At 42.0% G+C, this 72089-nt stretch overlaps 1 protein-coding gene across 1 annotated transcript; it reads left to right on the top strand.

The window, feature by feature from the left end:
• The first annotated feature begins 23489 nt into the window (after nucleotides 1-23489).
• On the top strand, nucleotides 23490-57984 carry LOC126267960 (uncharacterized). Its single transcript, XM_049973294.1, has 5 exons — nucleotides 23490-23567; nucleotides 32957-33082; nucleotides 51438-51721; nucleotides 53940-54122; nucleotides 57682-57984. The coding sequence occupies exons 1-5, from the start codon at nucleotides 23532-23534 to the stop codon at nucleotides 57704-57706; spliced, it is 654 nt and encodes a 217-aa protein (XP_049829251.1). The 5' UTR covers nucleotides 23490-23531; the 3' UTR covers nucleotides 57707-57984.
• Nucleotides 57985-72089: the final 14105 nt, after the last annotated feature.

Genomic DNA, 72089 nt, shown 5'->3' with positions numbered 1-72089 from the left:
TATTGGGTGCTGTATTGTCCATTGTGTTTTCCTTAGAGTAAATCTAAGAGGTAGTAGCAGTTTGTGATTTGCAGAGAATCCATGTAGATGTAGAACCTCAAATAACATTCAAGAGCCTGGCAGAGGGTTCATCGAACCACCTTCACAGTTCTCTATTATTGCAATCTTGTATAGCGCGCGGAAAGAATGAACACATATCTTTCTGTACGATCTCTGATTTCTCTTATTTTGTTGACACCGACCTACATAGGGAGGAACGATCACAACGATAAAATATTTTCGCATTCGGAGGAGAAAGGTGGAGATTGGAATTTCAAGAGAAGATTCCGTCGTAACGAAAAACACCTTTCTTTTAATGATTTCCAGCCCAAATCCTGTATCATTTCTGTGACACTCTCTCCCATATCGTGAGCGTGTGGGTGCTATTCAGTCATTCTGCGCAACGGATTAATCTGAGATGTACCTTTTACCCTGTGGCTCCTGCAAGATGCAATTTCCACCGCCACACTACTACATAAATCAGACAGACGCTCCTAACCTTCTAAAGAGAAATGCCTGAAAAACTTTCAGCAATACATATCTTCTGGAGTCGTCCGCTGTAAATTTCTTACATAACTATTGGGATACTTAGGTACTGGAGTAGTGCTAGTTAGTGTAAGAAAAACATTAAACTAGCGAAAATTATTATTTATTTTGCCAAAATTCTGAGAAATCACAATGGCACTTTTAGTCATGAACTGAAAAAGTTATTTCCAGGTTCTTTTCGGAGTGCAGTTACCTCTTAAGGACAGGATTCGCTAATGAAATTTCTATACAAAGTTTAAGATGGTTATTGACTTGGGAGAACGGCTGAGAGCCGCACCTACTCAACTTGAATAATTATCCGTTAGAAAGTCGAGGCTGTCGCGTGTGAAATGCAGTGAAGTGTATTGTTGTGGAGGAAATATGGGGCTCGCAAGACCTGTGGCGCACAATACCAAAAGCTGCGATGACTGCTGTCTGCGCCACTCGCTGCTGACAAATAATGTAACTCTATTTGGATTGACCTTTGCCAATCAAACTCTCCCTACGCCTTGATGAAGTGAAGGACTCCTATGCGTCCCTAGTCTAACTATTGGCGTGGTACACCGGTCAGATAACCAGTCCACCGCGATGCCACTCAAAAATTCGTTTACAGGTGTTTAACTATAACTCTGTCCGTTCACACCGCACAATAAGTGTTGCGGCCAACACAGTAAACAACGCTTAATCGCAAGGACTCAATATAGAGTCGCACTCCGATTCGCTCTTGACAGAGGTGTTCTCCCAGTGAAGTACTGAGGAGAGACTTGTTCCTCGCTCTTTGAGTACACGTATGAGCGCACATGCGTCTCGTTGGGTGTTCTCGCTCCCAGAGCGACAACGGTAGAGACCGAAAGATATACCCCTTCACATCTGGTGTGGACAGGGGTCGTTCCATTACTCTGGCAGACGATATTCCTGACGCCTTGAGCGGAAATCAGCATTGCTCTTCTAAGATGAGAGAATGACGTTTCGCTTAAGGCGACCAATCCGGAAATCGGCGTTTGGCGTTTGCTGTTTCCCTGTGAAAACCTCTCGAACTGTGTGCTATGTTTGCGAGCGCCCAGCCTATGCATTCTTTACACACAATGTAGCGGAATTTGCTTTTAAAGCGAACACAGGGTCGTTCTCCCTTTCACTCCGGCAAACGCTGTCCACTCCACGGGCGGTCGCCGTCCGACGTAGATAGGCTGAATCGTCCTCTGAAGGGACTGGCCTCTCAGCGTGCGGTCCGCCTCTCCCAAACTAAAAGCTCCTGTGACCGTCGTGTCTTGAATGTGTGTGTGTGTGTGTGTGTGTGTGTGTGTGTGTGTGTGTGAGTGTGTGAGTGTGTGAGTGTGTGAGTGTGTGTGCGCGCCAGCCTCACATATCTCAACCCCGGTGCGCTCTTGTTATTTGCATATCGTTTACATGAATCTGTACAACACTGACTTTATCTTATCGAGTTGGGATTCGAACGAAGCGTCCTGATGTGCGGAATATGATTGTGAGGGTGGAATATTGAAGCAAGCACGACGTCTTACAATATTTCGCGATAATACAAAAGTGCTGCCTTTCTTTGAACTTTTTCGATGCACTCTGTCAGTCCTATCTGGTAAGGATCCCACATCGTGCAGCAGTATTCTAAAAGAGGACGGACAATCGTAGTGCAGGCACTCTCCTTAATAGAATACCTAGATACTTAGTTGAATTTACAGCTTTTAGATTAGACTGATTTATCATGTAACCGAAGTTAATGAGTTCTTTTTAGCACTCATGTGGATGACGGCACACTTTTCGTTATTTACTATGAACTGCCACTTGGCAAAACGATTTAGAAGATATCTGAACGATGCAAAGCTTGTTTTGATCTTCTTATGACTTAACTGGACGACAAACGACAGCGTCACCTGCAAACAATCTGAGCATCCGTCTTCGGTTGTCTCCCAAATCGTTTATATAGAGCAAAGAGCCTCTGTAACACTACGTTGGGGAATGCCAGAAATCATTTCTGTTTTACTCAATGAAATTCTGTCAATTACTAAGAAATGTCATGGAACATCGTCTCAGTTATGTGACTGGATTTGGGATTTCCTAAGCACGCAATTTCACTACGAGGCGCTTGTGTGGTACAGTGTCAAAAGCCTTCCGGAAATCCACGGAATCGATCTGTAATCCCTTGTCAATAGCACTCAACCCTTCATGAGAATAAAGACCTAGTTGGGTTTAGAGAACATTATGAATTGCCTCGAAGGAAACCATCTATTGACACACAGTCAAGATGTGTTTCACAGGAACAATGTTCGAACACAATATATGTTCTAAAATCCTGCTGCATATCGACGTTAAAAATATGGGCCTGTAATTTAGTGGGTTACCTCTACTACCTTTCTTGAATATTGGTGTGACCTGTGCAACTTTCCAGTCTTTGAATACGGATCGTTCAACGAGCGAACGGTTGTATGTGATTGTTAAGTATGGAGCTAATGCATCAGCTAAAGGAACCTTTTATGAAGTGATTTAAGTTGCTTCACTACTCCAAGAATATTTACTTCTACATTACTCATGTTGGCAGCTGTTCTCGATTCGAATTCTGCAATATTTACTTCGTTATCTTTTGTGAAGGCATTTCGGAAGGCTGTGTTTAGTAGCTCTGGTTTGGCAGCACTGTCTTCGATAGTATCTCCATTGCTATCGAGAAGAGAAGACATTTATTGACTCGAAACCTGGCAGAAAATCCAAAGCGATTCTGGTCGTATGTGAAGTATGTTAGCGGCAAGAAACAAAGTTTCGCTGTGGAAACTGTTATAGGCATCTCGCATTGAAGTCCGCGCTAAATTTAGAGTTTCTGTAAGGGATCGCCAATCTTGGGGATTTTGCGTCTGTTTAAATTTAGCATGTTTGTTTCGTTTCCTTCTAATATTCGAGCAGGTGAAGACCTATCTAGTAGTAGGTCCAGACTTGTTTGACGTGGTAGTGTTTCTCGCTAGCGGCACTGTTGACACATAACGTACCTCTGTTATCGTATTTCTTTAGAAACTACCATTTCTAAGAAGATTTTTCTTGTGATATAAAACAGTGTAAGTGATGAAAATATAATAACTGCACTACTACTACCAATTTCTTATTATTATTATATCAAGATATCAAAAAAAAGAACAGAGAAAGATTATCAGGAAAATTGTAGGAGGAAGACATATGCATACGGTTATAGTCTACCCTCAATTAAAACAAGAGAAAAGTTTTCAAACATGGAGACATATTAGGAAAAGGCGAATAAAATACTTTGGCAATCTCAGCCGACTACCAGAAAATCGTCTGACGAAGAGGATAACAGATTATGTAACCTCACTTAAGTATGTCATACCTTGGCTAGGAGCAATTCCAAAGGACCTAAATACTGCAAACATAAGGCTAGCCGACATTCTAATAGGAGACACTTTCAGACACAAAACGTACAAATAGGAAGTTATATCAGAGCAACCAAGAGAAAAACAGTACAGACCAAAGTGGTAAGATGAGTGTAAACAAGCCTTTTCGGTAAGAATGAAAGTCTATTGGAAGAACAAGAAGAACTCAAAGAGAAATTGATCGATTTATTTGCTTAGAGTGTTCCATTTCTGAGGAGAAATCGCCAATGATAATAATAATGAATTATTATTATTATTATTATTATTATTATTATTATTATTATTATTATTATTTCTTTCCTATCTCAGACGTTATGTCTGGTCTAAAGTAGAAAGTGACACGGACCTCGATCAAGCGCGACATACCGTACAGTTAAAAGGAAATGTTATATTGCATTTAGGAACCTTCGGGTAATTGAACATGTATCAATAATTGTGGATTTCTGTAGTTGCATATGTAAGTTTGGATGTAATTGTATTGCATTGATGTACTGGTGGATAATGTGTGGTACGACTCCTGTAGTTGATAGTATAATTGGTATAATGTCAACTTTATCCTGATGCCACATTTCCTTGACTTCCTCAGCCAGTTGGATGTATTTTTCACTACTCCAAATGATTAGGTCAATATTCTTGTAGCATAAGTATTTATAGCTTTTGTCTTGTTTCTTGCTGTCAGTTCTGTTTTCAGTATTTTTGTGCTTTGTCTATATTTTTCTTTTAGTTCTTCTTTAATATTTATATTATCTATTCCTATTTTTTGTCTGTATCCTAGGTACTTATAGGCATCTGTTTTTTCCATCACTTCTATCCAGTCACTGAGGTTATCCAATATGTAATCATCTTGTTTACCGTGATTTCCCTTGACTATGCTATTTTTCTTACATTTGTCTGTTCCAAAAGCCATATTTATATCATTGCTGAATACTTCTGTTATCTTTAGTAATTGGTTGAGTTGTTGATGTGTTGCTGCCATTAGTTTTAGATCATCCATGTATAACAAATGTGTGATTTTGTGTTGGTATGTTCCAGTAATATTGTATCCATAATTTGTATTATTTAGTATGTTGGATAGTGGATTCTGAGCAAGGCAGAACCAGAAAGGACTTAATGAGTCTCCTTGGTATATTCCACGCTTAATCTGTATTGGCTGTGATGTGATATTATTTGAATTTGTTTGGATATTAAGTGTGGTTTTCCAATTTTTCATTACTATGTTTAGGAACTGTATCAATTTAGGATCTATTTTGTATATTTCCAATATACGTAGTAACCATGAGTGGGGTACACTATCAAAAGCTTTTAGGTAATCAATGTATGCGTAGTGTAGTGACCTTTGTTTAGTTTTAGCTTGATATGTCACCTCTGTAACTACACTCCTGGAAATGGAAAAAAGAACACATTGACACCGGTGTGTCAGACCCACCATACTTGCTCCGGACACTGCGAGAGGGCTGTACAAGCAACGATCACACGCACGGCACAGCGGACACACCAGGAACCGCGGTGTTGGCCGCCGAATGGCGCTACCTGCGCAGCATTTGTGCACCGCCGCCGTCAGTGTCAGCCCGTTTGCCGTGGCATACGGAGCTCCATCGCAGTCTTTAACACTGGTAGCATGCCGCGACAGCGTGGACGTGAACCGTATGTGCAGTTGACGGACTTTGAGCGAGGGCGTATAGTGGGCATGCGGGAGGCCGGGTGGACGTACCGCCGAATTGCTCAACACGTGGGGCGTGAGGTCTCCACAGTACATCGATGTTGTCGCCAGTGGTCGGCGGAAGGTGCACGCGCCCGTCGACCTGGGACCGGACCGCAGCGACACACGGATGCACGCCAAGACCGTAGGATCCTACGCAGTGCAATAGGGGACCGCACCGCCAATTCCGAGCAAATTAGGGATACTGTTGCTCCTGGGGTATCGGCGTGGACCATTCGCAACCGTCTCCATGAAGCTGGGCTACGGTCCCGCACACCGTTAGGCCGTCTTCCGCTCACGCCCCAACATCGTGCAGCCCGCCTCCAGTGGTGTCGCGACAGGCGTGAATGGAGGGACGAATGGAGACGTGTCGTCTTCAGCGATGAGAGTCGCTTCTGCCTTGGTGCCAATGATGGTCGTATGCGTGTTGCCAACACCCGGCATCATGGTGTGGGGAGCGATCTCCTGCACTGGCCGTACACCTCTGGTGATCGTCGAGGGGACACTGAATAGTGCACGGTACATCCAAACCGTCATCGAACCCATCGTTCTACCATTCCTAGACCGGGAAGGGAACTCGCTGTTCCAACAGGACAATGCACGTCCGCATGTATCCCGTGCCACCCAACGTGCTCTAGAAGGTGTAAGTCAACTACCCTGGCCAGCAAGATCTCCGGATCTGTCCCCCATTGAGCATGTTTGGGACTGGATGAAGCGTCGTCTCACGCGGTCTGCACGTCCAGCACTAACACTGGTCCAACTGAGGCGCCAGGTGGAAATGGCATGGCAAGCCGTTCCACAGGACTACATCCAGCATCTCTACGATCGTCTCCATGGGAGAATAGCAGCCTGCATTGCTGCGAAAGGTGGATATACACTGTACTAGTGTCGACATTGTGCATGCTCTGTTGCCTGTGTCTATGTGCCTGTGGTTCTGTCAGTGTGATCATGTGATGTATCTGACCCCAGGAATGTGTCAATAAAGTTTCCCCTTCCTGGAACAATGAATTCACGGTGTTCTTATTTCAATTTCCAGGAGTGTATTATCAGTTGCTCTTTACATCCTCGAGCTCCTTTGCAACAGCCTTTTTGTTCTTCAATTATGATTTTGTTCTGTGTTGTATGTGTCATTAATTTCTGTGTAATCACTGAAGTTAATGTTTTGTATATTGTTGGTAGGCATGTTATGGGGCAATATTTTGCTGGGTTTGCTGTGTCTGCTTGATCTTTAGGTTTCAGATAAGTTATTCCTTGTTTAAGTGTATGAGGGACTGTTTACAGGTCTGCAATATAACTGTTAAATAATTTAGTTAGATGTGAATGTGTTGAGGTGAACTTCCATAATTTAGTTGGATGTGAATTTGTTGAGGTGAACTACTTTAGCCAGTAATTTGTTATTTTATCTTTTCCAGGGGCTTTCCAATTGTGTATAGAATTAATTGCTTTGGTGCCTTCACTTTGCAAAATTATCACTTCAGGCATTTGTGGTATCAGCTTGTATGTGCTTGTAGCCACCGTGCATGTCTGTTATGTTGTACCGGGTTTGACCATATGCTGCTCCAGAAGTGTTCCATGTCTGTTATGTTTGGTGGGCTGTCTATTTTAATGTGTATGTTATCTATTGTCTGGCCAAACGACTTAGGAAAAAAACGAAAAAGGTTAGGTAAAATCTCACAACAGGAAGCGATAAAGCAATTACATTCAACACAAACCAAAAGAAATTTTACCAATGCTTGTAATTTCTGCTTCTTTTCATCTGACATTTGATTTCTTATAAATTGTGTTAGCTGTCCAATGTCTTTTCTCAGTTTTTCTATTCTGACCTGTACCCTTTGTTGCCATGCTGGTTTTGTGGGTTTATTCTGTGTGTTGGTTGGTTCTCATCTCTGCCTAGTATGTATATTTAGTGTAGTGAGTGCTCCTATATAAACCAGTAGTTGTAACTCTTCCATAGATGTAGTTTCATTTATTTTGTTGGGTATGATTGTGTTTATATTTGTTGTTGTTGTTTCGACTTGTGGGTTATTTGGCGGTCTGTGCAAGAATGGTCTAATGTCTGCATTTGTGTCTTTGTATTCTGTATATGTCAGCTGAAATCTTTCTCCTATATCTAACATGTGTGTCACTTCGTGTTCTGTTTGTGCTTGTTCTGGTGGCTCTCTTTAGATTTAGTTTCCCTCTGATTGGTTAATTGATATGTGTTGTTCTTTCTTTGTTTGCTCTGGGATGTGAGTCAATTACTGTATTTTCTTCTTCTTCTTCTTCTTCTGATTGCACATTATTTTGTTCCAGTATTTGTTGTACTTGTTGTTTGATGTTTTCTAATTCTGACTGGGGTATCCTGTTATTTTTTATTATTACACGGATCTGATCACGTGGTCACTGTTGTGTTAAAAATTTTAATTCTGGGTATCTGGTAAAAAATGTTTTGTATACTTGTTATCTGTATCCAGTTGTGTTGGTTCCTAAGTTTGTTGGTTGGTAACAACAGAACATGAGGTGTTGGTTAAGTTCATCTGACCGTCTCATCCTCTCTCTTTGTTTTCCTTCTAGAGTGGTTGCAGGAAGCATATCCTGCAAAACACCTCTATTTGGATTTAAATCGTTTTCCGTGTGACTAGCAGTGTCGTTACCATTGTGGGCGGGCATAAGGTTCAAGCGTCGTCCCCGACCGTGACAGCGCTTGTCCGAGGCTTCATTAGTTCTGTCCTGAACTAACTAATGACACTCTTCATTTATTTTCACAAGGCGTTTTGAAGACTTAAGCCTCTAGTATCAGGATGATTTACGTGGATTACTATGACATGTATGTTTATTAGACAGTGCCTAACGTTACTCAAAAGAAAAGGACTCGTCCACAAAAAAAAAACAAAACAAAAAACACCCGTTCATTACATGGCTCACAATTTTGTGGAGGTCTTTGACATTTATGTTTTAGTTCACTCTTTCAGTGAAAGTGAAAATGGAAATAAATGCATCTTCGATTGTCATTGCCTCCTTTCCCATTACACCGTGTTATCACAAACAAATTGTCGCATTTATCAATCATATTTGGATTCTTAACACATTTTATTGTGAAGATTAAAAGCGTTGCTGAAGGCGGACACGAAAATGCAGGTAATGAAACACGAATATAAGTGCACTGTTGATGATGGCGTTGAGCAGGGTGTTATAGGCAATGATGAGGTAATATTTTGGGAATACAATCTGAAGCTACATCCCTAGAAATCATTCAGAAGAAAACACTGATAGAGCAGCACGCTGTTGTATTCATCCAAGGAAGGCCGACATAAAGATAATGGTTAAGTATGAAAAATACAACAATTTTACTTGCATCACACGTAAAGTGTCTTTCTATCCTGACTGTAGATTAATTACCATACAAAAACTGATTTCAGTATTCTATACGTGTTGTAATAACTTAAAAGCAAAAAAGCATGAATTCCCACCGCTTGAGTGGTGATTTCAATTACTTTTTTGAGTGGTGCTCAGCTCCTAAATACTCTGGTCACGGGTAGTGTGGATAAATGTGTACCTGAAAGATTCTATGACGAGTAATGTTCCATCTCCTACAACCAGTCATGAAGTTCGTACGTGGCACAAGGCGTGTTCACAGCACATAGGCTGTGTATAGTTTTTAAAATTAGCACTACCAACGTCGAGGGGACGTGACGTCTTTGGTGGTGTCGCCTTTGCGGGACATTCCCTAACAGAATGTGACATTTTACAGTTATTACATTATGAAACACTGTTAATAACTAAAATATCTGAAAAGGCTGAAGGTTCAATGAAACTGTTCAAAATCTGATTACATCTCTCCTAGCTCCCAGCTTAGCACGTGCTGCGAGGATGATCTATTGCGGCAAATAGCCATCTTCAGGTTATTTGTAAGTAAATGGTACATAATTTTGATATAATATTTCTAACACTGTAGGTAAATATTAATCAGGAAACATTATTACAAAATCCGTCAGATGTGTTTTAATTACACTCCACTAGTGTTTTCAGAGACAGCGCCAGAACGACAATAACTTGTGAATGTCAAACCATCTACTACAACCAGCTGTTGTTACTCTATCTTGATATATGACATAACTGTCAAATTATCTTCTTTTTCTTTGGTACATCAGTCAAATGAGCTGATATATCCTTATTGCTCTATCGATAGCGTATACTTACAATCAGTTTTGCTTATCACACTGTTATTCCGTTAATCGTCTCTAGTGTTATTGTTGATGATCTTCTGTAACCTTTGGTTGTTAATCTGATGTTAATTAATATTGAAAACTTCATTGAAATTATCAACGAACAAAACGGATAGAGACACAAAATATCTTTCTTGTGTTTTAGATCTATTTGCTCATTAATTTTTAGTGGGTAGTGGTGTCTATGTAAATAGATTTCTGTCTCTTCAATGTTCATTAGTGATCCTTTGGATGGTACGTGTAGAATTTGGATAGCTTGTTCTGAATCACTAGCTGTGTGTTATTCGGTTTTTAATAACATAATTATTGCCGATGCTTTGTCAAGTCTAGCATCGGCAATGATTGTCCCTCCTGTCCATCACCTTCGGTCAGCTCTTGCTCACTTCCGACCCCAACGGTATTAGGGAATCCGAGGCCTAGGGAGTCTCATTTCTGCCTTTCATCGCCCTTGCCATAGTGCATCTAAACAGCTCATTCTTCGACCGTCGGAGCTCTCTCTCTCTTTCCATTTCTCTTGAAGTTAGTCATCAGCTTCAACGGTGGGCGAGATCTGGAAAGTCAACGGCGAAGAAGGTGGAAGAACCAATTTTAGCAGCGTCTGTACTCCATATTAGGGGCGGTTGCATCGGGCGTCTGTTCTCCACGTCAGGAGCGGCCTTTCTTCCTGCTGGCAATAGCTCTAAAATGCTTGGTGACTGGGTATGTGAGTAGCCGACCGTAAAAATTCTGTCAACTTTTATGGAAATGTTGTCTTCTGTGTCCGGTACAAAGGTTAGGGCGTCCCCCGTAGGCGACGCCCGTTGGCACGGCCCGGTCAGCGTGAGAAATTTGGAAGGGATACCGTTGCACGGGCGGCGACGGATAAACAAGCTAGCCCTCACATTCCGTCTTGCAACACTCAGTTCGTTGTACCGTCCAGTCATGGTGCCGACGCTATCTACAGTCCTTGAAACCCGATGCGTAGACATCTGTGCAGTCCAAGAAATACGGTGGTGTGGAAACATAGTGTCATCCTTGTACAACGTTGGATGTGGTTACAAGCTGATGTGCAATTTAATGCCGACGGCACTATTTGTTCCGTGTGTGCCCAAGTTTGACGGTAATATCTCTGAAGTGATAAGATATGATGATCAGCTGATGAAGATTGAATATTTTTGCCATCTGTGAAGTACACACTTTTTCACTGCCTATGCTCCACAAATTGGCCAAGAAGCTTCCATCAAGGACGCCTTTGGAGGATGCTTGATGCAAAGACTTCTGAAGTGCCCCCAGAAGATTATATCATCATCACTGGTGATCTGTATGGGCACGTAGGGTGCAGAAAGGAAGAACATACTGCTCACAGTGAGCATGGATACGGAGAAAAGAATGACAACGGTCAGCGTGTCCTCGATTTCTCAGAAGCTCAAGACCTGGCAGTTGCGAACACATGGTTCAAAAAACGTGACTCACATCTAATCACGTATTACAGCGGCACAACGCCACGCAGATCGACTACATCCTCGTGAGATGCTGTGACCTCTAATAGGTGTTTGGTATCCTACGATTCCTTACCCGTGGTCTAGGGGTCTTTGATTCATAATCAAAACGTCTTCGGACCCGGGTTCGATCCCCGCCACTGCGTAAATTTTGATAAATAATCAGCACTGGCGGCCGAAGACTTCCGGCATAAGAAGTCAGCATCATTCGGCCAACGGCCGTGTCAAAGAGGGCGGAGGAGCGGATAGAGGTTCAGGGCACTCTTGTCCTAGGGGTGGGAAATTGCCCCTAAAGGCGGAAGCATCAGCAATGATCAACGACATGAGGATGCAGAAGGCAATGGAAACCACTGCATTAAAGACACGTAACGTGTATCCACAGGACATGTGGCCTGTAGCTGAAGAAGTGTCATGATGATCTCTCCATTGGCAAAAGATTCCGGAATAGTCCCCCATTCGGATCTTCGGGAGGGGACTGCCAAGGGGGAGGTTATCATGAGAAACAAACTGAATAATCGACGAAAGGATAATGTTCTACGAGTCGGTGCGTGGAATGTCAGAAGCTTGAACGTGGTAGGGAAACTAGAGAATCTGAAAAGGGAAATGCAAAGGCTCAATCTAGATATAGTAGGAGTCAGTGAAGTTAAGTGGAAGGAAGACGATATTACCCGATGCTCATCTGACCAGAAATCCTTACCTTCTGCACTACCTTCCTATTCATAACGAATCCTACACCTGTTATACCATTTTCTGCTGCTGTTGTGTTACTGTGAACAGTTCAGTGACCGGGTTGTTCTTATCAGAATCGACAGCAGACCAACACCGACGACGATAGTTCAAGTATACATGCCGACGTCGCAATCTGAAGATGAACAGATAGAGAAAGTGTATGAGGATATAGTAAGGGTAATGCAGTATGTAAAGGGGGACGAAAATCTAATAGTCATGGGCGACTGGAATGCAGTTGTAGGGGAAGGAGTAGAAGAAAAGGTTACGGGAGAATATGGGCTTGGGACACGTAATGAAAGAGGAGAAAGACTAATTGAGTTCTGTAACAAGTTTCAGCTAGTAATAGCGAATACCCTGTTCCAGAATCGCAAGAGGAGGTGGTATACTTGGAAAAGGCCGGGAGATACGGGAAGATTTCAATGCCTTACAATCCAGTATTTGATTTCGGAATCTCTTTCTGACCATGATGTAACCTAAGGCATACCCAGGAGCAGATATAGACTCAGATAACAATATAGTAGTGATGAAGAGTAGGCTGACGAAGACATTAGCCAGGAAGAATCAATACGCTATGAAGTGGGATACGGAAGTTCTAAGGAATGACGAGATACGTTTGAAGTTCTCTAACGCTATAGATACAGCAATAAGGAATAGCGCAGTAGGCAACACAGTTGAAGAGGAATGGACGTCTCTAAAAAGGGCCATCACTGAAGTATTTCTTCTGTTACCCATGGTTTCTTCGCAGCCTCCTTCTTTGTACCTATGTTTTCCTTCCCAATTTCTGTTGATTGATGAAAGGACGAAATACAAGCACGTCCCGGGAAAATCAGGAATACAGAAATACAAGTCGCTGAGGAATGAAGTAAATAGGAAGTGCAGGGAAGCTAAGACAAAATGGCTGCAGGAAAAATGTGAAGACATCGAAAAAGATATGATTGTCGGAAGGACAGACTCAGCATACAGGAAAGTCAAAACAACCTTTGGTGACAATGTTACCACCGTTGCTTTTATTAAGAGTACAACGGGAATTCCACTGTTAAATGCAGAGGAGAGAGCAGATAGGTGGAAAGAATACATTGAAAGCCTCTATGAGGGTGAAGATTTGTCTGATGTGATAGAAGAAGAGACAGGAGTCGATTTAGAAGAGATAGGGGATCCAGTATTAGAATTGGAATTTAAAAGAGCTTTGGAGGACTTACGTTCAAATAAGGCAGAAGGGATAGATAACATTCCATCAGAATTTCTAAAATCATTAGGGGAAGTGGCAACAAAACGACTATTCACGTTGGTGTGTAGAATATATGAGTCTGGTGACATCATCTGACTTTCGGAAAAGCATCATCCACACAATTCCAAAGACGACAAGAGCTGACAAGTGCGAGAATTATCGCACAATCAGCTTAACAGCTCATGCATCGAAGCTGCTTACAAGAATAATATACAGAACAATGGAAAAGAAAATTGAGAATGCGCTAGGTGACTATCAGTTTGGATTTAGGAAAAGTAAAGGCACGAGAGAGGCAATTCTGACGTTACGGCTAATAATGGAAGCAAGGCTAAAGAAAAATCAAGACACGTTCATAGGATTTGTCGACCTGGAAAGAGCGTTCGACAATATAAAATGGTGCAAGCTGTTCGAGATACTGAAAAAAGTAGGGGTAAGCTATAGGGAGATACGGGTCATATACAATATGTACAACAACCAAGAGGGAATAATAAGAGTGGACGATCAAGAACGAAGTGCTCGTATTAAGAAGGGTGTAAGACAAGGCTGTAGCCTTTCGCCCCTACTCTTCAATCTGTAAATCGAAGAAGCAATGATGGAAATAAAAGTAAGATTCAGGAGTGGAATTAAAATACAAGGTGAAAGGATATCAATGATACGATTCGCTGATGACATTGCTATCCTGAGTGAAAGTGAAGAAGAATTAAATGATCTGCTGAACGGAATGAACAGGCTAATGAGTACACAGTATGGTTTGAGAGTAAATCGGAGAAAGAAGAAGGTAATGAGAAGTAGTAGAAATGAGAACAGCGAGAAACTTAACATAAGGATTGATGGTCACGAAGTCAATGAAGTTGGTTATTTTACTGCCTAGGTAGCAGAATTCCTTAACAATGACGGACGGAGCAAGTAGGACATCAAAAGCAGACTCGCTATGGCAAAAAAGGCATTTCCGGCCAAGAGAAGTCTACTAATATCAAATACCTGCCTGAATTTGAGGAAGAAATTTCTGAGGATGTGCGTCTGGAGTACAGCATTGTATGGTAGTGAAACATGGACTGTGGGAAAACCGGAACAGAAGAGAATCGAAGCATTTGAGATGTGGTGCTATAGACGAATGTTGAAAATTAGGTGGACTGATAAGGTAAGGAATGAGGAGGTTCCACGCAGAATCGGAGAGGAAAGGAATGTGGAAAACACTGATAAGGAGAAGGGACAGGATGATAGGACATCTGCTAAGACATGAGGGAATGACTTCCATGGTACTAGAAGGAGCTGTAGAGGGCAAAAACTGTAGAGGAAGACAGAGATTGGAATATGTCAAGCAAATAATTGAGGACGTAGGTTGCAAGTGCTACTCTGAGATGAAGAGGTTAGCACAAGAAAGGAATTCGTGGCGGGCGGCATCAAACCAGTCGGCAGACTGTTGATAAAAAAAAAAAAATCCTACGAAACAGTTGCGACACAACACCATCCATTTATCTGTAAGCTACGAATCTAGTTGCCAACAAACAAGCACGTAGATCGCACAGGACCTGTGAGAAACAAATGGTGGAAATTCAAGGATAAGGGTGCCGACATCGTAGGCCAAATTACTTTGCCACCAGTTACCACAGTTGTAGAAAGCTGGGAAAAAACTGAAAGAGTCTGCTCACGAAGCTGGACATGCAATTCTTGGGACAACAAAACCAGAACGACGGAGGATCGAGAGAGATGCGTGGCTTTGGAATGACATGGTCAAAGACGCGGCACACACAAAGAAACAACTCTATCATGAGTTTCTTGCCGATAAAACACCGGAGCGGTGGAGTGCGTACAGAACGACACGAAGAGATGCAAAACAGTCTATAGCAGCAACCAGATCCTCACGTTATGCTGATCTATACGCAAAGTTTGAAACACATGAAGGAAAGCGGAACTAACAATACTGGCCATTAAAATTGCTACACCAAGAAGAAATGCAGATGATAAACGAGTATTCATTGGACAAATAGCATCTATGCACCAAATTGCATGAAAATGTAATCACATGTCAGTTCTAGTATAATATGAGAAATCAGTACCCAGAACAACCACCTCTGGCCGTAATAAAGGCCTCGATACGCCTGGACATTGAGTCGAACAGAGCTTGGATGGCGTGTACAGGTACAACTGCCCATGCAGCTTCAACACGATACCACAGTTCATCAAGAGTAGTGACTGGCCTATTGTGAAGAGCCATTGACCAGACGTTTTCAATTGGTGAGAGATCTGGAGAATGTGCTGGCCAGGGCAGCAGTTTACATATCAGCAACATAATGCACGGCCGCTTGTTGCATGTCCTCTACGGGCCTTTCTGGATACAGAAAATGTTAGAGTTTCGCAGGGATCGAATGGGGTAGAGCCACGGGTCGTTACACATCTGAAATGTAACGTCCACTGTTCAAAGTGCCATCAATGCGAACAAGAGGTGACCGAGACGCGTAACCAATGGCACCCCGTACCATCACGCCGGTGACACGCCAGTATGGCAATGACGAATACACGCTTCCAATGTGCGTTCTCCGCGATGTCGCTAAACACGGATGCGACCATCATGATGCTGTAAACAGAACCTGGATACATCTGAAAAAATGACGTTTTGCCATTCATGCACCCAGGTTCGTCGTTGAGTACACCATCGCAGGCGCTCATGTCTTTTCTGCAGCGTCCAGAGTAACCGCAGCCATGGTCTCCAAGCTGATAGTCCATGCTACTGCAAACGCCGTCGAACTGTTCGAGCAGATGGTTGTCGTCTTGCAAACGTCCCCATCTGTTGATTCAGGGGTCGAGACGTGGCTGCACGATCCGTTACAGCCGTGCTAATAAGATGCCTATCATCTCGACTACTAGTGATACGAGGCCGTTGGGTTCCAGCACGGTGCTCCGTATTACCCTCCTGAACCCATCGATTCCATATTCTCCTTACAGTCACTGGATCTCGACCAACGCGAGCAACAATGTCACGATACAGTAAATCGCAATGGCGATAGGCTACAATCCAACCATTATCAAAGTCGGAAACGTGATGTGATGCCTCGTGTAGGGAGGAGAAATGCGTACCAACAACGTTCCACCAGGTTTGTGTATCAGAAAACGGTTGGAAACTCTCCTAATTTCAGCAAGTTGTAGGTGTCGCCACCTTATGCAAATGAGTAGCTTTTCAGACCATTCACATATCACATTATCGTCTTCCTGTCGGTTAAATTTCGCGTCTGTAGCACGTCATCTTCGTAGTGTAGCAATTTTATTGGCCAGTAGTGTATTTAAGTGACTAATATTGCAAGGGCAAAGGTTAATGTAAGTACGAGGTAAGACATAGAAAATGGGAAATGCTGGTAAATTTATAACCGCTGCAACCGTCAGAATGTTGAATGCAAGCGTGCAAACGTGTAAGTATTGTGTTGTACAGATGCTGGATGTCAGTTTGCTTGATGGAGTTCCATGTCCGTTGCATTTGGTGGGTCAATACAGGGTCTTTTACTGCTGGTCGTGGATGACGCTGGAGCTGTCGTCCGATGATGTAACCCAGTCACCAGAACTGTTTCCAGTTGAGGACGTGTGGGACAACAGCGGTATGTGGGAAAGCGTTATCCTGCTGGAAAACACCTCCTCGAATGCTGTTCATAAATGGTAGCACAACATGTCTAATCACCAGACAGACTTACAACTTTGACACCAGGAGCACTCCCGTGGGTATCCCACACACCCTGACTGCAAACAGTCGCACCCAAAGCGAAGGTTCAATGTGTCTAGCTCGCAGACAGGTTTGTAGCAGGCCGAACAAATACACCATCACCAATGGCACCCATCAGGAAACACAAAAGACCTCTGTCTATTGTGCCCTCTGATGAGCTCTCGCTTGACACCACTGACGTCGAAAAAATCGCGGCGGTCTGTGGTCGTGGAATGCAGACTACATGGAGTCTAGCTCGGAGCTGCCCTTAAACTGTTACCCATCGGTTAATCGGTTACTTCGTGTCAACGTGGTGTCAACGTGGTGCCACTGATGTTCTGTCTGCTACTGCAGGTGCAGTACGATGCGCCAGAAACATACGCCGAGCTCCACCGACTCTCCTCTCGGTAATGCGACGTGGCCTTCCGAGTCTTCCTCCTTGCGACGATACATTACCGTGACCACTGCTGCCAGAGATCTTTTACAGAAGCTCGAAATTTAGAATTAGCTCGAATAAAACGAGCTAGTTGCATTTCACAAGAACGATGTTTTCTAATTTCATGTCGACTTTGTGTCAATAGCCCTTTATTCACATGAAGTGTTGAGTGCTATTGTCAAGGGATTTCAAATTGATTCCTTATTTCTGGATTTCCGGAAGCTTTTAGACACTGTACCACACAAGCGGCTTATAGTGAAATTGCGTGCTTATGGAATATCGTCTCAGTTATGCGACTGGATTCGTGATTTCCTGTCAGAGTGTTCAGAGTTCGTAGTGACTGACAGAAACTCATCGAGTAGACCAGAAGTGATTTCTGGTGTTGCCTAAGGTACTGTTAAAGGCCCTTTGTCTGCCAAATCGTTTATGTAGGTAAGGATCAGCAATCTGAACAGCTGTCTTAGGTTGTTTGCAGATGACACTGTCGTTTATCGACTAATAAAGTCATCAGAAGATCAAAATTTCGAAACGATTTAGAAAAGATATCTGAATGATGCGAAAATTGGCAGTTGACCTTAAGTAACGAGAAGTGTGTGGCCATCCACATGAGTACTAGAAGAAATCCGTTCAACTTCGGTTACACGATAAATCAGTCTTATCTAAAAGCCGTAAATTGAACGAAATACCTAGGAATTACGTTTACGAACAACTGAAAAGGGAAGGGACACACAGATAGTGTTGTGGGAAAGGCTAACCAATGACTGCGTTTTATTGGCAGGACACTTAGATCGACGAAGGAGACTGCCTAGACTACACTTGTCCGCCCTATTCTGGAGTTCGTCCTCTTTTAGAATACTGCTGCGCGGTGTGGGATCTTACCAGATCGGATTGACGGAGTACATCGAAAAAGTTCAAAGAATGGCAGCACGTTTTGTATTATCGAGAGATACGGAAGAGGGTGTCACTGTTTTAATGATGTCCACCCAAAATCATTTCAAAGGCTTTTTTCGTTGCAGCGGAATCTTGTCTCAAAATTCCTATCACCAAATTTCTCCTCCGAATGCGAGAATATTTTGTTGAGACTGACCTACATAGGGAGGAACGACCACCATGATAAATAAGGGAAATCAGACCTCGTACGGAAAGATATAGGTGTTCGTTCTTTCCGTGCGCTGTACGAGATTGGAATGATTGAGAATTGCAAATTATATTTAAGTTCCTGGAAGTGGGTTTATGGAACCACCTTTCAGAGTATCCGTGTAGCAGCTGCAGTAGAAGTAGTAGTAGTAGTAGTAGTAGTAGTAGTAGTAGTAGTAGTAGCAGTAGTAGTAGCAATGTTCCACATTTCTGCCATGTCTCCTGCAATACCGCAGTGGAAACATCCAGCTTCCCGTAGCCCTGTTACACGACCCCGTTCAAACTCACTGAGGTGTTGATAATGACGTCCGTGTCGCCTTAAAGGCATCCTTGCGTAACAACTCACCACAAAACTACCTGGCAGATTAAAGCTGGTAGAGTACTTGCCCGCCGAAGGCAAAGGTCCCGAGTTCGAGTCTCTGTCCGGCACACAGTTTTAATTTGCCAGAAGAGTACGGATGCTCTTCGTGCATTTTGCGCAACTCCCTCTTGTTGTTGTTGTTGTGATTCTTCTTGTGTCAGTGTTTGTCTCCCATTGGTAGCTTCACATTTATTTGGTTACGCTGGTATTTTTCAGAGAACGGTGCATTACTACTTGACATTACATGTTTCGAACGGTCACTGCTGCTTACATTGTTGTTAACATATGTTCCCAAATTCTTCTCTCTAAATATTCAGATGAATTGTAGAAACAGTGGCACAGGACTCATAACAGTTATTTCGGTCCTCAGTTCCAAGGCAGACCTCCGCCCTCTCCTGTTCAGTGTAACTGCTGCATCCCGCAGCGTCATCAGTCTTCCTTATACGCTCACATGGATTATAATGCCCCCCGCTCGATCCTTTCCTTCCGCTATCCCTTGAAACACTTTCTTCATCAATGTCTCTCGTCGTAACATTTGTCCAGCCAGTCTGTTTCTTCGATTCATTAGGTCTCCAATATGAATATTTTTTGTTAAATGGTTGCCGGATATCTTCATTTCCTATTCGATCAAATAATGAGAGTAACGAGTATTAAAAGGAACCGGGCATGCGTGAACTGCATCAGCAAAGGAAATATGTAATTTGCCACATTTACCATTATGAATATGACCATTATCAACTGGTACAGGTAATTTCTGGATATTTTACAGCGATTCTCTCAGCACTGTAATCTTAATACCAAACAACGCGATGGTTCCTGTATTGCGACATTACACAGTCTAGGAATCATTGCCGTAGCGTAGTATTCTGAAAGATTTTACATAATGCCATGAACGAACTCCGCCTAACATTATTCTGAGTTCTAATAAGTGCTATATCATTATACTACATGACGCGGATTACATCACTTTATGTTACAAAGTTTTGGTCACACCTGCAATTCGACTTCATCAGATTATGTGAAGAATCTTTCGAAACTAAATCATTAAACATAGAAGCTGAAGTAATGATTTAAAATTTGTGCCAAGGCCGGCGCGAAGTCGGGTCTAGCCGGCCGCGGTGACCGTGCGGTTCTAGACGCAGGACTGCTACGGTCGCAGGTTCCAATCCTGCCTCGGGCATGGATGTGTGTGATGTCCTTAGGTCATCAGTCCCCTAGAACTTAAACCTAACTAACCTAAGATGTTAAGTCGTTCTAAGTCCAATAGTGCTCAGAGCCATTTGAACCATTTTTTTGAAGTCGGGTCTCTTGCTTACTAGGCAGATATGTCACCTTCTCTTCTGAGTGGAGATCATGGTATCATCATCGAGTTGAAGTTTATCCATAAAAATTCTTCTCCTGTTCGTAGAACAGCAGTCTCAGCTTCAATGACTGACTTTGGAGGGAGTTAAGATGTAATCCAAAGCAGTTTCTTACCTTCAAAACTTATTAACTTTGCTTTTATTTGGTTGATGCCATTTAATCTTGTATGCACTGTATCTGAGAGTAGAGGCCCCTTAGCACCTATTGTAAAATCCTACAGGATGTTTCCTTTCTCTGCCTTTATCTATACCAAAATATATTAAAAGTTTCCTTAGAATGGTGGTCCTGAAGGGCGAAACCACAGCTAACACGCTTGGAATTTTTTTTACCAGAAACTGATTTGGAAGGTGACCTGACCAGAGCTTGCGAAATGTGTCTCCGCTCACTGAATAAAGATAGACTTTAGGTGTCTGAAGACTTGAACAGTTTCTGCTTTTAACACTTAATCCGCTCTGTTAGTTGCTCTGACAACAATGCTTTGTTAATCTTTGGAAATCCAATACCACAACCTACCCGACGAGTGAGAAGCCAGTGGAATCTAAATATGTCAGTCCTACAACAGGAATTCGCAACAACATGGCTTAATTTCAGTGTTGTACGGTATTTTACTTCACACGCATCTTGTAGTTTTAGATTAACAACAATGCCTCCTAAATTAGTTGAGTAATTAGAATTGAGAGTATGACCCTTAAGACTATTAAAATCTCCCCTGTTTAAAAAAGCGTAGTCTACTCACTGAAGAACAGCTCCCTGCAACTCATAGAGCTGCAAGAGCCTCATCCTTTATAAGTACTGACAGGAGGCGCACATAAACCAATAGTAACTCCTGCCACATTTATTCCAGTACTTTTTCTCGATTGTAATTTATGAACATTACGTACCGGAATGCCTTCTATAGCTAAAATGGCCGTGCCAACGTTCGTTTCAATGGATGCATTGTAAAAATCAACAAAACCGGAGAAAAATATCTGTGGGGACATGACTTCCTGTAGGACAGCAATCTCCGTACTTGATTCATATAGAAACTGTTTCAGAACAGATACTTTATGTGGTAATCGTACATCAGAGTAACATCTGGGAGTGACGCTATTTGTTATTGTCCGTCATTTCAGGCCATTCCATGTTTTACCTGCCCTGAGAGTCTGACGCGAGACTTCAGTTCCGTTTTACATTTGAACCTTTCTTTTTTTCCATGTCACGGATTGTGTTGACACTGGCCTTCACCGAATGTCTGGTCCACCCACTCCCTGAGCAGGTTTCCGCGTTGGGCAGCGTCGATGAATCTCAGGGGTTGCCTGTCGGCAGCATCCCGTCTGTGAACCCCGTGCATACGCAGTTTGCGAACATTCTTCCAATGTCCGGTCACTTCTGCGTTCACTATCGTCTGCTGTTTGTTTGCTGTTGCTGTCGTGCTCTGCTTGTCCGCTATGGGACTGAGGCGGTGACGTCACGGGTTGACAATTTCTCGCTACGTCGTCATGTTAGATTTCAGCTGCAGCCGCATGCAGATCGGGTCTACGTTGACTGATACGCCTGTTCTACAGTGTGGGTCCACGCTTTGCCAGCTGCTGGAAGGTCCTGAACAACAGGACGGGGCTGTGACGTCGCCTCTACCTACTCGGTTGCCTGAGACGCACTCGACTTGTCTACTGATAAACTTGGATCCGAGTTTAATCTATGCTTACAACTTTTTATGAAATTATGGTTTGCACTTTTTTTCTGAATGTCGCCAACAAAATTCAGTCAGGTTAACTTCCTCTTCATCTGTACTATTGCCGTCACAAACTTGACGTCTCTTGTTAGTGAGTGTACCACATTCAACAACCGGATTGTCTACCGGGTTTTTCCTAAGTAAAGGTGGAAATGCTTCTAGAGTATTTTGTGGCCTCTCCTCCACATTTCCCGTAATGCTGGAACCTTCAGCAAACTTGATTGGATTTTCCGTGACAAGATCAGCCAGTGCTAATTTTTTACGCTGTTGTACATTGACTTGTACCATATGTAATGAAATTGGGCTTCTCCCGCAAAACTGTTTTGTAATACAAACCCAGTTTTTGACAAAGTCTGTCCACTGTAAACCACGTGTGTGTTCTAACCAGAAATAAAAACATGAGATGCGATGTTTTATTTGACATGCACACCGACAGACGGGACACCACTAAGGCATTGCAATCTATGTTGGCTTGACCATAATTCATTACGAATTTGCTTGATGTTGCAATACTTAGATAATTCGTCTTTTAAGTAGCAGTTTTCTACCTCAGGGGGCAAATTAACCACTCTGACCTGTTTATAATGAACATCAGCGTTTGAAATAGTAACTGTACTCACCGAATTGTCGCGATGACGGAATTAAGCTTCCCTTTCAAATCGTAATAAGCAGTTTGGATGTGACAAAGCAACCTCCACTTTTGAGTATAGTTCATTGGAAATTCATGACTGCATCTGATCTAAAGTAATGCAAACATCATCAACAACCCAAAGCTTCCTGGGAAAAATGGCAGACACAGCATTTATTATCAGCGGCCGTAGACCCTAACAACAACGAAACTACTGTAAGAGTTTGGGTGATAAGCCGCAAGTAATCAAATCCAAGTTGCAAGGTTTCTTTTTGTCACACTACTACTACTGTGCACGGGAGTTCGTCGCAGTGGTTGACTTTTTCTGTAATGTGTTATTCATTCTTGTAATAATAAATTTTTTCTTGTTCTATTTTTTTAATTCTGTTCTTTACAGACTGTTGACCAGAGAAATTATAAACAACATATTGATATGGGCTACGAACAAATCACTTTGGTTCACATGGTTTCAGTGGACTTGGTGAATACCTAACTAAGTAGAATAAATAAATAAAACAATCCAGAGGAATTGACTCCGGCTGTGAAAGGCGACGAACCAACACCTGTTCTGTCTTTACGAGGCGTAAAGTTTGACATATGAAAACTTTATTAAAATTATGCAAATGTGTTTGGAACTTACAGAGAGTTACAGGTTAAATTTTAATTGACTATTTCTCTGGTAAACCGAAAAGGATATGAATATGGTGAGAACTTTGTCCAGTGCAAGACCCTCGCTTGGCTGCGCTGCTTCACTGCTTTTGTAACTACCAAGGCCGCACTCAGTACCTGTTTTGTTACGATAAGAACATATTCCGCTATCTGAAAATGATTCTCTCTCCTCCTTATCTGATAATATAAAGCGGAAAGTGTCATACCTCTTCATCTGATCACTCGCTCTCAGACGTTTCTGACAACCATGCCTTCACGAGTAGCTGTAACGCTTACTATCGCGGTAAGTAAGAAATATTTTTTATATACCACGGAAGTTGCAGCTGTCATTCATTTGACACTTGCCTAGAAGACTGAGGTAGGAATTCGGTCTGTTCTTCGCTACATCGAGGAATGATGGACGAAAGAGGCGAGTGACTACCAAAAAAACGTCATTGTGGTCCTCCGTTGTTCATCGTACTTGAAATGTTAGCCATCACTGACATACGCTTTGTATTTTGTCATATCAGCTTCATTTTACCACCTATGAGTGTATGTACGAAGCAGTTGTTAGTTTGAGACAAAAAAAAAAAAACTGGACGAGAAGAAGTAAATGAAGTATTATTAGCGACAATCTTTATTTTTTAATGAAATGTTCTCACAACGGCATGCACGAGCTCATTAGTGACCTAGCGCTAGATGCGATTGGTGATACGTAATTGGTCGAGTTTCTTTGAATTGTGTAAGGCAAACGCTAGGACTGGTGCTAACAAATAACTACGGAAAATCGTACTGTTTATCGCTGGACGGATATCCGATGTTCCGTTCTCCAAAATTGCGAGTCAGATAGCTTACCACTACCCAGGCGCGCCTGACCTAACAATTGGATTAACAGTCGGATCATAACGAATCGTCGTGTGCGATTAAAACCATTAGTAATTTTCTATTCACAGTCAAGTAAAGTTTTTGGCCAGGGGATTATTCAATATCCTTGGCACAAGTATTTGTTGTTTCTTGCAAGAAAGGTCGATTAACGAATGGCTTTTCTTGACATTTGTAAGGGAACTGAGATTGGACTGAAGACCACAACAAGAACAATTTCACCAGAGACTAGCAAGGAGAGCTGCATCAAACCAATCTATCCTGTGCAAGCTTCTTCAAGTACCTACTGCAACCTACATCCTTCTGAATCTGCTTAGTGTATTCATTTCTTGGTCCCCCTCTCCGGTTTTTATCCTCCACGCTGCCCTCCAATACTAAACTGGTGATACCTTGATGCCTCACAACATGTCCTACCAACCGGTCCCTTCTTCTAGTCAAGTTGTGCACAAATTCCTCTTGTCAATTCTATTCAGTACCTCATCCTCATTAGATGAGTGGATCACGTAACTAATCTTCAACATTCTTCTTTAGCACCACATTTCGAAAGTTTCTATTCTCTTCTTGTCTAAACTATTTATCGTTCATGTGTCACTTCCATGCATGGCTACATTCCATACAAATACTTTCAGAAAATACTTCCTCACTCTCTAACCTATACTCGATGTTAACAAATTTCTCTTCTTTAGAAACGCTTTCCTTTCCATTGAAAGTTTACATTTTATATCCTCTCTACTTCGACCATCAGTTATTTTGCTCCCCAAACAGTAAAATTCATCTACTACTTTAAGTGTCTCGTTTCCTCCTAATTCCCTCAGCATCACCTGATTAAATCGACTACATTCCATTATCCTCGTTTTACTTTTGTTGATGTCCATCTTGTATCCTCCATCTTATATCCTCCATCTTATATCCTCCATCTTATATCCTCCATCATCCTCCATCTTATATCCTCCATCTTATATCCTCCATCTTATATCCTCCATCTTATATCCTCCATCTTATATCCTCCATCTTATATCCTCCATCTTATATCCTCCTTTCAAGACAGAAACAGTAAAGGACCTGGAAGAGCAGTTGAACGGAATGGACACTGACAGCCGGTCGAGGTGACCGAGCGGTTGTACGCGCTACAGTCTGGAACCGCGCGACCGCTATGGTCGCAGGTTCGAATCCTGCCTCGGGCATGGATGTGTGCTGTCCTTAGGTTTAAGTAGTTCTGAGGTCATCAGTCCCCTAGAACTTAGAAGTTAACTAACCTAAGTCCCATAGTGCTCAGTGCCATTTGTAATTCTGCCAGAAACAAAAAATATTCAATGTCATGAGTAAACCTCAAACTTTTTATTTCTTCTCCATGGATTTTAATTCCTACTCCAACTTTTTCTTTTGTTTCCTTTACTGCTTGTTCACCATAAGGTTCTACCATCCCCAATGTTATTCAATTTGTGTCTCACTTCCTTCCCAACCACTGCTTCCCTTTCACACCCCTCGACTCTTATAACTGCCATCTCGTTTCTGTACAAATTGCAAATCGCCTTTCGTTCCCTGTGTTTGAACCCTGCCACCTTCAGAATTTTAGAGAAAGCTTTTGACAGTGTGACTGGAATACTCTAAGGAAAGGCAAACCTACTTTTGTAGCATTTGTAGACTTAATCTACCTTCTAAAACAAATCGTACGGTCAGTATTGCCTCATGTCTTCCAACATTTCTACGGAATCCAAACTGATTTTCCCTAAGGTCGGCTTCTACCAGTTTTTCCATTCGTCTCCAAAGAATTCGTGTTAGTATTTTGCAGTCATGACTTATTAAACTGATAGTTCGCTAATTGTCACACCTGTCAGCACATGCTTCCTTTGGGATTGGAATTATTATATTCTTCTTGACGTCTGAAGGTATTTCGCCTGTCTCTACCATCTAGCGAGCAAGATGTATGAGTTTTGTCAGGGCTGACTCTCCCAAGGCTATCAGAAGTTCTAATGGAAATCTAAATCGAAACAAAACCCCGGGAGTAGACAGGTCTTGAAGTGCAGCAGTATAATGCACACCTTTCTGCACACAGATCATTCATTTTCAATAAGCTACCACAAGAATTCAAAAATTTTAGCAGTAATCCATGCGCTTTCAAATTGAAACTAAAGAGTTCCCTCATGGGTCACTCCTATTCTGTTGAGGAGTTCCTTGAAAAATGTAACTGATTCTTATGTTATATTGTTGACTGCGTTTACATAAGGTTATGGCTAAACTTTTTTTGGGTTCATAAATATTTTATTTTCTATCGATTATTACTTTTACGTTGTAATTTCATGTGCTGACACTTTCCATGACCATGGAGATTTGCTCCTACGGAAGTAGACTTGTAAATAAATAAATTAATTAATTAATTAATTAATTAGAATCTGTGCCAGCTCTGGGGGCCCTACTCTTACAGGTTTAGCGCCGTAGAGGTACTGCACACTGGCTGGTAATAGGTCTATCACGAACCATGCTGAAAGAAACAAGTGTCAATCTGGGATTATGCAAAAGGAGATTACTTATGTCAGCGCGTTTAGTCAAGCACTATACGGTGTCCATCTCACGCTGATGAACGTTCTGTTTATGCTGAAGGTATTTCGATAGTTACAAGGCATGGTGCTGCGGACATTTGTATCAACGACCACTGCACACCTTTTACGTTTTGGTCAGAGCAGCCTTAGCGACATTGTTCTGTAATATCTACTGTATGGATGTTTCATATGTGCTGTTGGGGAGAGGAGATGACCCCAATAGTGGTGCATCATTCAGCTCTTTAGGCGAGTAACAGGCACGGTTTCCTTTCGTATAAATATGCGACGTAGGGTTAGTGATGACTGTATCGAAATGGATCAAGTACTACTGTATGATTAATGGCCCAGCGAGCGTTTCCAGAGACGACATAACAGCAGGAGGGAGGCTATTTGCTATTGTCCCTCCCTTTGGCTTCAACCATATAGTTAGAAAAGTGAGTAACTGCATGTTTGGTATACAATATGATATATACAGCGCAGACATTCGAATTACATTAATTCCAGGTGAACGTCATGGTACACTTTGTATATTCACACACTTAAGGCATCCAGCATGTGAAGATGTGGCATGTGGACTGTGTTGTGTCTGACTTACAACTGGTCATCTGCTCCTTGCAGAAAGTGGGCATACTGACATAGCCCGTTGTCGACATCTGCCGAAACACGTTCGTCACCGATGTAGGTTGGGAAATCCTTTGTTATCAAGACATCGAGAAACTTGCGGCATTGTCTGTCATAGTGTGAAGACCCTAGTAGAATCATATGGTTAAGGTCTGCAATCTCAGTTGGGTGGACGTCGCAGTGCGGCGATGGCTGAACTTTCATCTTACAAAGATGTGAAGGGTAATAACCGCGTTGTTTAGCGGCTGCTGTGGTCAGTAACTGCTGGCTCTGAGGACAGCTCATGCTAGCAGTGGCAGCTGTTGGCGTCAGCAAAGCAGTCGTCTACAAACAACGTCCGCGAGCAACTGAGTACATCGGAACACAACTGAGAGAGGGGGTCTGATTCAGGGAGAGTGGGTTTCATGAGAGTCTGTCGACCTGTAGTTCTCTCACCACGGCACACCTATCCCAGAAGGAACCACAGGTTGTAGCAGACGGTATAGCCATTAGGTGGCTAACATTTCATATGTTCTCATTTTCTTGATTAGTCCTCTCTGTCATAAACTTGGCCAGGGCTGTAATATTGCCCAACTTCACCCTTCAATGGCGCTGTCTTGCTTGCTCCACTTCATCAGCTTCCTGAATAAGCGCTCTTTCATTCCGAGTACGTGCAGTCCTGAAGCGGTGCCTGGTCTTCATGATGATGCTCGCTTCCCTCTATATGAAGTGGTTTTGCTGAGCACTGCAGGAGCAGTTCATCGCACCTTACGGAGTCGTGTTGCAGCATCCCTCCACACACTGTCATCTGTTTACTTTCCTGCTCAACAAAAACCTTAACATACGTAAGTCTGCAGGCTTTCGTGGCCGTTGCCACTGAAGTTAAAATCGTCTGGGTTGTTAGGCTGCGTCATAATTCCTTTAAAATAAACGACGCGTCGACCCCATTACTATCCTGAAGAAGATCCCAGCAGAGGGGTCGAAACGTCGATTATTTTAGAGGAATTATGACACGCTCTAACAACCCCGATAATTTTAACTATTGTGACATATGTTTTACAAATTTGCAAAGTATTACAGAATGTGCCTCTTTCTCTTCCTCTAGTTCTAACCATAAAGCACAAGGTTCATGGGCTTCTCCTCAATTCTAAACGATATTTTTACATCCGGGCTCACAGAAGCACGAGGTGTCGGCCGTGACCGCACGGAATGATTATTTGAGTCAAAATGGGTTCTCTGAGACTTTCCATTAACAAGTCTGTATTACGTTCATGTAAAGGGTTTATCAAGTACTTCATTTACAAGTACCATATCAGAATAGAGCAGCTTCGCATACAAACATTTTAGTCTATTATTTCACTCATTTCAGGCATTTACACACCTAATCACAATTATATGCAGCTAAAGCGCTCTCGCACACATTAGAATTTTGTCACTTGTGGTTTCTCCCTAAAAAACGCCAGGCCTTCAGAAATGTTGCTTACTATGTTGCGGAAAGCTGGATTTGGTTTTACATAGTAAGCGTCTTCGTGATGTGCTCCCAACATAAAGACTGCTCCCCTGTCTCGTGCCCACCGTTATTCTATACTGTTATTCCTCCTTCAGAAGGTAACGTTCTCACCTACGCAGGTGATTCGACTCACTACAAAGACAATGCAAAAGTTTTCCGTTTGTAAAACAGAAGTCCACACGAGCAACATCGGGATAGCCTGCCACTGTGCCAAAAATATGTCCTGTGACTGAACTCAGTTATCCCATCTAAGAACGAATTCATGGGAATCAACCACCTCACCATCCTTAAACACTTCTCTCTGTCAGTCTCTCCGGGTTTCAAACATGTTTACGATTATTTTGTGTAAAATACGACTCAAGACCAAAGGTTATCATGCGTGCGAAATAGGATTACCGCTTATGTCTGAGATAACCCCAATTCAAAATGACCGATTCAATTTTTTCAAATTTTCAGAAGAAAAAAGTATTCTAAACCTTACAGGATGGTGAATGATAACGAGGCGTTTCCTATTATCAAGATAGCAAATGACTTGTTAGGCATAAAGATATTAAGTTTTAACCACGAGAGAGATGGGCTGTTTCCAAAATTAACTTAGGGTTGAAAAAAAAGTTTTTTGTTTCTTCAAGTATATTTGCAATATGGGCCTTTCTCATGATAAAAATGGGTATTGAAAAAATCAAAAACCTTGTTTTCTTTTCTTTTTTTAATTGTATTTGCAATATTTCTTAAATATCCAAATAAATATTGTGCATTCAGACAAATCAACTGAAAAAACCTTGAAAACAGCGTATGGTTCTGGAAGTCTACACAAGAAAATGAACTTGTCATTAGAATTCTTGAGGAGTTTTAGCTTTCGTGCTAGTAGGTAAATGGTAGATCTCATCGTAAAATTCCTTGTCTGTATCTGGTACGTATTGGTACAATTTTCTTAAATCATCAATTTTCTTGATGTTTATAAGAATTTTCCCGGCAGAAGGCGGATTATTGGAAGGATCTGTGAAGACCAGTAATGAGCCAATTTGTTGCTCCTTTAGTAAACGAGATCTCCCCTCTACTATAAAATCTATGAAGGGTTTCGGAATCACAACTCCTGCCTCTTGACTTGTAATCTGAAATTCGTTGTGACAAAGAATAGGCTTATTTTCCATTGAATGAGATGTTCGGCCACAACGTTCAGTTTGAAGGACTTCGTTTTTGCAGAACGTAGGCCATCAAGTCTTGAATGCCGCCACATCCTGACGAGTAACACGCTTTACATTGAATATCTAATGGTAAGGTCATCAAAATAGAATAAATTCATACTGTCGAGAAGAATAAATCCTGTCCTGACGTCGGATTTTCCTCTTTGCGACCGAGATTTTGCGACGGTAATCTTTGAAGAAATGGTCGCAAGCTATTCTCTTCCATTGGCGATATACACCAATGAACCGAAACATTATGATTACCTGTTTAGTAGCGTGTTGTTGCACTTTTCGAACGCAGTTCAGCAGAAATTCATATTGGCATGGATTCTACAAGTCCTTGACAGGATACTAGAAATATGTTAACCTAAGTCTAGGCATTTAGTTCAAGTATTTCCCGCGAATTACGGGATGTTTGTTTAGGGCACGCAGCTGTCGCCCTATATTTGTACCAAATGGAACAAATCAGGCACATTTGCTGGCCAAGACATCGGTATGAGTTCACTAACGCCCCTCAAAGAACTGCAGCACGATTCTGACCTTCAAACACGGGCAGTTATCCTGCTGGAAGACGTTTTCGCCACAAGGTGAGACTTTGTAGCGGGCCACTTGCATCGCTTCATGCCTAATGTTCATGCAGTTCAATGGGGCCGTGTTGCCGTTGATTACCGCCACAGATCCCATGGAAGCCCAATCAAATGTACCCCATAAAATTATTCTGCTCTCACCAGCTTGCATCTGTGGTGCAGTGCATGGTTCGTGGAGCCATGTACCTGGATGACGGCGTGTAAGGACCCAGCTATCGGCTTGGTGTAACAATAATGCGATTCATTCGACAGGTGACAGAATATAGCATTTTCAGTCATTGCCAGATATGATTACCGTTGGCACAGCATCACTGAGTTTTCACCCTGCATCGCTAGAAACCTCTTTTCTCTGTGAGGTACTGGATGGGTTAAATAAAAACAATATGCACAGCTTTCAAAACATTTTGTTTAAGTAAGGCATTTGATTGTATTCATCGCAAAATATTGGTCCAGAAGTTGGGCCATTACGGAGTATGGGAGAAAGCTCACAATTGGTTCACCTCTTATTTTAGCAACATACAGCAAAAGGTCATTATTCACAATATTGAGAATGGCTGAGATGTGGGGTCTCGGTGAGTCAAGTGGGGGGTGCCCCAGAGATCAGTGTTGGGACCACTCCTGTTCCTCTTTTATATAAGTGACATGCCCTCTATTATTATGGGTAACTCTAAAATACTTCTGTTTGCTGATGACATTAGCTTGTTAGTAAAGGATGTTGTGTGCAACATTGGTTCAGCTTCAAATAGTGCAGTTCATGACCTACGTTCATAGCTTTTAGAAAATAAACTAACGCTAAATGACAGCAAGGTTCAGTTTTTACGGTTTCTCACACACAATTTAACAAAACCTGGAATTTTAATTACCCAGAACGGGCATATGATTAGCGAAACTGGAAGCGTTCAAATTTCTTTGTGTTCATATAGATAGTAAACTGTCGTCGGAAGCCCAGGTTCAGGATCATGTTCAAACACTTAATGCTGCCATTTTTACTATTCGAATGGTATCTGAAGTGAGTGACCGTTCGATACGAAACTTATTTTCATTGGCTTATGTCGTATGGTATTATATTTCGGGTTTACTCTTCCCATTCTAAAAGGATATTTTTGGCTCAGAAACAGGCGCTTCGGGCAATAAGTGGTGTAGGCTGACGAACCTCTTGTCGAACCCTGTTCACGAGTCCGAGTGTTTGGACATTGGCCTACATGTTCTTGGGAATAGACAAATATGTTCCTTACTGCCATTTCTTGTTAATAATATATCTATAAGGAATAAGCAGCTTTCACTCCATTAATACTTGGCAGAAATCAAACCTCCATTTGAATCGGACTTCCTTAACTCTCGTGCAGAAAGGTGTGAAGTATATTGCTGCATCCATTTTCAATAAGCTACCACTCGAATTCAAACGTCTTTTCAGTTTCGATCTGAAAGCGCGTGGATTACTACAGAGTATCCTCATGGCTCACTCCTATTCTGTCGAGGAGTTGTTCATCAGACAAGCGTTTCTTAAAGTTGGTTGATACAAAAGACGAGGAAAAATATTTTTCTCCAAGGACTAATTGATGTTCAAAGTTATTTACTGTCTCAATCAGTTCCATAAATTTTTCAAACGAGGAGAACCAAAATAATACATTTTCGATAATAATAAGCTTTTATTGCTACCTAGTAATGAGTACCATATGTAATGTATCTGTTTGACAAGAGAATTAAATACAATGCCTTTTGAACAAACCTCAAAAATTGGTCATCATCAAACATTAAAAATACACGTAAGTGCGGACAATTCAGTTCTTTCATTAATAGTCTGGAAACCCGTGCAAGTAAGTTTCTACTGTGCCAAACTTGAACAAGTTCCCAAAAGTGATAAATATAAACAGATAGCTATTAGGACCTCAAACGTGACGGGAAAAGAGCATATTAATCAGGATTTGAAACACCTTTGTTTCGTACTTAACACAGAGAACGAACGTCAAGTTGTAGTAACGCCTGTAGACTACAAATGACACGCTGGCAGGGATTGTTGCGTCAGCCGCAACAAAATTATGGCGGACTCTTTCCGCTCCACTATTCCCCCACTGTTCCGCCTCCTCCAACATCAGTGTGAGGTTCATTTTGAAAACGGGACTAAGATCTCATCGCTGCAGGGCGTTGTAGTCGAAAAGAAGCAGTCTCGTTTTGTGTGGAGTCGCTGACCAGACTCTCAGAGAACCCGAATCCATTCAAAATGCATTTTGTCAAAGAATGGAGATAATTTTTAACGAATCATCATTCTGAAAAGAGGTCATGTTAAAAACAACTAGTAACATATTATTGAGACATGTTACCTGTATGTTCATTTTGGAAAACTGTGCTAATGCAGTGACAGCGACATTGAAAACGATTATCTTTTCCAGTTCCTGGCCATTGCCGCCGGCGCTGCCGGTGAGGAATATATGGAGGGTGATGAATATATGGAATACGAACTAAGAGCGACTTGTTCGTATCCTAGTCAAGTTGTCTGCAGTAATGACTGTTCACAGGTAAGTCATACTTTTGTGGTTACAACACAATCAATATTTTTATTTAACAATGACTAATAACGGGCCAATCTCAGTTTATGAGAAAGTTATTTGCATTTAGAAGTATCCATAAACTTTAGTTCTGTAACTACAGATAAGCGTATGATCTGATGTAAGTGGAGCGCGATTTATTAACTCTGGGAAGATACGATCAGTTACCAGATATGTTTTCTTACAGACTAACTGATGGTTATTATCTGGCGCTATGTGAAAAACACATAATCTAGGGGAAGACATTTCGGAAGTCATCTCATATAAGAGTCATTATTTGAGGTTACTGGTTTGCAAACTGACCGTGTAAAAGTCCAGTGATCTTGCACGGTGCTGTGGTGTACTGATTTTGCATTTTGTCGCATCTGCAACGATGGTTCTAGTCTGACGAGTTACTTTGTCAGCACTTGACAGTCAGATACTAGACAGGCGGCCAACCTCCCTTCACATGAGATCACACCTCCTTGACTACAATCAGAATAAGGTAACAGCTACGAATCCTCATCTCAGTACCGAGTTGGTTATTAGAGGAAGGAGAAAACAACTTGGTGTTGAAAACTACTTACGTTAGCATGGGCTGCACAAAAACATGAATCAGATGTTGAAATGGTCGGTCCTCGCTGCTCTTTCCCCAATGGATGCACTTCAAATAGGATTAATTTCGGTGTTATTCAATCATTCCTTCCACTCTATATGATTATAATATGTGTGGAGATTTGCAGTTTGTATTTCCATACCCATTTATAAGGTATGGACAGTACCGATCCTGTAATCGATTTGGGTTCAAACGTTTATTGAAACTAGCGTTTCCACACTGATCAGCCAAAGAAACTCTTACACCTGCCTAATATCGTGTAGGGGCCCCGTGAGCACGCAGAAGTGCAGCAACACGACGAGGCACCGACTCGACTAATGTCTGAAGTAGTGGTGGAGGGAACAGACACCGTGAATCCTGCAGGCCTGTCCGTAAATCCGTAAAGAGTACACTGCGGTGGAGTTCTCTTCTGAACAGCACGTTGAAATGCATCCCTGGTATGCTCAACAATGTCGGTGTTGGGTAGTTTGGCTCCAGGAACATTCTTGTGTTTAAACACTTTCGCTGGCCACCACTCTGTAGCAATTTTGGACTTGGGAAATTCCAGCAGGACATTACGACCCCCCCCCCCCCCCGCCCCAAGTCCGTCGGAATCCGCAATAGACCTAGATACGATTCTGACAGGTGACAAGTAAGTAAGCATCCTGTCTGATCACCTGCATCTATTTATAAGTATCAGGAGACCATACACTCCAACTTGTCATGCCCCGGCCGGGGTGGCCGAGCGTCTCTAGGCGCTACAGCTCGGAACCGCGCGACCGCTACGGTCTCAGGTTCGAATCCTGCCTCGGGCATGTGTGTGTGTGATGTCCTTAGGTTAGTTAGGTTTAAGTAGTTCTAAGTTCTAGGGGACTGATGAGTACTATGGGACTTTGCATGTCAGCAGGGGATTACTTCTGAGGTCAAGGCCATTTTTTCGTCATGCCCCACACCATTACAGAGCCTCAACCAGCTTGAACAGAGTCCATGTGTTCATGAGGTTGTCTCCATACATTTACACGTCCATCCCCTCGATACAATTTGAAACGAGACTCATCTGACCAAGCAGTATGTTTCGAGTCATCAACAGTCCAATGTTGGTGTTGACGGCCCAGGCGAGGCGTAAAGTTTTGTGTCGTCGAGCCTTCGGATCCGAAAGCCCATATCGATGACGTCTCGTTGAATGGTTCGCACGTTGACACTTACTGATGATTGAAAATTGAAATATGCAGCAAATTACGGAGAGGTTGCACTTGTGTCGCGTTGAACGACTCTCTCCAGCCGTCATCGGTCCCGTTCTCGCAGGATTTTTTCCGGTCTCAGCGATGTCGGAGATTTGATGTTTTACCGGATTCCTGATGTTCACGGTACACACGTGGAATTTTCGTACGGGAAAATCCTGCCATTTAGCGCGGATCGATTACTGTTGCTCAGATACTTAAGATTTATGTGAGTTTTAGAGTGGTGTTGTAATCGGTGCCGGGGCGATGGGACACAGCATCTCTGAGGTAGCGATGAAATGAGGTTATTGTCTTATGTAGGCGTTCCCGTCCGCAGCGCCGTATACTGCCCGTTTTATTATCTCCGTATTTGAATACGCGTGCCTATACCAGTTTCTTCGGCGCTTCAGTGTAAATGACTTAGCCGTCTTACAGAGCTGGACGGTTTTGGCCGCGAATGTTTGGCTGTCAGCGACACAGTTCCGGCGGTCTGGGAACGAGCAGACAGTTTTATAAGCCCCTCTAAGGTCCCACAGCAGACAGCGTTTTTCTTTCTCTATTTTCTGATATTGACGTGTTCCTGTATAGGCGCAAACCCGTACGCATTGACAGCAAGCAGTATAACTGCCTACTTACGAAAACCAATTATCGATCGAAATTCTTTGGAATACTACTGGCATCGTGTGCTCCAGACCACTATAATTCCGTGGGTAAGCAACAACACTGACAGTGACACCGCCGAGATGTAATCCCCAGACCTGAAATAAGTCCGAAACTACGTCCATGCATTCAAAATGGGTAATAATCGAGCTTGTGCATTAAAAATGTACAAATATCCAAATGGAACGGTTGTTAAAAGATTGTGCTTTAAGTGCTAATATTTTAACTATGTAGGCTTTGAATGCATTTTATCCACCTCCTTCTCTTTTCTTTCTTTGTCCATCACCTCCTCCCTCCCTCTCCGTCCATCTGAATAGAGACAGGGACAGAAAGAGTTGAGACAGAGAGATGAGCGAAGAGGAGATGAACAAAGGAGGAAACTACAGTGAAAGGGAAGAGGAGGAGGAGGAGGAGGAGGAGGAGGAGGTGGAGGAGGAGGAGCAGGAGGAGGAGGCACATATGGACAGAGAGATAAAGGGGCGGGGGATGCAGTAAGTGTGGAATCTCTGAGCACTAGTCTGCTCCTTCCCCACACGCTGGACGTAACTCACTGCTTAACTTCTCGACGCCACAGCACCAGCGATTGCTGCGTACTAGGTCCCCAAGAAATCCTCGGCTTTCGACATCCATGTGATTTCCATACTCAAAAGGCGCATTAAGATGAGCTTGCAGGTCGAAAGCTGAGTGGGATAGTCGCGAGTGTATCAGTAGTTCTGTTGGTAGTCAATAGAAAAATGCAGTCGACACTGCTTTAACTGACCAGCTGAGTAGCTGGCGTTGCCCGAGTATGTATATTCCCACCTTCTATTAGTCCCGTCCCTTTCTCTTTGTTGGTGGAGGAAGTGCACATAGAAAGGAGTGTGGAGGGTATGTACAGAGGGGTAAAGGAGGAAATCGACACTCTGTCCAACTCCTCTTACACCTTTCTCAGTATATCTCCTCCCCTTCTAATTCCCTTTCCAACACCCCGTTTTGTCTATATTCTCCAACCCCCCCCCCTCTCTCTCTCTCTCTCTCTCTCTCTCTCTCTCTCTCTCCCTCTCTCTCTCTCTCTCATATATCCCCTTTCCTTCCTCTGCCATTTCCTCCTCCCCCTGTGTCTGTCCATCACTATCTCTTACTCTCCTTGCCCCTGTCCACCTCCTCCTCTTTCCTTTCTCTGTTCATTTCTTCCTCTCTATTTCTCCATCTCTTACTCCACCCATCTCAGTTTATCTCCTCCTCCACCTGTCTTTAACCATCTGCGCCTTCTTCCTTATTCTGTCTGTCTTCAAATCACCCCACACTCTGCCCATCTCATCCTCTTAGGTTTCTCTGTCCATAACCCCCTCTCCATTTCCACTTCACCTCCTTCTCCCCCTCTCTGTCCGTCTCCTCCTTCCCCCACAGCCTTTCATCTCCTCCTTTTTTCTTTCTCTGTCTATCTGCTTTACCCTCTCTTTCTGTTCATCTCCTCCTCACCCTCTCTCTGCCTCTCTCTTGCTCCCCCTGTCCATAACCATTCCCCCCTCTTTCCTCTCTATCTGTATTCTACTTTCCCCTCACTCTACCCGTTTTCCCCTCTCCTTTGTCTGTCCATCTCCTACTCACTCCTCCCTGTTCCCATCTCCTCCTTCCTGATTCGTAACAGGCAGTTCTTTGAGCGAATTTCGGAAAGTCTTAGGACGAATTGGGACAAAGTTGCAGTAATCGTCTACAAGTTCTGTAGAATGCAACTGATGCTGTGTGCCGATTTCAAACAGATTGTGACGTCAGTACAACATCGAAATGAACTAGAAACGGGAGTGTTTCGATCGCCTTAAAAAGACTCCGTTTCCACAATCGCATACGTCAGCTTTTAACAAATGAAACATCCATGTAATACAAATCTTTCTTTTTCCCTCTCGTATGGGCTTCAGAGGCCTACTTAATAATTATATTATTTGAGAAGCTGGTGTTGGCTATTCATTTCCTTCCAGTATCCCTTCACAATTTCACTGTGCTGATTTTTCGTCTTCTTAGTCTAGTTTAAACATGCCACTTCCTGTTTTGGAATCCTTTCGTAGGTAACACTTGCATTGTAAAAATGACAATGCTTTCTTTTCTTCTTCTTTTATGTTTACTTCTGTAAACGATTCCGCAAATTAGTCCACTAAAAGTTTACATCACTAAAAAAAATATAGAAAAATGATGTTCTTTTTTAAAGCTTTTATTTGTGTGACAGTCATAAGTCAATTCACCTGTCTAGGTCTTATGAATGGCATGAATTGACCCTTCACAATGACAATTAGAGCAATAACAACACTTAATCTGTAACACTTACCTATTTAAAAACACATAAATAGACCTCTGCAAATTCTTGGTGGAATCTGGGTGAAGTCGACGGTCTCTTGGCGAGCGGTTCTTGCATGAACAAACATTCGTGGATGTGGCAATAATGTGGACTAATGAACGCAGGAAGACTGTGACACAGCGTACGCAGTAACAGTTGTCTATAACAGGCTGTTGGTAGGGTAACGAACTCAAATGTTGCCAGTGTTTGTATTATAACCTAAGAATTTGTCACGTAAGGTCACAGTTCTCTTTGTTGCATCGCATAATTCGGGTCGTAAGAGTTGCCATTGTGAAAATCCCGCAACTGTACAAAAGTAAGCTTTTAGTTGTGAGAATTAAAGAAATATAGCCTGGATGTTTTGGAAGAGTTTCTCACAGAAATTTTAAATGGAAAAATATTCATTAACAAGGCTACCCGAATGTATAATATTCACGAAGGAACCCTGGAAAACAAAACCTGAACGATCGTCTTATGTTTTACCATGACGACAATGGGTCTAACACTAAATCTGAAATGATAGTTATACACACATTGTTGTTCTTTAATTGTCCTGAACATTTATCACTAATTGAAAAGTAAAGTCACTGTACTGTCATAAACAATGCACAGCTATCACATAGCTGCGTCGGTGAACACCCCAGCGGCCTTTTTTGAATAATTTTACGATCTGTTAGAGCAAAAGATAGTAAAGATTCATTCCCAATGCTCCAAAAGAAAAACCAATAAACTGGAACCAAAACACAAACATGTTTGAAACAAATGAAATTAAAGTCGCTTCACTTCGCCTCATTTAACAGTATCTTTCTTTCATCTTTCTTAGTTATTGTTCAAGATAGGCCTCCATATATTACATTTGTGATAAGCATTAGTCTGTATAAATTTCATTTTGTATCGTTCCTTGTCTTGCCACGCACTGTTTTGTGTATGTGCCAAATATTATTTAGACCTTATATAATTTATTAGTGACATTATTTGTGTGTTCATTGCTTATATCACAGCCTAAGAGCTGAAAATATAACACCTGTTCTACTGACTGTCCATCTAGTACTGTTTTGGAAGGCACTGGATGTTTCCCATTAAAGGCCATTACTTTTTTTTTTTTTACGTAGAAAATACTTTCCAGCTGGCAATACATGAGAATTACTATCTAAATATTTGCCCTTTATCTCTGGATAATTATTCGGTCATCGACAGAGTACCTATATTTGTAAGTCTCTATATTAACCACACACTTTGCTTCACTTCCCGTTTCCACTATCAGTACCGTCTCTATGTTGAATTAACGATCCGCCCCAGATTCACACGCCCAGCACCGACTATCTATGACCAGAGGACTCGTTTTTAACATGTGGTGATGCACTAATCTGAAAGGAAGGGGTGTGTGTGTGTGTGTGTGTGTGTGTGTGTGTGTGTGTGTGTGTGTGTGTGTGTGTGTGTGTGTGTACATCTATTATTGTAGTTCCACCTCCCCCCCCCCCCCCCCCCCCCCATTGATTCATGGACCTTGCCGTTGGTGAGGAGGCTTGCGTGCCTCAACGACACCGATGGCCGTACCGTAGGTGCAACCACAACGTAGGGGCGTCTGTAGAGATTCCAGACAAACGTGTGGTTCCTGAAGAGGGGCGCCAGCCTTTTCAGTAGTTGTAGGGGCAACAGTCTGGATGATTGACTGATCTGGCCTTGTAACAATAACCAAAACGGCCTTGCTGTGCTGGCACTGCGAACGGCTGAAAGCAAGGGGGAAACTACAGCCGTAATTTTTCCCGAGGGCATGCAGCTTTATTGTATGGTTAAATGATGATGGCGTCCTCTTGGGTAAAATATTCCGGAGGTAAAACAGTCCCTCATTCGGATCTCTGGGCGGGGACTACTCAAGAGGACGTCGGTATCAGGAGAAAGAAAAACAGGCGTTCTACGTATCGGAGCGTGGAATGTCAGATCCCTTAATCGGGCAGGTAGGTTAAAAAATTAAAAAAGGGAAATGGATAGGTTAAAGTTAGATATAGTAGGAATTAGTGAAGTTCGGTGGCAGGAGGAACAAGACTTTTGGTCAGGTGAATACAGGGTTATAAATACAAAATCAAATAGGGGTCAAGCAGGAGTTGGTATAATAATGAATAAGAAGATATGAGTGCAGGTAAGCTACTACAAACGGCCACAATAATGTGTTCACTACGCTAAGATGTACTACTGTAGTAGGCGTGGGCCTCGTGTCTAAGTTTATATACCAACTAGCTCTGCAGATGAAGAAATTGATGAAATTTATGATGAGATAAAAGAAATTATCAAATTTTCATCTCCCTTCACTATCTGAATAGTCATGGGTGACGGGAATTCGAGAGTAGGAAAAGGGACAGAAGGTAACATCATAGGTGAATATGGGTTGAGGATAAGCAATGAAAGAGGAAGGCGTCTGGTAGAATTTTGCACAGAGCATAACTTAATTATAGCTAACACTTGGTTCAAGAATCATAAAAGAAGGTTGTATACATGGAAGAATCCTGGAGATACTGGAAGTTATCAGATAGACTATATAATGGTAAGACAGAGATTTAGGAACCAGGTGTTAAATTGTAAGACATTTCCAGGGGCAGATGTGGACTCTGACAACAATCTATTGGTTATGAACTGTAGATTAAATCTGAAGAAACTGGAAAAATGTGGGAATTTAAGGAGATGGGACCTGAATAAACTGAAAGAACCAGAGGTTATACAGAGTTTCAGGGAGAGCATAAGGGAACAATTGACAGGAATGGGGGAAAGAAATACAGTAGAAGAAGAATGGGTAGCTTTGAGGAATGAAATAGTGAAAGCAGCGGAGGATCAAGTAGGTAAGAAGACGAGGGCTGCTAGAAATCCTTGGGTAACAGAAGAAATATTGAATTTAATTGATGAAAGGAGAAAATATAAAAATGCAGTAAATGAAGCAAGCAAAAAGGAAAACAAACGCCTCAAAATGAGATCGACATTAAGTACAAAATGGCTAAGCAGGGATGGCTTGAGGACGAATGTAAGGATGTAGAGGCTTATCTCACTAGGGTTAAGATAGGTCTCCTTAATTTTCCTGTTGGCAGTATCTATGGAGAAAAGAGAGCCACTTGTATGAATATCAAGAGCTCAGATGGAAACCCAGTTCTAAGCAAAGAAAGGAAAGCAGCAAGGCGGAAGGAATGTAATAGAAGTTTATACCAGGGCGATGTACTTGAGGACAATATAACGGAAATGAAAGAGAATGTAGATCAAGATGAAATGGGAGTAACGACACAAGGCCCCGGGAGTAGACAACATTCCATTGGAACTACTGACGGCCTTGGGAGAGCCAGTCCTGACAAAACTCTGAGGATACTTCGCCTGTCTCATACATCTTGCTCACCATATGCTAGACTTCAAGAAGACTTAGCAAAAAAATAAGATTACAAATGCTAGAAACGTAGGTTTGCCTTTCCTTAGACTTTATTCCAGTCAACATTTTCAAAACCTTTCTCTCTCTCTTTCAAATTCTAAAGGTGGCAGGGTTAAAATACAGGAAGTGAAAGGCTATTTACAATTTGCACAGAAACTAGATGGCAGTTACAAGAGTCGAGGGACATGAAAAGGAAGCAGTGGTTGAATAACATCGGAGAGAGATTACAACCCAGACTCACTCCCTTCCCTATCTGCATATTGAGCAAGCAGTAAAGGAAACAAAAGAAAAATTCGGAGTAGGTATTAAAATCCATGGAGAAGAAATAAAAACTTTGTCCATTCCGTTCAACTGCTCTTCAAAGTCCTTTGCTGTCTCTGACAGAATTACAATGTCATCGGCGAACGTCAGTGTCTTATACCCTCCTTTCAAGATGAACATCAACGAAAGCAAAACGAGGATAATGGAATGTAGTCGAATTAAGTCGGGTGATGCTGAGGGAATTAGATTAGCAAAACTCCTTTACTACTTTAGGTGTCTCATTTCCTATTTGGGGAGCAAAATAACTGATGGTGGTCGAAGTAGAGAGGATATAAAATGCTTTCCTTGCCATTGCCAGTCTACGTTTCTGAAGAAGAGGAATTTGTTAACATCGAGTATAGATTAAGTGTCAGGATGTCGTTTCTGAAAGTATTCGTATGGAGCGTAGCCATGTATGGAAGTGAAACATGGACGATAAATAGCTTGGACAAGAAGAGAATAGAAGCTTTCGAAATGTGGTACTACAGAAGAATGCTGAAGATTAGATGGTTAGATCACATAACTAATGAGGAGGTATTGTGCCACAAACTCCTCTTATCTCCAATTCTGTTCAACTTGATAAGAAGAAGGGACTGGTTGGTAGGACATGTTTTGAGGCATCAAGGGACCACAGATTTAGCACTGGAGGGCAGCGTGGAGGGTAAAAATTGTAGAGGGAGACCAAGAGATGAATACACTAAGCAGATTCAGAATGATGTAGGTTGCAATAAGTACTGGGAGATGAAGTTTGCACAGGATAGAGTTACATGGAGAGCTGCATCAAACCAGTGTCAGGAGTGAAGACAACAACAACAACAACAACAACAACAACAACAACAACAAAAACAACAACAACAAAAACAACAACAACATTATAGTTCCTTAGATTAGTCGTCACACGGAGGCTGATAAACAGGGCAATGGAGTTTAATTTTTAGTGCTTGTAAATTCTGACCATACTTTGCGTCTCTCTGGACTTGATGCGGCTGTTACTTTACTGTTTTTCCCGCCATATCTATCTGATCGGCTAATAGCTCCTATCATTGCTATCAGGTGTCTTTCCAAACGCCAATTAAATATGGAACAGATACAAAACATATATTGCCCTCTCGCCATTACTGGAAACAAATTATACACACTATCCTTCCTCGTAAATCAGTCTATATGTGAAAACCGTATCAAAATCCGTACAATTATAACATACAGACCAAAAAACACAGTGCGTGACTAATTTCTACTACATATTGATACAGCAGATAACCGGCTACGACCTCGTGTCCCTCATCTGTTGATCTTTATCTGTCCTATTTTTTCTGTCTTGTATTTATTACAATTTCTGTGTACTGGTACAAACTCTTATTATTTCTGTTAAATGTCTCGCATACACTCTTTTCTTCTATTATGTTTCTCACGCCCAAACCTCCAGATGTCAGATACTCAAATCGGTACAAAACGTTGTGTATCGAGAGCGCATCAACCAAAACACCTGTTAGTGCTCTATGCTGTCGCCTAACTAAATCGAACATGTGTTAATGGTAATTAAAAGGAACACCAGAATTACTAAGTACACTAAAAGCAAATGTATGTGCACTGTTTGCTACGAAATATGCTCGGTGAGTCGGTATAGAGTGAGTTCGTCGTGCTAAAGGTCCAGAGTTCGAAAGCCAACGACAGCGATTTTTTTAACAGTTTACACGTACAATTGTTATATGGGAGAACATTTTTATAACATATAAAAGGACGTTTCGGAGTTTGCAGCAATGTTCTTTTGGGAGCCTAATTCTTCGTTAGTTGGAAGTAGCTAACCTATGGCGTACATCAGTACAGGTAACACCACACCTACACTATGTGATCAAAAGCATCCGGACACTTGACCGTTGGATGGCGCCACGAGCTTGTAAATCATTTTCAGCCATGTTGGAATTCAGTATGGTGTTGGTCCATCCTTAGCCTCCGTAACAACTTCCAATCTCGGAGGTATACGTTCGATCAGGTGCTGGAAGGTTTCTTGGGCAATGGCAGCCCATTCTTCACAGAGTGCTGCACTTAGGAGAGGTATCGATGTCGGTCGGTGAGCTCTGGCACGAAGTCGGCGTTCCAAAACATCCCAAAGGTGTTCTATACGATTCGGGTCAGGACTCTGTGCAGGCCAGTCCATTAAAGGAATGTTATTGTCGTGTAACCACTTCGCCACAGGACGTGCATTGTGAACAGGTGCTCGATCGTGTTGAAAGATGCAGTCGCCATCCCCGAATTGCTGTTCAACAGTGGGAAGCAAGAAGGTCCTTCAAACATCAATGTAGGCCTTTGCTGTGATAGTGCCACGCGAAACAGCAAGGGGTTCTAGCCCCCTCCATGAAATACACGACCTCGCCGTAATACCCCCGCCTCCGATTTTCACTGTTGGTATGGCGAATGCTCGCTGAACGTCATCTGCAGCGTGTGTAGTGCCCTCACCCTGCCATCGGATCGTCAAATCATCTACCGTGATTCGTCACTCCATACAACGTTTTTCTACTGTTCAATCGTCCCATGTTTACCCTGCTTACACCAAGCGAGGCGTCGTTTGGCACTTACCGGCGTGATGGATTTCATGGTCGAGCGGCAGCTCGTAAGCCACCCAAGTTTTTTCACCTCCCGCCTAACTCTCATAGTACTTAGAGTGGATTCTGTTGCAGTTTGTAATTCCTGTGCAATGGTCTGGAGAGATGTCTATGACAGAGACCGCCGATAGTTGAAGAGGGTCGTAACGTGTAAATCAACAGACGAGGTCAGCTTGACCGATTTTGTGCCGTTCGTTTCCACTCACACATTGGAAACAGTGAACCTAGTGATGATTAGAAGTGTGGAAATCTCGCGTACAGACGTATGGTAATAGTGACACCCAATCATCCGATCAAGTTCGAAGTCCGTGAGATCCACAGAGCGCCCCATTCTGCTCTCTCACGATGTCTAATAAGTTCTGAGGTCGCTGATATGGAGTACCTGGCAGTGGGTGGCACCACAATGCAACTAATATGAAAAATGTATGTTTTTGTCGGTGTCCGGATACTTTTAATCTATACAAATGTACTCTGCGTTCGCTTCGTTAGTTGAAAGTAGCGAACCTATAGATTCCCAAAAGAACGCTACACGTGCAATTTCTGAGTTTGTAGCAATCTGTTAGAGCCGCCCTCCTTTGAATTTTCTCAATAATATCCGTCAGTCCCACCTGATACGGATCCCACACCGCAAACCAGTACTCCAGAATAGGGCGGATAAGTGTAGTGTAAGCAGTCTCTTTAGTAGATCTGTTGCACCTTCTTTGTGTTCTACCAATGAATCGCAGTCTTTGGTTTGCTCTACCCACAACATTATCTACGTGATCGTTCCAATGTAGGTTATTTGCAATTGTAATCCATAAGTATTTAGTTGAATTTACAGCCTTCAGATTAGTGTGACTTATCGCGTAATCGAAAGTTAGCTGATTTCTTTAAAGATAAGTGTAATTAATGTGAATAACTTCAATCAGGGTCAATTGCCAGTTCTCACACCATAGGGATACCTTACCTCAATCGTTTTTCAATTCGTTTTCGTCATCTGATGACTCTGCAGATGATGCTCTCATTTATCATCTTGTAAACGATCTAAGACAACTACTCAGATTGTCTCCTATGTCGTCAATATATATCAGGAATAAGAGGGGCCCTGTATAACACTTCCTTGGGAAACACCGGATATTACTTCTGTTTTACGCGATGACTTTCCGTCTCTTACTACGAACTGTGATATTTCTGACAGGAAATCATGAATCCAGTCGTACAACTGAGGCGATATTCCAAAGGCATAGAGGTTGGTTAGAAGACGTTCGTGAGGAACGGTGTCTAAAACCTTCTTGAAATCTAAAAATATGGAATCAATTTGACGTTCCCTATTGATAGCACTCATTAAAAGAAATGGCTATGGGCACTTTGGAACTTAACATCTGAGGTCATCAGTCCCCTAGAAATTAGAATTACTTGAACGTAACTAAACTAAGGACATCACACACATCCATGTCCGAGGCAGGATTCGAACCTGCGGCCATAGCGGTCGCGTGGTTCCAGACTGAAGCGCCTACTACTGCTCGGCTACAACGGCCGGCTAGCACTCATCATTTCTTGAGTATAAAAAGGTAGTTGTGTTACACAAGAACGATATTTTCTTAATCCGTGCTGTGCGTCAATAAATCGTTTTCTTCGAGGTAATTCACAGTGTTCGGACACAGTATATGTTCCAAAATCCTGCTACAAATCGACGTTAGTGATATCACCACCACCACCACCACCACCACCACCACCACCACCACCACCACCACCATCTAAAACTTATAAGGGGTCTATGCTCCAGACTGAACACTGAAAGGCATAATCAAATTCCTCTGCGATCACCTATTCAGTGCTGAACATTGATTTTGAAGTAATAGGTTTAACATCAGAAGAGGCCATTCTTAACCGAATCCAGGTACCTTCTCCTTGGTCTGCCCCGACTCCTCCCACCCTCTACTGCTGAACCCATGAGTCTCTTGGGCAACCTTGCTTCTCCCATGCGTGTAACATGACCCCACCATCTAAGCCTGTTCGCCCTGACTGCTACATCTATAGAGTTCATTCCCAGTTTTTCTTTGATTTCCTCGTTGTGGACACCCTCCTGCCATTGTTCCCATCTACTAGTACCTGCAATCATCCTAGCTACTTTCATATCCGTAACCTCAGCCTTATTGATAAGGCAACCTGAACCCACCCAGCTTTCGCTCCCATACAACAAAGTTCGTCGAAAGATTGAACGGTGCACAGATAACTTAGCCTTCGTACTGACTTCCTTCTTGCAGAAGAGAGTAGCTGAGAGCTCACTGCATTAGCTTTGCTACACCTCTCTTCCAGTTCTTTCACTATGTTGCCATCTTGTGAGAATATGCATCCTACCTGTTCTAACTTTGTTCCTCCTATTTGGCACTCAATCCGTTTATATTTCTTTCCCATCGACATTACTTTCGTTTTGGAGATGCTAATCTTCATACCATAGTCCTTACATATCTGATCTAGCTCTGAAATATTACTTTGCAAACTTTCAATCGAATCTGCCATCACTACTAAGTCATCCGCATATACAAGACTGCTTATTTTGTGTTCACATATCTTAATCTCACCTAGCCAGTCTATTGTTTTCAGCACATGATCCATAAATAATATGAACAAGATTGGAGACAGCCAGCAGTTAGAGTTGACGGTAAATTGAGTTCATGGTTCAGAGTAGTTTCAGGGTTAAGACAAGGCTGCAACCTGACTATCCATGTAAAGACCTTTAATTGCTTGCAAAAGTTTGCCTCCTATTCCATGATCACGTACAACAGACTATAACTTCCTCCTAGGAATCCGGTCATATGCCTTTTCTAGATCTATAAAGCATATATACAATTCCCTGTTCCACTCATAACCTCTAAGAGGCCTAAGCCCACACTGATTTTCATCCAACTGGTCCTCAACTAATACTCGTACTTTTTAATCAGCGTTGTGGGTAAAATCTTCTCAGGTATTGTTGAAATGAGAGATACCTATGTAGTTGTTACGATCTGTTCTGTTTCCATGTTTAAATATTGGTGTGATAACTGCTTTTGTCCAGTCTGATGGAACCTGTCCCGACTCCCAGGCCATTTCAATTATCCTGTGTAGCCATTTAAGAACTGACATTCCACTGTATTTCATAAATTCTGACTTAGATTCATCCACCCCAGTTGCTTTATTGCACTTCATTCTACTGACCATTTTCTCCACTTCCTCAAAGTGATCCTATTTCCATTATCATTCCTATCCCATTGTACCTCGAAATCAACTCTTCAAAATATTCCCTCCATTTGCCCAAGGCATTCACAGGATTCACCAGCAGTTTTCCTGATGTGTCCAAAATACTTGTCTTTCCTTCTTACCTCCCTTTTGAAGACTACTAATTACACTCCAGAAAGGTTGGAGACTATGGGTCAAGCTGCTGGAAAACCAGTTTCCAAAGTCTTCCCAAGATTTCTTCTTGGATGCTGCAATTATCTGTTTGGCTTTGTTTCTTTCTTCAACATAACTTTCTCTGTCTACCTGAGTTCTAGTATGTAGCCATTTTTGATACGCCTGCTTTTTCCTTTTACAGACTGCCTTGACTGTGTCATTCCACCAAGCTGTTTGCTTCAGCCTACTTTTACACACTACTGTTCCAAGACATTCTTTAGCTACTTCTAGTACTGTGTCCCTGTACCTTGTCCATTCCTTTTCCAATGACTGTAATTGACTACATTCAACTAACAGGTACCTTTCTGAGATCACTTATGTACTTGTGCCTGATTTCCTTATCCTGAAGTTCCTCCGCTCTAATCTGCAGTGAAATTGGGATTGTGAGGCCGAAAGTGTAGGAGGACAGGTCCATATGTAGGATGATAAAATAATGATCAGTGTCATTAAAGAATCCCCTGAATACATGGGTGTCCCTCACAGTCTTCCTGAATTCCTGATCTGTTATTATATAGTCAATAACAGATCTGGTATACCGGTGAATGTTCTTATGTTTAAAAAAGGAGTTTGTGATTACTAAGCCCATACTGGCACAAAAATCCAAGAGTTGTTACCCGTTTCTGTTGGCCTCCATATCCTCTCCAAATTTACCCACAACCTTTTCATACCTTTCTGTTTGCTTTCCAATCCTGGCATTAAAATCACCCATAAGCAGAATGTGCTTGTCCTTTACTCTAACAACTACATCACTGAGTGCCTGATAAAAACTATTTATCTTATCTTGATCTGCCCCTTCACAATGCGAATATACTGACCCAATCCTAATTTTCTCGCTAGACGCTGTCAAATCTATCCACATCAGTCGTTCATTTACATACCTTATTGCAACTACGCTGAGTTCCATTTCTTTCCTGATGTAAAGCCCTACACCCCATTGTGCTATTCCTGCTTTGACTCCTGACAGGTAGACCTTGTATTCTCCCACTTCCTCCTCTTTATCACCCCTTACCCGAATGTCATTAATAGCTAAAACGTCCAGCCCCATCTTACTTGCAGCCTCTGCCAGCTCTACCTTCTTCCCAGAATAGCCCCCATTGATATTAATAGCGCCCACCTCATCGCCATTTGTTTGCCAAGTCGTATCTTAGGAGTCCCTGCTTTGTCTGTCAGAGGTGGGACTCCGTCACCTCCAAAGGTCCGAGGCATTTTGCTCTGATTGCTGCCAGCATCATATTTAAAGTACTGGGGAAGCAGGTTGCTAGCCTTACTTGCCCCGAGTCCCATTGGGTTTTACTCCTAACGGTTGAGGGACTAACCGGTGGATTTAGTAGTCTTTGTCGTATGAGCACAAGGTGACCACGACTCAATATGCCCGAGATGCCCAGCCTTATGCCAAAGTAACTGGTATCCCGACTGTCGGGACTCATACGTTGCCCGTGGTTCATGAACTGGGACTTCACTACAGGAACCCACACCAGGAACCACGACGTTGGTGATATGGACCTGTTATTCATCGGATTATTCCTACTTCCCTTTTTGGATATTGGTGTGACTTGAGCAATTTTGCAGGCTCTCTCTACGGATCTTTCTATGAGGAAGCGCTTGTATATACGTACACCAGAAAAAGTTTTGCGTCACCTACATTCCCGGAGTTCCGGAACCACTACAGAAAATTGGAATAGAAATGAACATAATCATCATTTCCTCCCTTTTAATTGCTCATGGAAACCACACATTACAGAAATCTTGACCACCACCTCTTAAGGTCACGCTGTATGGTGGCACAATGTGCCCACACTGGAACCTCTAATACCCATTAGCCCGTCTTCTTTCATTGATGCATGCCAGTAATCGACGTGTCATACTATCCACAAATTCATCAAGGCACTGTTGGTCTAGATCGTCCCACCCCTCAACAGTGATTCGACGTAGATCCCTCAGAGTGGTTGGTGGGTCACGTCTAGCCCTTTCAGTCTATCCCAGGCATCCAACTGGATGGAGAATCAGCATTGGTCGTATTTTTTTGTTTTATTATCCGCAAGATCGATTTTCGGTCACTAGTGACCATCCTCAGTGCTGTAACATACAAGTGACCGAAAATCGATTTTGCGGATAATAAAACAAAAAAATATGACCAATGCTGATTTTCCATCCAATTATATCCTCCATTTGGCCGTGGTGCACGGAACACTCCATGGAGTCCGCAATCAATATCCCAGCGATGTTCGACAGGGTTCATGTCTGGAGAACATGCTGGCCGCTCTAGTCGAGCGACGTCGTTATCCTGAATGAAGTCATTCACAAGATGTCCACGATGGGAGCGCGAATTGTCGTCCATGAAGACGAATGCCACGCCAATATGCTGCCGATGTGGTTAAACTATCGGTCAGAGGATGACATCCGCATATTGCATAGCCATTACGGCGCCTTACATGACCACCAGCGCTGTACATGGGCCTCACGTAATGCCACCCAAAAACAGCAGGGAACCTCTACCTTGATGCACTCTCTGGACAGTGTGTGTAAAGGGTTCAGCCTGATCGGGTTGCCTCCAGACACGTCTCCGACGATTGGCATCATGTTCTCTTCACCGATGAGTGTCGCATATGGCTTCAACCAGACAATCCAGAGGGGCCCAACAACATGCCGAATTGAGCTATCTGTACCGCGCTGAATGGTGGTGTTGTTGCAAAGATGGACCTCGCCATGGACGTCGGGAGTGAAGTTGCGCATCATACAGCCTATTGCGCACGTTTTGAGTCTTAGCAACGCCAATGTTGAATAATGCTTTTTGTACTGCCGCAGGACGTCGTGTTGTCAGGGTTCCTCCGAGCCATAATCCGTAGGTAGCGGTCATCCACAGCCCTTGGGCAGCCTTAGCGAGGCATTTCATCGACAGTTCATGTCTCTCTGTGCGTCCTCCATGTCCAAACAACATCGCTTTGGTTCAGTCCGAGGCGCCTGGACACTTCCCTTGTTGAGAGCCCTTCCTGGCACAAACTAACAATGCGGGCGCGATCGAACCGCGGTATTGACCGTCTAGGCATTGTTGAACTACGGAATAATACTAGCCGTGTACCTCCTTCCTAGTGGAATGACTGGAACTGATCGGCTGTCGCATCACCTCCGTCCAATAGGCACTGATCATGCGTGGTTGTTTACATCTTTGGGCAGCTTTAGTGACATCTCGCAACAGTGAAAGGGACTGAGAGGTTGTTTGACTGTGGATATTTTATCACAATCTTCAGGAGTTCTGCGAACGGTGTTGATGCGAAACTTTTTTTGATGTATATAATTGCTAAATATGGTACTATTGTATCAGCGTAGTCTCAAAGCGACCTTACAGGTACACAATCTTGATTGGAGGCCTTGCCTTTATTAAATGATTTCAGCTGCTTTGCTACAGTGAGGATATCTACTTCTATGTTTCTCTACTTCGTCTTCTTTGGTGGAGAACAACTGCCAAGATAATATTTCTCAATTTCAGTCAAGGAGTTTCGGAAAACCGTGTTTAATAACTCTGATTTAGTGGCATTGTTATCAGTGACTTCAGCGTTGTTATCGCGCGTCTTGCCACTAGTGTGCTTTATGTATGACCAGAATCTCTTTGTCTCGGAATGTGCTAGAAAACCCAGAGTTTGAATCGTGATTCAATGCTAGATGCTTTTAATAATTTCTACAACCATACTTCGAACTTGTAAATATCGCATATTATAACTAGAGAGCGAAACAAACGAAACAGCAAAATGTTCACCGAACGTGACCAGTGCTTCGAACGGATAATTGGTTTGAGGCGTGGTGGAACACGGGACGTACTGTAGACGTTTTCCTCGCTTGCAGGTCAACTTGTGCATGAGCGTGGACGGCGGCCTGACGCCCACCGTGGTGGAGACCTGCGACGTCAACGCCGGCCAGAGGTGCAGCTTCTCGCAGAAGACGTGCGTGGCCGAGGGCTCCTCCGACTGCCACAGCTTCGTCACCAACTTCACGTGCAACGACCCGGGCGCCTACCCCGACCCCTACGACTGCACCACGTACCACGTCTGCCTGCAGGGCGACACCATAGCGGAGATGGGCCACTGCGAGGACGGCTGGGCCTACAACGCGCTCACCAACGACTGCAGGTAACTCTTAGTCCAGTGGTTCCCGTCGTTTCTTAAGACCCTTAGCGGGGGAGGGGAGGGGAGGGGAGGGCGGTCACGGGTGTCTGGTGCACCCCGCCCCCCACATTATTACCAACTTTATTACATTCAATAGCTTAGTTAGGTGGTACTTTTCTTGGAACTCTTATTTCTAAAATGATGAAAGATAAATGATATTTAGTTTGCGCACACACACACACACACACACACACACACACACACACACACACACACACACACACACGAGAAGGCATTCGTGGTGCATCGCAAGTGCTACCTACAACGCCTTCTCAGTTAAGTAAGCGAACTTTCCACAGTGACAGCCACTTGTTACGTAACATGCTTCCCCTGCATTACTCCTCTCCATTGCGGGACTTGTTTGATTTTGAATGGGGTTTCAGTCTGCAGGTCAAGCAAGTTCGTACGTGTGTACTGTACTTACTGTTGCCAAATCACTTCGTTGCTGCACGCCTTACTTCTGAACTGGCAGAAAGTGGACGACTTTGTGTCTAACGACTACAAACACTACTAAAAGCTTAACTCCTCCGGAACAGGCCATGAAGGCCCAACGGTACTGACCGGCTGCCGTGTCATGCTCAGGCGTCAGTGGATGAGGATATGGAGGGGCAGGTGGTCAGCACACCGCTCCCCCGCCAAATATCAGTTTCAGAGACCGGAGCCGCTTATTCTGAATCAAGTAGCTCCTCAATTTACGTCACAAACGCTGAGTGCACTCTGCTTGCGAACAGCGCTAGGTAGACCGGATGGTCAGCCACCCATGTGCTAGCCCAGCCCGACAACACTGATCTGAGGGAACCGGTGTTGTAATTGCCGCAAGGCCGTTGGCTCACTAACACAACTACTTATAATGATGATAATGATGATGATGATGATATGATAATAATTCGCCTCCAAACACGAAAGGGAGCCAATGTAAGAATCTACAAGGTGTACAATAAAAAAATGTCCAAAAACACTAAAATTAGGCATTGTAATACAGTATTAAAACCCGAAGTCCTGTATGCCAGTGAAATACTGACAGTCCACATAAAAGGTGACATACAAGTAGAAAACTTATTGAAGGAAGAACGTAAAATCATCACAAAGATATCAGGGCCAAAGAAAACAGGAGAGGGCTATAGACTACAATCTCGTCAAACAACTGAGAAATTGTCCAACCTTGTAGCAGACAATAGAAAAAGGCGATTGAAATTCTATGGGTACGTTTCTAGCCTTCCCAAAACAAGACTTACGCACAAAATTCTTAAATACTTCGAAGGGCAAAGTGAATCAAGAACCTTCTCTATCTTGAGCAGAAATGCTCTGAAGTCGCAGTTAGGGGAGCTATAAACAACAACAATTAGAAGTTTAGTTTCACTAAATTCAACTGCCCTGCAGAACATTCAAATATCTGTTCAGTGCAGTGTTGTGATAAATCTCTGAATTGTCAAATTGTTTAAAATTATTGGTATATCAGAGCACCACTTAAAGTTAGTGAACTGCTTACAGATTTTGACTCTATATCTAATACCTCTTATATTTTGATGAAATATGCTAATTCCTTCTGTACTTGGAAACATTAACTATGGGCTCACCTTCTCAGGATAGATATACCTTCTGAAAGGAAGTCTCTCTATATCAGCTGACTTCAATCTAAAAATGATGCAGCTCTAACAACAACTACTAAAGGAATTTTTCCATAAGTGACACCACCACCACCACCACCACCACCACCACCACCACCACCACCACCAACCACCCACCTACACTGTCACCTATAAACTTTGTTACACGATGACTAGCTCTCTTTTCAGTAGTTATTTAATGTGATAAGCGATTTTTAAACAATTTGTAGAGTTGTTTATATAAAATGTTGCGACGATGCTAACACAGAAATACAGATACAGATATGAAATAGGTCAAAAACAGGTGTTACAAGCAAACCGATCTCTCGTCGAGGGGAAATGAGTTCGTCGCCAGGGTGACAAACGTATCTAACAATCAGCATCTTAGTTCCTCATGTCTAGACACTTATTTATCATGATAGTATAATTTAAAAACTGTAAGAGTTTTCACAAAAAAAAATTCGGAGTCTCTGCTTTTCAGCCCGTCTCCGTACTTACGGGCTTAGTTTAGTGAATCCCTTTATTGTAATTCTGTCTGTAGTGACATTCGCTAATGCTCGATTTCAAACGTCCAGCCTTAAGACGACGGACCGCCCGTGCGTGGAGGGCCCCATCGACGGCTGCACGTCGCCAGCGCAGGTCGGCGTGGTGGAGGAGAACCCGGCCATCTACTACGTCTGCATCCGCGAGAATGGGAACCTCTTCCCAGACATGCGCAGGTGCCACCACGGGCAGATCTTCAACGTCACCACTGTCGGGTAAGTACTGAATGGGGCAACGCAGCGAGGAACGCGAGATCATTACTTTTCAACCTTATCACCGAAAAGACTGAGTCATTTACCGTACCTGTGGACAAGCTTTGCAATACCCTCTACAAAAAATGTTGCCTCCAATGATGTCAAATGAGCACTGAGGTTGTATTGAAGATCTTCGTTGGTTTGAAAGTGCTGGCCTCCTACCCACGTCTTCAGTTCAGGGAAAAGGTGAAAGACGCTGGGTGCCAGTTCAGGAGTGTACGGCGGCCGATCGAAAATGTCCCACTGGAATTGTTCAAAGATCCGTTGGGTTGTGCTAGCAATGTACGGACGAGCCTTGTCATGGATCACAATTCCTGTAGTCAGCATTCCTCTTCCTTTGTTCTGAATGGCTCTCCGCAAACGTAAAGTCTCACAATAAGCAGCTGCATCGACAGTGGTTCCGGGCTGCATAAACTCTACAAGCAACACACCATTTTGGTACAAAACACGGTAGCCATCACCTTTCTGTTGTTTAATATTTGTGTGAATTTTGTGCTTTGTTTCACCTCCAGTAACAATTGATTTTAAAAAGTTCTCTCCTTCATCGTAATAACGGTCAAAGAAATTCAAAACTGACACCATTCGGTGACTTGTAGCCTAAATGTCCAGTATCGATTAAATGACCAGAGTATACGCCAGATCTTGAAACTTCCGGAATTTCCATAGACAATGCAGTTTTGGTGAACCTACGGATTCTGTCAACTGGTTCAACAAGGTCGAATGTAACGACAGACTTGTGCATGATGGAGGAGGCCAAAGACGCGTCATTTCGGCCACCTTTAAACTTTCGGCACCATTCACGCACAGCACCATCAGTCATGAAGTTATCGCCGTACACTCGGCTCCTTCTCCGATGAATTTCTGCTGCAGTGTTCCCTTCTGCTTGCAGGAACCGAATTACACTTTCTCCCGCTCGCGTAGCTTCTATACTAAGCGATCTGAAGTTGAAAACAAACGGTCCTCGCACATGTTGGATGTATAGTGGAATTGGTAGCGTCGTAAGTGGCTAATTTAGTGCACTTAAGTGGTCGCTTGTTCAAGTCTCGCGTTGGTTATCTTTCTTCGTTCAATTTGATCAGTTTTACAAATACGAGAAGTAGGTATTTCATTTTTTATGAATAATGGACGTCGTCTTGTTTCTAATCACGAATTGCACGCGAAATTCCTGTTTCCATTTCAAATGTAAATTCTTAATCTAAGCAACCTTTATTAACAATCTTTCAAAGACTACGTAAATTAAGACATTAGGACAAATTAGTCCAAATAAACAATAGACGTAGGACAAAAACGAAAAATGTGATATTGTTTTACACCACAGGAACCACAATAACAACTGTCGCAGAAACCTGAAAAAAGTCATTTTCGCAGTAGAACTGAAATGAAATGTATTTCTCGGATTTGGATAGGGAAGAAACTAAGGGATTACCAGAGAGTAACTGAAATTAATACATTCAGTAGCTTCAGTATTCAACCATACAGTGAAATCCTTGCAGTATGCTTTTGCAGCACACAAAGCTCACCCAGAAAAATTCCGTGTTTAAGTTAGGAATCTATATCACTCTTGTTTGTGATTAGAATATACAGGGTGGTCCGTTGATAGTAACCGGGCAAAATATCTCACGAAAAAAATCATCAAACGAAAAAACTACCAAGAACGAAACTCTTCTAGCTTGAAGGGAGAAACCAGGTGGCCAAACGGATATCAAGTGCGTTTTTTTTTTTCTCTCAATAGGAACCCCCAAGTCATATTACATGTTCGTGTAGTACGTAAAGAAATACGAATGTTTTTGTTGGGCCAGTATTTTCGCTTTGTGGTAGATGCCGCTGTAATAGTCACAAACGTGTAAGTTCGTGGTGTCGCGTAACATTCCGTCAGTGCGGGCGGTATTTGCTTCGTGATACATTACACGTGTTAAAATGTACCGTTCACCAAATGAGGAAAAGGTCGACATCATGTTGGTATATGGCTATTGTGACCAAAATGCGCAACGTGCGTGTGCTGAGTACGCTGGACGGTATCCTGGACGACATCATCCAAGCGTCCGGACCGTTCGACGGATAGTTACCTTATTTAAGGAAGCCGGAAGTCTTCAGCCACATGTTAAACGTCAACCATGACCTTCAACAAATGATTTTGAACGAGTTGATGTTTTAGCTGCTATCCGCACATCAGTAGCAGACAAATTGTTCGAGAATCGGAAATCTCAGAAACGTCGGTTTTGAGAATGCTACATCAACATCGATTGCATTCGTAGCATATTTCTATGCACCAGGAACTGCATGGCGACGACATTGAACGTCGTGTACAGTTCTGCCACTGGGCACAAGAGAAATTACTGAACGATGACAGAATTTTGGCACGGGTTCTATTTAGCGACGAAGCGTCATTCAGCAACAGAGGTAACGTAAATCGGCATAATATGCACTACTGGGCCACCGAAAATCCACGATGGCTGCGACAAGCGGAACATCAGCGACCTTGACGGGTTAATGTATGGTGCGGCATTATGGGAGAAAGGATAATTGGCCCCCACTTTGCTGATTTCCTACGTAGATTTCCATTGGTATACATTGCACCATTTAATGTTCTACCAATGTTATAACGAGATGTTTCACTGCATGGCAGAATGGCGATGTACTTCCAAGACGATGGATGTCCGGCACATTGCTATTCGATACCGTTTAAACCGCACGCGAGCTTATTTCATGACAGGTGGATTGGTCGTCGAAGCACCATACCATGTCCCGCACGGTCACCGGTTCTGACGTCCCCGGATTTCTTTCTGTGGGGAAAGTTTAAGGGTATTTGCTATCGTTATCCACCGACAACGCCTAACAAAATCCGTCAGCGCATTTTCAATGCATCTGCGAACATTACGGAAGGCGAACTACTCGCTGTTGAGAGGAATATCGTTACACGTATTGCCAAATGCATTGAGGTTGACGGACATCATTTTGAGCATTTATTGCATTAATGTGGTATTTACAGCTTATCATTTCTGATCACGCTGTATCACATTGGAACAACCGAAATAAAATGTTCAAACGTAACTACGTTCTGTGTTTTAATTTAAAAACCTATCTGTTAACAACTGTTCGTCTAAAATTGTGAGCCATATGTTTGTGACTACTATAGCGCCATCTATAACAAACCGAAAAAGTGGTATAACTAAGACAATCATATTTCTTTACGTACTACACGAATATGTAATAAAAAATGGAGTTCCTATTTAAAAAGCGCAGTTGATATCCATTTGACCTATGGCAGCGCTATGTAGTTTCCCCCTTCAACCTAGATGAGTTTCATTCTTTGTAGTTTTTTCGTTCGACGCTTATTTCGTGAAATATTTGGCCCGGTCACGATCAATGGACCACCCTGTATACGCGATACTGGGGCAGTAACAATGACTTGTGTAATACACAATATTTTACGTCAATTTAAGCACTTACTTTATAATTTTACAGTATCAAATAAAAAAATTTGCTTGAGAATAAATTATGTGCTTTAATTTGTCTATAGGTGCACAGACAATCAAGAAGATTGAAGCACCGCGGCTTCTGGGTAAGATTAAGGTCAACAAAGTACCTCTCATCACGATGTGGACCTTCTGCCACGTCCACAGCCATTACGGACCACAATGGCCGAAACTGGAACTCTGATTGTGTCTCATAACCAGAACATGGACATCTATAGTGATCATAGATATAAGTTCAACATCCACAGTGCACTGGTATTCTTCGAGTTGTTTGTTACTACCAGCACAAAGAAATGTAAATATTTTGTACAGAACTAATCAAAAGACAATCGAAAACTTTACATTAAGTAATTTGTGTTTGATTGCTAACATGTTCACGGACATATGCCAAGTGAGAATGTTATTTGGATGTTGCGCAGTTCAACCATCCAACTCAGCATAGCCATTTCAACAGTACTACCATACTAAACCTTTCTTTTTCTGGGGTAAATGAAAACAGACCCATAGTTACTGGTCTGTTAACGTATGTTCTATAGAAATTCGTCTTGTGGTAAATATTTTAATATAACTTCAAATACAAACCTATCCAAGAATAAAGTATGCAAACGTCGCTTAATATTGTGTGCACCACGTACCTGCAGATCCAGTTTCACGTTAATAAACAAAAAAAAAAAAAATCATAAAAAAGACGTCTCAAGTGGATGCTCTCGTTGATGCTGCGGGAAACCATATTCTCTTTTAACTTTATCCAGTATTTACGTGCAATTTTAGTTTCCTCTGACAAGGCATCACAGTTTAACCAAAGCTAAAAAACTGTCAAACATACTCAGCTTCTTACCATCGTTCTTGCATTTTTATATGTCTCTTCATTTGCATCTTCTCTGACCAACGTCGAGGGCTTCCTTCTCTACTTTTCAATGTATATATAAGTGCTGGAATATTGCAACTGTTTTTAATCAAAACTCAAATGTTGCCACTTCACTGGTTCTTGCTTTATCGGAATATATCGGAACTGAAAATATGCTTACTTTGCATTATTATACGGTAAAAAGTGATACATTCATTTGCAGCTGAGAGCTAACCCTAATTTCTGACATAAACTCAAACTCACTGAACCATTCATACATAAACAATATTACAGAGCAATGATATAATGCATTTGTATTTTACCTACTTAAACATCAAATGTCTTTGGACGCAAGCGGAAATATACAAAAATTTGCTCTGATAACATTAATACTCAATGTGAGTTTAAACTGTTGGCACATGTGAATTTATTGAAATTCTATTAAAAACCTATGCATGTAATGTGGAATAGCTATACCAAAGTTACCATCTCTGTTTACATAGTCACATAACTATATGAATATTAATGAAAGACTGCAGTTAGCATACTTATCGATAGAACTGAAGTAATCTTTACACCGAGTTATATTACCATGGAGATTGAGTGATTTATACTTCTTTCAAGAAAACATTGTTTATTACTTTAGGAAAACTGTGAAACAAACTATCGCATTGCATTTAATGTCTTAATTTTTAGCATAACGCGCCTAATAGAACGAATTTTGTTTTATTTTGCTTGTGAATTACTGCGGTAGCTGAAGATTGCTATGGATCTGTGGTGTGGAGATGTTCTGCAAAATCAAAAGAAACTGAAAATTCGAACGCTGAAATTATGCATAAAAAATATGCTCCTTCAAAATAACTGTCCCAACAAATGATGTATGGCCATAAAAGACACCAAATATCTTCATGTTGATTCCCACGATAACTGAGTAGACCAAAACAGGTAAACAATGGACGCCGTCCAATGCAATCTTTAATTTATGTGACATGGGGTGTTATTTTATTCCCAGGGTCAGGCACAAATTTTTTGCTTTGGAACTAAAAGCTTAAATAAACTAACTCTTGTAATTAATGCACCGTTCCAAGCTCGCTCTCAGTAGTACGAGTACAAGGAATGTTCAACATTCACTTTCTTTGGTACTATGCACTGTCCCTACAGTCTACTGGCTCAGTAATCATTTTCATCAAAATACACAGCCGCTACTTTCTGCATACACTGGCACTGCTATTGATCCATACAGTGAAAGTTCGTTGACGAGAACCTGCATGATTCTTGTTCTTTCGATGTCATAATTTCTGGATACTTTATGATATTCTGCGTCGATTCCCTGGAACAATCTTTCGTGCAGTTCAATTCTGTATTCTGCTTCTCTATTTATTCGTGAAACCTTCAACTCAATTATGATGACGGTGGCATAATTCAAAACCTCTACCCTTCATCACCCATGTCTGGAAACATTTTCCTTCCTCTCTTTCAATATTTCGACTCAACTTCCCATATTTTATTATCTGGCAAAACCACTAAGGTCACTACTCTTATTCCACAAAGTGCCATCATTTCTCCTCTAAATATGCCATGTCCTTTCTGGCTATAGTTATAATTCCGATTTTCATCGTCAACTATCTCTTTCTCTTCAATCATATTACAGAGACAGATTTTTACATGTTGAGCCATAGCACTTCCCACGCTCCATCCGTGAATTGAACAAGAAGAAACCCTAATAACAGGTACAAAGGAATGTTCCTTCTGCCATGCACCTCAGGGTGGTTTGTATAGATGTAGACGTAGATATTGGTTTGCCATTCATGGATATCTTTTCAGGTGTGTTTCCCAACAGGTAGTGGTTAAGTGGTTAGCGTCCTTGTCTCTAGATTCGACTGTTCCAGGTTCGATTTCTTGCTGGTTTCTTCATATGTGGTCTGGATGTGTTGCTCTAATCCTTTCATCTATTCTTCATCATAAAGAAGCTCAAGTACCTGGAGGGACATGAAATGGAAAGACGTGTGACAGGGGGCTGAACAACCCTGGGGGAAAGGGAGGGCTCCTCTGACCACAGAAATGGGGATGAAAAGATGGATCCATTGAAGACCACATGTAATGTCGAGTCCCTCTGTCAATACACTGCAGGGCTATTCTGTCGTTTTATCCCCTATGTTTCAAAAGCGCTGTGCTCTTGTTATTCGCCAATTAAGCATCTTTCCGCAGTCTTGTTTCGATCCAAGCATCCACAATAAGAAACTAGACTTTTCACTGAAGGTACTTACTCTCCGCATGCCTGTAGACTATACGAAATTGCGTAGTAGCTGAATTGTAACAATCGATTTCGTTTATAAAGAGAAAATAAGGAAGAGGGATGACAAAGATTGGAATATATCTGTATAATAAAAGTAGCTGAATTTTATGGGCATTGGTGAGACAAAGAAAATGGTCCAAAAAATAAACTAGAATTTTCCCCACAGCTTGGCTCACGTATGTGTTCAACACACATATTGAATACACCACCTCCCTGTATCGCCCTATTCCACCCTCTGCCTGTCCACCTTATCCTTCCACCTCTATCTGTATGTCTCCTCCTCCCCACTCTCTCTCTCTCTCTCTCTCTCTCTCTCTCTCTCTCTCTATCTCTCTCTCTCTATCTCTCTCTCTCTATCTCTCTATCTCTCTCTCTAACACACACACACACACACACACACACACACACACACACACACACACACACACACACACACATATCTTCCTCCCCCTCAGACAGTTTCTTTCTCCCCCTGCCTTCCACCTCCATCTTCTTACAACCCCTCTACACCTTCGATCTGCATCACACATCTACTCCTCCTCCACCTCCTCCTCCTCCTCAACTCTCTCTGATCACCTCTACGTACTTCAACCTGTCCCAACCATGTTCATCAATATATTTACCATTTGCGTTATAGTTCCCACAACATACCAGTCATACAGGGCAGACTAAACATCAGGGACTTGCTATGCATGGACGCCTGTATGTCAGGCGCAAATGAATGATTTTTCATTTCGATAAAGCAGGCCAATATCACTCAAACTCCATGCACCTATAATGCAGGACAACTTACACATCAGGGTCCATAAAACCCTTTCTTGCACCTGAAATGTAGGCTTCCCTGCAAAGCAGATTAGTCAGGCCAATACTATCTCCACATCATTCATGCCATTCATGAAAAAACCAGAAGCTAGAAAAAATATGTTCTTCCCTTACCTCTGCTCCTATTGGAACTATCAGGTTACAACAGGTTTTAAAACCCACAGTGCTGATACTCATAAGGCCCACTGTTACTGTGTCAAATTTGGTTGGAATGGTCCCATAGGTTTGGGAGCAGATATTGGACATACACTGTATATAATCTCAAACAATGCATCCAACAAGTGTATGAGCCTGCTGAACACAATCCCTCATATCAGTACAGTGGCTACTTATGAAATAATGGGCGCCATTGACACTCATGTGTCAATTGCTATGACACTTATTGTTGTGTACATAGTTCCGCGTAGTCAGCGCGTACACAACTTTCCCACTAGAGCGAGCCCCGCTAAGCACAACAGCGCAGGCGCAGCGCTCGTCCGTCTCCGCACTATAAGATGGCGTTGCTATAGAGACGGACCAAATTTTGCTTCCGCCGATCCGCGTATTAATATATAACGCAGTCAATGAGATTCCTGCTAATGTAGAACCTTCTCTACTCGCGGATCACACTCGTGCAGTGATACATGACTATTGACTGGTACAGACAAATGTAGAACTCTGAAACTTGGACGTGCAAGGTACAATGAGTGTACAGACCTCCGATTAGTCAGTCTGCATTTGTCTGCAACAGTCTGTAAGTCTGCACCTAAGAAGATTATCATATTCCTGTACATAGCCATGAAGATTTTGTCAAGTATCAGAGATATATGTGAGAATAAGATTAACGTACCAATACCAAAGGAACTTCAGATTGTCAATTGCAAATAGCATACAGAACCAAGTGAAGTAATTTTTAAGTGGATTAATATTCACACACATTAAACAGAACTTAGTTATTACTCTAATAAAAGTTGGTCACTGTCAATCTGCTACTCTAAGCGTGGAAGTGGCATTTCTATCGTCTGACCTAACGGCAGAAGATAGCAATATGGTTCGTGGTCTTATCGTGGTGTGTTTGACACTCGCCTACTTCGTTAGTGGAACAAGTCAAATAATCTGAAGGTGTGTGTACTGAAGGTCTTACAGTACGCACACCACACTTATTAACCACATTCCATTGACTAAACACAGAGGAAAAAAAACAACCAGAAAATGGCAAGCAATAAATGTTAGTGAGATGTCAGGCTACATCGCTGAAGTTAAGCGCCATCAGTTGTGGCTAGTATTTCGACAGTTGAGATACTCACCATTCGGTTATCCTGCACACAGTTAACGATTTTCCATTTTCCTTTACATCAGAGGGGACAGGAAATACTGAACACCAAAATTTATTCCAGTGTCCTACATTGGATTCCAAACTTCTCTGCAGTGTCTGATGAAGTGAGGACACACAGCACTGTACACGAGGTGTAGCTCGTGTGTCAGAAGTGGGTTTTATCCTTTCCCTACTCAAAGCGCCCTTTGGTGTCTCCTAGCTATTCATGCCACATCAACTCCCTTTAGGTCTGAAAGATAAAGGCATTCTTGGCTAACATCCTCATAATTAGCTACTAGCGGCGCTCTTATGGGAATGCAGCGAAATTTCAATAGACTTCTAAGCAACAAACAATTTAGTTTCCAATTAGCATAGCACTCGTTCAATCATGATTGTGAATGTCATTCTTTGTTGGACGTCCCATAAGGGGGGTTTATAAAATCTAAAATGTCCTTACATGGGACACTATTGGGAAAAAAGTAGGTACTTGCCTACAGACTTGCTTTTATGTCTGTCTTTTGCTTACATATTATTGTACAAATACACTGATGGAACAGAAATAGCGACACTGAGAAATGGTTGTACGACTTAAATGAAAGATTGTACATAAATGTCGAAATACGTGTGGTGGGAAAATAAAAAGTTGAAACATTGTGTTTCGTGAAAAGCAGTGTATTACACACACTCATTTCGCAAAAACCTTGCTTTACTCTTGTAATATCTGCCAGTTCTTTTGGGCGGCTGGTGTGGCCGTGCAGTTCTAGGCGCTTCAGTCTGGAACCGCGTGACTGCTACGGTCGCAGGTTCGAATCCTGCCTCGGACATGGATGTGCGAGATGTCCTTAAGTTAGTTAGGTTTTAGTAGTTCTAAGTTCTTGGGGACTGATGACCTCAGATGTTAAGTCCCATAGTGCTCAGAGCCATTTGAACCATCTGAACCAGTTCTTTTGTGTAACTTTGTCTCTGGTTCTGTAATGGGTAAGTGTCCATAGTTCATGAATAAAGAGCAGTTCCTTTCGGTGACTGTCATACATCAGTTGGCGATTTTAACCAAATTTCTTTCTCCTACTGATAGTATCATTGCACTGATAACATGGGAATACTACAGCCTTCGTTCACTGTAGATAACTAAGAAAAGGACCGTAATTCAGTCTCATCCTGTAGACGAAGTAAACCAAGGTTTTTTGGGGAATATCTGTCAATCTTTTTGTGTAACTATTATCCTTACGGAACGAAAGATAATGTCCATACTCTCACGGACGAGAGAATAAGTGTCTAGTTCCGTTTCGAAATGTTCCTTTACTAAGACAAGTCTAGTACTACTGACCAAATTTAATTCTCATGCCACTGTTAAGTTGATCGATACAGATGTCAGTGATAGCGACGTTGAGAAAGAGCCGAAATCAGCCGCAAATTTGGTATAGAATCTGGTAGAGATCCCATAGGGTTATCGAACTTCGTTTGATTTTACTAAGTTAGTACCTGTTTCAATTAATTCACAATACATCCATCGAACAAAAATCCGTGCCAAACAGTTGGAAAAAGCAAAGATCACAACCATTTATAAAAGGATAACAGAAGTGCTCCATGCAACTACCCTCCAAATTCACTGATACTCGTTTGCTATAGATTCTTAGAACATATTCTGAGCTCAAATGATATGAGGTATCTCGAATAGAGCGAACTTCGATGTTTTTTCAAGCAATGCTTTATGCCATGGAGAAGTAGTGAAACACCACCCACATATTTTTTTCATGACGTCCTGAAAACCTTGGATCAAGACATTTAGGTAGATTCAGTGTTTATTGATTACCGAGAAGCATTCCACTCGATACCACACCTCCACATATTATCCAAAGGTTGATCGTATGAACAATTGAGGATTTGATGACACGATAGACGCAGCATATCTTTTATGGAGAGTCATCGATAGATGTAGAATTAGTTCTGGTGCGTTCCATGGACGTGTGTTGGTACCCTTGCTGTTCATGTTCTATATTAATGACGCTGCCGGCAATATTGTTACTGAAGACTTTTCTACGGATAATGCAGTTATCCATAATGAAGTACTGGACGAAGAAAACTGAGGAAATATTCAGTTGGATCTTGATAAGATTTGGAAGTGGTGAAAACATTAGCTACGTCCCTAGAATTTACCGCGACTGTTTTACACTTCTGAATATTTAAACCTAAAATGTTCACATTTAAAGCACAGTTGTTGATCTCGAATAAAATAGCAAGGTTAATATTACCAGTCTTCACCACACTCCTATAACAGATAAATCATCCTGATAATGGACGTTTAAACCATCGAATGCCACAGGTTACCACAAATGTCGCCACACAATATACACATGCCATATTGATACAAAAAAAAAACACTATTTCAGAATACCTCTGCGGAAGTCTATGATTAAAACCTTAATTTTATTTGCACTCTTCTAACACATCAAATGTAAACTTTTATATTTAAATTATCTCCAGTGCTCACAGGCTCCTTTACTTATCACACTTCGTAAACAAAGATGGTGTTCACAAATTGATAGTTGCCAACACATATGGTATTAGGCGTACGACAACAGATATTGTGGTAATTGGTACCTTAATATGTATGCACTTCATTGTGATAGTAGTTTCCTCTTTGCGTCTAGCATCCTTCTCTTAAACATATCACATAATTTGCTGCCTGATGTTTTCTGCACGGTCGTAACTGTGTCATGAAGTTGACTAAACCTGTCCATATAGAATGACCATTTTGAGCCCCTGTGCCCATGTTTCAATAACTCACCTGCTTCCCAGGGGAAAATAAAGTACACGTAACATAAGCAAGCCATCAACGTTAAGGTACTGACAAAGCTAAAAACTTAAAACTCATAATATTTACTTCATTTGCAGGCTAATGATTCTAGTTATTGCTGTATTGTTGTTCAGCACACTGTCTTCAGTCATCAACAGAAATATCTGCACTTACACCCCTAACACAATATACAGGAAACCAGGAACACTATCACAAAGTTCAAAGAACATATAAGATCACTGAACAGATGGAACTATTAGAATTCACATTTCCACACAACTATAACAGAATCAACAATAAATTTTACAATCAAACAAAAGGCCTAGCAACTGAGTCAAACATTCTTTGACTGTTAGCGGAAATATTTATAAACAACTTAAAATTCTTAGATAAAGTTCTTGATGATGTGTTGATTGGAATTATTTTCTATGACTATAGATACGTAGATGATACCATATTCTGTGCCATTGACTAAAATGATCTCAGTGAGTTAAACAAATAGCTCAACACTTCTCATGAACGTATAAAGTTCACAGTTGAGTATTATGTGGGTGACAGAATAAACAACCAAGACCTGATCATGTAAACAATGAATAATATACACCAATTTGTAATTTGTCAGAAACTTTCCGCAACACACACTACCATCCCAAACTCTTCTTTTCCTCCAACACCTCACAAAATGGCAACATTCCCATATATGGTCAACACAACTATCCAACTACGAAACTCCACAGTAAAATGCTAAGAAGAAATTAAAGCAAAAATCCGTTGCAAACCGCTTTATTATTTGAACACCTCGACAGTAGACACCTTGAAACACTCCATGATGGCAAAACAACTACACCACGAAACACAAGCAGAAAGTAAGATACCCCATGCTGTACCATTTCACAGTAGTATTTTTATATCGGGCTTCCTATGTCTTCAAACAATAATGCATAAACATCTTTTGCACCACTGACAATAACATTTGGCAGAAGTTACCTCATAACATTAACACAGTAAACTACTATACCTTACAGATGTATACAGAAACTTAACCGTGATCTTTTCTACATAGGCCAGACAAGTATTCAATCAAATCATTTGAGATCACATTCAAGATAAATACATGGCAGCGCTAAAACAGATATAAATGTTGTTTCAAACTGCTCAAAGTACTGGTCAAGAGGCCACAAATAGATTGAGAAAACAGGTATTCAATCCAGAACCGTTCCATAATAAACAGGGTAGTCTCCTCAGGTACTCTGTGAGATGTGGACTCGTCCCAATAATGAGCTTTGTTCAAATATTTCTCAAATACATATCAAGAATTCTGAAGGACAAGTTGCTTTCCATACTCATGAGAAATTTACAGGTACCAGAAGATGATCTATAACATTTTATTTCTGATTCTGATTATGGTTATGGTCATGGACGATCATATTCTTGAAGACATTAATATGATCGTCCATGACCATAAACAATAATGGCCACAAAAGCGCGCCAAATTCAAGTCAGCTGCACGAACAGTACCAAAACACTGGCAATCCAGATGGGTACCGTGCCGTTCTTCTGATGTCACCTCTTACATCACCCGACTGATGATACGCGTCACACAGATAATCGTGAACAGAATTCTAATAAGTGAATAAAATGTTCTCGGGTTTCCAACCGCGTCAATTGGTTAAAACTACACGAGCTTTCGGCCAAGCACTCCTTGGCCATTGTCAAGTGTTATGACTGCCAGTGGGCTGTTGGTGCGCCCTTATATACGCTAGCTGCCAGCTGTGACGTCACTGGTGCCTGTGACATTGCCATATATGAGCATGTTTTGAGTCGGCGTTCGATGTGCCTTCGTCAACCGTGCGATCGTTGGATCCCACGCAGCGCTGAGCTGTAAGCCACCCTCTCTATTCAGGGTGTTTAATACAGGAAGCTATTAAAATAAAAATTACCACAAACTGACGATAACTCTGTCGTGGCTCGCACGAACGGCTTCTGGGACAAATTTTATGTGGTGACCGTTTTCTAATGCATGCTCAACTAACGCAGATTTCTCTAGATAGCGTAGGCGATAATACCTCTCATGTTCTTTCCTGCGTTGTTCCACAGAACTAAGCCACCTACGCAAGGTTTTCAGGAAGAACGGCTATAGCGCCCATCAAGTGAAGAAACTGATTTCTGGGAAATATCAGAATAAGACCAGCAACAGAAACTTGCGGCTTATCTTGCTTTACTACCATTCTGTGGCTGTGTGTTGGGCAAGTTTTTGTTCTTGCTCTTCGTTGCTGGTCTTATTCCGATATTTCCCAGAAATCACTTTTTTTCACTTGATGGGTGCTATAACCGTTCTTCCTGAAAACCTTGCGTAGGTGGCTCAGTTCTGTGGAACAACGCAGGAAAGAACATGAGATGTACTATCGCCTACGCTATCCAGAGAAATCTGCGTTAGCTGAGCATGCATTAGAAAACGGCCACCACATAAAATTTGACGATACCTCTGTCGTGGCTCGCACAAACGGCTTCTGGGACAGTGTAATACAGGAAGCTATTAAAATAAAAATTACCATAAACACCCTGAATGGAGACGGTGGCTTACAGCTCAGCGCTGCGTGGGATCCAGCGATCGCGCGGTTGAAGAGGGCACATCGAACGCCGACTCAAAACATGCCCATATATGGCAATGTCACTGGCAGCAGTGACGTCACAGCCAGCAGCTAGCGTATATAAGGGCACACCAACAGCCCACTGGCAGTCATACCACTTGACAGTGGCCGAGGAGTGCTTGGCCGAAAGCTCGTGTAGTTTTAACCAATTGACGCTGTTGGAAACCCGAGAACATTTTATTCAATGTTATCGCCGCGAGACTCTGCATTCATACAGAATTCTAATAATAGTAACAGAAGGTGGTTTAATAATAACCAGTAGCACCCTGGGTACCAGAGAAACGGAGGTTGACAAAATTTCAGAAATAAAAATAACGGTTACCGGAATCCAAGCAATGAAGACCAGAAATGACGAAAAGTAGACTAGATTTATCAAAAAAAAAATTACCGAATGACCTTGATTTTTCCAACTACTAGCAGGCACACCTTGTTGTATATGGATAAACACTTTATGTCACAAATGAACCACGGCTAACTGCCCATACAGAAGCTTCGTCAAACTAATTTCAGCCTCATTAAATCCTCCGATGTCGGCTGTATCACGCCGTGGGGGCAACCAAGCAATCATGTCAACCTCTAAAGGTGTAATTACGCTGCTTTTGTGCCTGTACACACTCAAAAAATACAGGTTTTAATGCAAGCCTCAATGCACGCCTTACTGTGAAAAATTCCTACCACAATAATTTTAGAAACTTGTCTGAAATTGGTGCACTGTTAACTTCTTATCAAAAAACTTGTTTAAAACGATTAGACATACTTGGTGCAAAACTCCTTGTATTGTTGGAGCTCCAGGTTCCAAGTCGCAAACTGTAAAGTTGCAGACAAAAGTAATTCTTGATTCTAAAAAAAAAAATATATATATAATCATCTATTTGCTGAATATGGAGTTTACCTGAGAAAAGGATTTAAAATTAGACTTTTCGTTAGGTAAATGCTACTCACACATCAAGGGCGATTAAACTGAAGTAGATTTAATACTAAACCCAGCGGAATATAAGTACTTCAATAGAATTAAAGTAGAAGATTTTAATACAGGGTAATTAACTTTCGGGAATACGTTCGTCTACATAATATATTTAAATGATTAACGTTGCAAGATTACAGGTTAACGTCAGCACGAGGTAGGCTACTGAAAATGTAAAAGGGGGTACATCAATACCGGGTAATCGCCAGAATGTGTGAATGCATGCATGCATGCATGCATGCAAGCAAGCAAACGTGCATGCATCGTGTTGTACAAGTGCCGGATATCAGTTTGTGGGATGCCTGTCGATGACGCTAATCAACTGCAACAAACAGTAGTAACCGTTCCTGTATTGACCAGAGTTGTCCGCCAATGACGTCGCGTATATATTGGATTGGGGACGGACATATCTGGTGATCAAGAAGTCGACATTGTAGAACATGTTAGCGGGATAGCGGCGCGGTCTTGGCGCCTTGCCACGGTTCGCGCAGCTCCCCTCGTCAGAGGTTCGAGTCCTCCATCGGGTCTGGGTGTGCGTGTGGTGGCCTTAGAGTAAGTTCGTTTCAGTTAGATTAAATAGTGTGGAAGCCTAGGTATCGATGACCTCAGCAGTTTAGTCTCATAGGAACTTACCACAAATTTACATTGGGTTACAACAGCGGTAAATGTACTAGCGTTGCCATGTTGGAAAACAATCCTTGGAATGCTGTTCAAGAATGGCAACAAAACAGATTAAATCACCAGACAGACAAATAATTTTGCAGTTGGGATGCGTGGGACAACCACGAGAGTGATCCTGCTGTCATACGATATCGCATCCCTGACCATAACGCCAGGTGTGGATCCAGTGTGTCTAGCATACAGACAGAAATGGTGCAGGTCTATTTCAGATGCCTTAAAAGGACGGTAAGATTGAAGTTAAGGATCTAGTAGCAAAACTAATCATGTTTTCAGAATGTATTTCTTAACCTTACCACATTACGGCCAATTGCAGAATATCCACGTTAGCAGTTATTACCTTATGGAAAACACATAGAGGTTAATAAAAACCTCAGAACATGATGGTCATAAAATACCTCAAAGCTACTACATCCCAGGATTATGAGGTCTGCCGTTTTTCTACCGGAATATAGTTTCGAGAAAATGCCTAGGAAAGAGAAGAACAATGTTGTGACTGACGCTTTGTCTCGTCTACTGCAAGGGCTGAGAGAGCTTTTGGTTTTAACATACCAAGTAACGGAATAAAGAATTTTGTTAATGAAAGAAACACATTACAAACAATACTGTTTAGATATTTATAACAACCTGAATACGTTATGTGACACAGACTCGAGTGACATAAAATGAAGACTCTCCTTACACAGAACCCACCTCATAATTTTACAGCATTGCAAAACTCAAAACAATGATTTATGCTACAGACGTAATGCTTCTGATGACAACTGGTGTGTGTGCTTGCCACATAGTTGCAGACAATAGTTTTGTGGCACTGATGACTCTAAACATATTGAGGATGCCAAATGTTTAAGAAAACATTATTGGCGTTGCTTTTTGACACGGTAGACAAGCAATGTAAATTCAAAGTTCTGCTATACGGAGTCACACACTGTCTTCCCAACACAGTCGCTACAAATTTTATCTCTCGATATAAGCGAGCCAATGCCCTCTAAACGTGGTTGTGTTAAGTATTTAGTAGCTGTGAATTACGTTTTTTCCAAAATATGTGGCCAAGATGTACTACTGTAGTAGGTGTGGGCTTCGTATCTAAGTTTATATGCCAACTAGCTCTGCAGATGATGAAGAAATTGAAGAAATGTACGATGAAATAAAAGAAATTATTCAGATAGTGAAGGGAGACGAAAATTTAATAGTAATGGGTGACTGGAATTCGAGTGTAGGAAAAGGGAGAGAAGGAAACATAGTAAGTGAATATGGATTGGGGCTAAGAAATGAAAGAGGAAGCCGCCTAGTAGAATTTTGTACAGAGCACAACTTAATCATAGCTAACACTTGGTTTAAGAATCATGAAAGAAGGTTGTATACGTGGAAGAACCCTGGAGATACTAAAAGGTATCAGATAGATTATATAATGGTAAGACAGAGATTTAGGAACCAGGTTTTAAGTTGTAAGACATTTCCAGGGGCAGATGTGGACTCTGACCACAATCTATTGGTTATGACCTGTAGATTAAAACTGAAGAAACTGCAAAAATGTGAGAAATTAAAGAGATGGGACCTGGATAAACTGAAAGAACCAGAGGTTGTACAGAGTTTCAGAGAGAGCATAAGGGAACAATTGACAGGAATAGGGGAAAGAAATACAGTAGAAGAAGAATGGGTAGCTCTGAGGGATGTAGTAGTGAAGGCAGCAGAGGATAAAGTAGGTACAAAGACGAGTGCTGCTAGAAATCCTTGGGTAACAGAAGAAATATTGAATTTAATTGATGAAAGGAGAAAATATAAAAATGCAGTAAATGAAGCAGGCAAAAAGGAATACAAACGTCTCAAAAATGAGATCGACAGGAAGTGCAAAATGGCTAAACAGGGATGGCTAGAGGACAAATGTAAGGATGTAGAAACTTATCTCACTAGGGGTAAGATAGATACTGCCTACAGGAAAATTAAAGAGACCTTTGGAGAGAAGAGAACCACGTGTATGAATATCAAGAGCTCAGATGGCAGCCCAGTTCTAAGCAAAGAAGGGAAGGCAGAAAGGTGGAAGGATTATATAGAAGGTTTATACAAGGGCGATGTACTTGAGGACAATATTATGGAAATGGA

Source organism: Schistocerca gregaria, chromosome 4 (genome assembly GCF_023897955.1).
Source record: "Schistocerca gregaria isolate iqSchGreg1 chromosome 4, iqSchGreg1.2, whole genome shotgun sequence".
NCBI lineage: Eukaryota > Metazoa > Arthropoda > Insecta > Orthoptera > Acrididae > Schistocerca > Schistocerca gregaria.
Note: the sequence above shows the minus strand (reverse complement) of the source record. Positions and strands in the feature narration are given on the sequence as shown.

What these genes read in the sequence shown, in the direction of transcription:
- LOC126267960 (XM_049973294.1), top strand. Translation starts at nt 23,532, where the DNA reads ATGCCTTCACGAGTAGCTGTAACGCTTACTATCGCG. An exon ending in GCGCTCACCAACGACTGCAG is followed by an intron (nt 51,722 to 53,939) that starts GTAACTCTTAGT and finishes TCAAACGTCCAG; the next exon opens with CCTTAAGACGACGGACCGCC. An exon ending in TTCAACGTCACCACTGTCGG is followed by an intron (nt 54,123 to 57,681) that starts GTAAGTACTGAA and finishes ATTTGTCTATAG; the next exon opens with GTGCACAGACAATCAAGAAG.